The sequence below is a fragment of the Gossypium hirsutum genome, chromosome A10, assembly GCF_007990345.1.
Source record: "Gossypium hirsutum isolate 1008001.06 chromosome A10, Gossypium_hirsutum_v2.1, whole genome shotgun sequence".
Classification (NCBI taxonomy): Eukaryota; Viridiplantae; Streptophyta; class Magnoliopsida; order Malvales; family Malvaceae; genus Gossypium; species Gossypium hirsutum.
The window spans coordinates 112,637,762-112,701,790 of record NC_053433.1 but is presented as its reverse complement, the minus strand read 5'-3'; the positions used below and the strand labels follow the sequence as shown (position 1 = coordinate 112,701,790).

Genomic DNA, 64,029 nt, shown 5'->3' with positions numbered 1-64,029 from the left:
TTGCCAACAATGCAGCAGCAAGTAAATGTCCACAAGAATGCAGCAGCAAGCTAATATCCATTATGTATTTTGGTTGTTAAACTTTTGTAACATCTAACTTTTATTGGTTTGATTGTAACTTTTGTTTAGCTAAGGATTAGTCAAGTACTTAGTTGATTTAGTAGCTTTTTAGGTTATCATTAAGCTAATTTTACAGCTTGGATACTAGTGCAAGTTTGTTTTCTTCCAATGTATTTGAACTACTTGTGTACATGTTATATTGCTAATTAAAAGTAATGAGATAAGTCAATACTTTTCTCTCATCCAACATCCGTTTTTGCTTCTGTTTTTCATCTTTCAAACACAAATTTTTGGTGTTTTTGATTTTTGCATACTGATTTAAACTCAACAAGTGAAAATTCCTTTGTTGGAATGGCCTTGGGACCCTTCATGAGAGCATTGAAAATTTGGGTGATACCTTACATGCAGTCAGTGGCAAACAATGACACCCCATTAACTTTTGCTTTGTGCAAATACGGAATGAAATTGTTGAAGGCATCATTGTAATCCAAGGGGTGCTTACTACTGTTTTCCTTGAGAAGGACGTAACTAAAGTATCAAATTAAATGATTTGGTGTTTATGCAATTGTGTTTCTATGCTGGAAATGATGTTTATGCTCTTCAACAAAAATAAATGATGGGTTATGTTCTTAACTTGTTTTATTCTTGTAAATGAACTTCAAGTATATCAGTCCAATTACTATAAACTATTTATAGCTCCAATCTTGGGATCTAGATAATGCCTAGATTGAGCAAGGCTTGGATCACCCTTACCCAAATAAAAAAATTTCTACCTTATGTATGTTTATAGATATAACCTTGAAAGTAGTTGAAAGAATCCCTTGTACACATGTGCTCCATTTGTTTACATGTGCTTTGATTATCCATTCCCATCAGTCCTTTACTCCTTCAATTGCTTTCAAATACAAAGAGCCTAGAGACTAAATCCAATTATACCACTTTATAACTTTTTTTTATTTTTTATGCAAGAGTGTTGAACTACTGAAGGCGTCACTACTGTCTAAGACAGTGCCCTCTGATTCTCATTTTTATCTTATGGTTTATTAAAGTGCCCTATGCTCTTTAAATCCTACGCTTTGCCGAGAAAACAAGAGCAATTATTAAATGAATTTTATTGTGGTAGCACATAACCAATCTTACTGAAAACCCATCAAAAAGGGTTTAAGAGCTAACCAAATAGCCAAGAAACCAACATTGGTTACTTATACTCTTATGTTATAAGGTTTTGGAAAGAATGAGAAGAAAGGCACACAAAATTCAATGATAAGAGGCCCTATTTATGCAAGTAGAATTGTAGAAAACTAAGATAAGGTCTTTTTTCAAAAACAACAAAAGATAAAAAAAACATTTAAAATACAAATTAAATTCAAATTCTAAAAGGAGATAAAAACTAAGAAAGACTTGGTCAAAGCTCAAATCACTTATATATGTAACCTCATAAGTAAATAAGAGATAATTATCAATTATTGAAGTCTCAAGACAGTAATTATCAACATTAGTTATCAGTTCCTGGACAAATGTTGGAGGCCAGTTTTAGATATATAGATCATTGGGAAGTATCACCCTTGTAAATCACCAAGACTTATTTACTAGCACTGACCATTCCACTTCTCTGTGGCCCTTGGTTACTGCATATTAACCTCTCTATATATAGCACTGATATATTTAACCTCACAAGTAAATAAGAGATAATTATCGATTATTGAATTCTCAAGACAGAAATTATTAGCATTAGTTATCAGTTCCTAGTCAAATGTTAGAGGCCAGTTGTAGATACATAGATCATTGGGAAGTATCACCCTTGTAAATCACCAAGACTTATTTACCATTCCACTTCTCTGTGGCCCTTGTTTACTGCATATTAACCTCTATATATATAGCACTGATATATGTAACCTCATAAGTAAATAAGAGATAATTATCGATTATTGAATTCTCAAGACAGTAATTATTAGCATTAATTATCAGTTCCTGGACAAATGTTGGAGGCCAGTGGTCGATATATAGATCATTAGGAAGTATCACCCTCGTAAATCACCAAGACTTATTTACTATAGCATTGACCATTCCACTTCTCTATGGCCCTTGCTTACTGCATATCAACCTCTCTATATATAGCACACAACTCTTTCAAATTTATCAGGGATGAAACCGTAATAAACAACATTGACGAACTTGCATTCAAACGATAGTTTATTTTTCAATGGCAGCCCCGACTCCCAGTCCCATAGCTGTCAGCTTGAAGCTTCTGATAGACCCAATAACCCACAGATTTCTGTTAGCTGAAGCAACTAAAGATTTTATTGATTTTCTCTTAAATATTATGTCATTACCTATTGGCACTGTGATAAGGCTCCTTAATAAACAAGGAACAGTGGGGTGCATTGGAAACATTTACGACAGCATTGAAAATTTGAGCGAATCCTATATGCTGAAAGCATTAGAAAAGGACATCCTTTTGAAGCCAACGGTTATGAACTATTCAGCTAATGTAGCTCCCTTGTTGCCAAGCATGGTATCTTTAAAATGCACCAAGCTTTATATGTGTTGTAGCACGTACGTGACAAATTATCAGAGTACCCGTTGTCCTTGTTGGATCTTGAAACAAAACAGCAAGCAAAAATGAGAAGCTTGAGCAGCAAGCCTCGTGGCTTGTGGAAGAAACAAAGCAGGGTTAAGCAAGGAAAACAAGAACAAAATGGAGCATAAGTTGAATGAAATTTAATATTTTTCATTAAGCAAATAGTTTTGCAAATAGCCAATACATATATCAGTCATTGACTGATCAAAAATAAAACATACATCACCTAATGCTTACCTAATACCAGTAATTACATGGAAACTTGATAAATAACTTGTACACATGAACAAAGCTGATTTATCAGCTCAATCACCATCTAATTACATCAGTCATTGAACTAACACAATTGAAAATGAAATAGAATTCATTACATCAACAAAATGAATCAAAATGGAACTAGATAGTAGTGGTTGCACTCGATTCTGCTGCTTCTGCATGTCTCGGTGTGCATGGCCAGCTTCTTGGTGCTACATGCTAACCAATTCTTCAACACTCTTCCTTGGTTGGCATGTTGCTAACTCCTAACTCTTTCCTTAATTTAATGAACTTTGAAACATTAAGGGCCTTTGTGAAGATATCAGCAACCTGTTCCTTTGAATTGCAATGAACCAGCTCTATCTCTTGAGCTTGCTCCATCTCCCTTACCACATGCAACTTAATGCTAAGATGTTTGGTTCTACCATGGAAGACGAGATTCTTTGCAATTGCAACAGCAGACATGTTATCACAATAGATCTCTGTTACTTCCTTTTGATATAGGTTTAAATCAGCAAGGATTTTCCTAAGCCAAATCACTTGATTGACTGCTCCAGCAGCAGCCACATACTCAGCTTCTGCTGTAGACTGAGCAACTATATTTTGCTTCTTTGAACTCCAGCAAAACATTGCTGAACCAAGTGTAAATGCATATCCTGAAGTACTTTTCATGTCATCCTTTGAACCGACCCAATCACTGTCAGTGTAACCTATCAGCTTTAGGTCTTCACTCCTGTTGAATTTCAATCCATAGCTTAAGGTGCCTTTGATGTACCTAAGCACTCTTTTTGCTGCTTGAAGGTGTTGTTTGTTGCAGCAATGCCTAAACCTTGACAGCATACTAACAGCAAACATGAAGTCCGGTCTGGTTGTTGTCAAATACAACAAGCAACCAACAAGACTTCTATAATCAGCTTCACTGACCTGTTCATAGCTTTCTTAACTTGATAATTTCACTCCAACAGCCATAGGTGTGCTTGTTGGCTTGCAGTTTTCCATGGAGAATTTGCTTAGAATTTTTTCAGCAAATGTCTTCTACCCCAAGAAGATTCCACTATGAGTTTGCTGCACCTCCATTCCAAGAAAGTGGGTTATCTATCCCAGGTCAGACATTTCAAACATGTCTTTCATTTTGGCCTTAAAATCAGCTAGTATACTTTGGTCTCCTCTTGTCACCAAAAGGTCATCAACATATAGGGACACAATAAGCTGTGTTTCAGCTTGTTTCTTCTTGACATACAAGGTTGGCTCACTGATGCTTCTCTTGAATCCCAAGCTGACCAGATAGTTGTCAATTCTTGCATACCAGGCTCTAGAGGCTTGTTTTAGGCCATACAAAGCATTTTTGAGCCTGTATACCATGTCCTCTTTGCTTGTAACAACAAAGCCTTGAGGTTGGTCAATGTAGATTTCTTCTTCAAAGAAGCCATTAAGGAATGCAGACTTCACATCCAGTTGATGAATGATCCATTGCCTTTGTACAGCCAAGGCAACTAGCAATCTGATTGTGTCTAGCCTAGCTACAGGTGCAAAAGTCTCCATGTAGTCCAGGCCATATCTTTGACTGAATCCCTTGACTACAAGCCTAGCTTTTAGCTTGTTCAAACTGTCATCAGCATTTTGTTTGGCTCGATAGACCCATTTGACACCAATGGTCTTTCTGTTGGCAGGCTTTTCTACTAGCTCCCATGTCTGATTCTTTTGAATCATCTTGATCTCATCAACCATAGCTTACTTTCAGCCTTCATTTGCTTCAGCTTCTTCGAAACAAGTAAGCTTTCTCATCAAACACCACATCCCTGCTCACATAAACTTTGTTGGTTGAAGGATCCAAGATCCTATAGCCCTTTTTGACTGAGCTGTAGCCTACCAGAATACCAGGTTTGGCTCTTTTTGACAACTTGTCTCTCTTCACAACTGGTACATGACTGTAACATAGGCAACCAAAGATTTTTAGGTGAGCCAATGAAGGTTTGAATCTAAACCAAGCTTCAAATGGAGTCTTAAGCTCAAGTGCTTTAGTTGGCAGCCTATTCTGAATGTAAACAGCAGTGTTGACTGCTTCAGCCCACATTGTCTTGGGTAGATTCTTCTGAAATAGGAGACACCTAGCCATATCCATGAGGCTTCTATTTTTTCTTTCACTCACCCCATTTTGCTAAGGTGTGTAGACATTGGTGAGCTGATGTTTAATGTCAGCTTCATTACACAAGGCTTGGAACTGAGCTGAGGTGTATTCAGCTCTATTATCTAACCTGATGGTCTTCAATTTGCAGCATGTTTCTGTTTCAGCTACAGCTTTAAACTTCATAAACACTTGAACAACCTTAGACTTATACTTCAAAAAATGAATCCAGCAATATCTGGTACAATCATCAATGAAGAGAATAAAGTACCTGTTGCCACTGAGTGATTCAGTCTTCATGGGGCCACAAACATCAGTGTGTACCAGTTCCAACTTGCTTGATGCTTTCCAGGTGGTGTTTGCAGGAAATGGAAGCCTAGCTTGCTTTCCCATCTGACAAACCTCACAAACATCTTCGTTCTGAACTGTTTTGGTAAAGTTTTCAACCATTTCCTTGCTGACCATTCAAGCCATGGATTTGAATTTGGCATGACCAAGTCTTTGATGCCAAAGCTTAGTGTCTTCTATTGAAGCAACATGGGCTGAGTGTGAGTCACTTGACCAGTTGACTTCAAAGCATTTGTCACTCATGGTAACTGTCATGAGGCTTGATCCAATGGGATCAGTGATTTGGCACTCTTGGCCCTTGAACACAACTGAGTACCATTTCTCTAGTAGTTGAGAGATGCTAAGAAGGTTCCTGTCAATCTCAGGTACCAACAGCACATTTTTGATAATTTTGTCACCTGTGGCAGTGCATATTAGCACATCTCCCTTGCCTTCAACCTTGATGAACTAACCATTCCCAATTTTCACCCTAGTTTTGCAGCTTTTATCCAAGGTTTTGAAGATGCTAACATCTAGTGACATGTGGTTGGTGCAACCACTGTCAAGCAACCATCCTTTTGAATCTTTGTTTTGACCAGCTAAACATGATACAGCAAAGACCTGCTCTTCATAGTCACTACAGTCTTCAGCCACTCGAGCTTCTTTACCCTTGTGTTGTGGTTGGTTTTGGCGAGGTCTGCCTTTTTCTTTGCAGACTCTTTCAACATGGCCCTTCTTCTTACAATTTTGACACAAGGCATCTGGTCTGAACCAGCATTTGGCCTCTAGATGACCAAGTCTTTTACAAAATCTGCAGAGTCGATCTTCTCCTCTTGCAGCATCAGGCTTAGGCCTGTTTTTCCAGTTCTTCTTACCTTTATAGGCTGAGGTACTTGAGGCTGCCTTGGCCTTGGCTTGGAAAGCACCCTCCTAGTGCTCTTCCATCCTACTGGCTCTCCTTTGTTCCTGAGCATAGAGGGCATTAATAAGCTCAGTTAGGGAGATGGTTGCCAGGTCTCTCGAATCCTCCAAGGATGAGATCTTTGCCTCATATCTTTCAAGAAGTGTTGAGAGCACCTTCTCCATAATTCATGCCTCACTGAACTGTTCTCCTAGCAATCTTATACTGTTGACCACAGCCATTATCCTGTCTGAGTATTGCTTCACTGTCTCTTCTTCCTTCATCTTGAGATTTTCAAAGTTTCTTCTCAAGTTTAGCAACTGCTGCTGCCTTGTTCTTTCTGTGCCTTGGAACTCCTCCTTGAGCTTGTCCCAGACCTGCTTGGGAGTCTCACAAGCCATGATTCTAGTGAAGATAACATCAGAAACACAGTTCTGAATGCATGACATGGTCTTGTGCCTTTTGGTCCTCTCATCTGCATGTTGTCTGATTTGAGCCACTGTGGGGTTGACTCTAAGTGGAGCAGGCTCAGCATCTGTATTGACAACTTCCCACATATCGAAAACTTGTAGGTAGGTCCTCATTTTAACAATCCAAATGTGGAATCCCTCACCATTAAAAACTGGAGGTGCTGCAGGAGAAAAACCTGATGAAGCTATTTTGTTTGATGTTTAACTACAACAGGTCCTCTAAAAATATGGCTCTAGATACCAATTGTTGGATCTTGAAACAAAACAGCAAGTAAAAATGAGAAGCTTGAGCAGCAAGCCTCGTGGCTTGTGGAAGAAACAAAGCAGGGTTAAGCAAGGAAAACAAGAATAAAATGGAGCATAAGTTGAATGAAATTCAATATTTTTCATTAAGCAAATAGTTTGGCAAATAGCCAATACATATATCAGTAATTGACTGATCAAAAATAAAACATACATCACCTAATGCTTACCTAATACCTCTAATTACATGGAAACTTGATAAATAACTTGTACACATGAACACAGTTGATTTATTAGCTCAATCACCACCTAATTACATCATTCATTGAACTAACACAATTGAAAATGAACTAGAATTCATTAAATCAACAAAATGAATCAAAATGGAACTAGATAGCAGTGGTTGCACTCGGTTCTGCTGCTTCTGCATGTCTCGGTGTGCATGGCTAGCTTCTTGGTGCTACATGCTGACCAATTCTTCAACACTCCTCGCTACGGTAAGGCTATGAACCATAATTTAACTTTTTTGGATACGACAAACAAAGCTCCAAACTTGGGCGAGGCAAGTTTCGTTAAGAGAGTAATGCCTTACATGGTAATGGATGATCTGACAGTAAGGCCTTTGTCTGCTAAATCTATTATCACTTTGCTCAACCACTACAACATCAAAGATCTGGGTGATCTTGAAGAGAAAGTCATTGCTGTTGGAGTTAATGAGGTAAAACAATATTTTTTTTCCTTTTGATTCTTGTTTGACACTCCATTCTTAATAACGTTGGCTTAAACTTGCTCTATTTGTGCAATAGGGATTGGAATTGCTTAGAGCATCCATGCTTTCCAAGACAGTGCTTACTGATGTTTTCCTCGGTGTGAAGAAAAAGATCTCTGTAAAGTCTGAACCTATTATTCACTGAAGTCTTGGATTTAATGATCAATCTGTTCAAGCCCGGATAATTTCGTTTTAGAAATTGAAACCAGTAAATTGTAGTATCATATTGAGAAATGGTTCTTTTTTGTTCTTGCAATTGTGTCATTGTGAAACAATGTTATAATCTTAAATTGATAAATTTGATATATAAATGATGGCTTTTTTTTTATTTCGGGGCCTAAAACCTTTATTTATACTAACCTCAAAATCGGAATCTAGGAAAGAGATTTGCAAAATTGTGCTGTTTTTTTTTTTTTAAGTTTTACCTCTTTTTGTGCAGAAGATCAAATCCCCCACCTTAGTCTTATGCTTAAAGTGATCTAAAAATTGAATATGCAAATGTACCGGTATTCGATTTGTCCCAGATTTGGATAACATGGATTGTCTATATGGTAACAGATTCGATTATTCGATTTGTCCCAGATTTGGATAACATGGATTGTCTATATGGTAACAGATTCGATTTAGTTCAAGTCATGTATGATTTGCTCTGGAAGTTAATCCTAATAAATCAACTCCATTTATGTTACATGGCTGGTTCCAGTTATTTGCTGTTGGACATATTGTTATTTCCTGCTGGTACTGTTATAAGGTTGCTTACTATAAAATCCGTGGTTGGATACATTGTCGAAACCTCTAAATCTCTTGTTGCCAAACATACAAATGCAATCAACAACACACTATACCGGCATTTGGATGCTTGTAGAGCTATTCGTCAATTTTATAATGAAATTGATCTAACATATACTTGCCCTTCAAAGACCAGTTTCCTCGTATAAATAGGCCATGGAAGAAAAAAACATATAGTTTCAAGAAGAAATACCTCAATATTAGCAGAGAAGGGAACTATGTTTTGTAAAAATAAAGCATGAAAAATAAGGGGAAAAAGCAGTAAAAGCTCGAGGAAAGCAGAATCCCACATTATGAGAAAAAGAAAACAGCACCCAACAGACACCTATAAATGAAAGCGCAAATCAACTGATTTACTCACGGAGCTGTGCTGTGAGCTCAAAGCGAACTATTCTTTCGCCTTTTACTAAAGAAGACCGTGTGCTCGCAGCTTAAGGCAGCATACGCCTATTTTTGGAGGCTTAATTCCTTTATTGGAATGGCCCACAAATTTAATTTAAACTTTTTGTGGTCGTCTTTTTTTTATTTGGTTCAAGAATAAGAGTTTATTGGTTTTATGAACAAAGAAAGCAAAATAAAGAAGATTAGCAATCCAAAATGATTTTTATATTTGATCATCATTTTCAAATATAAATTATATAGTGTTAGAACTTGTGCAACATGCACCAAAATATTTCCATGCAATTGGCGAATTCAATCCACATGTCTTCAATCCGCCAAATAGTCGGCAGCTTCACAGTACAGTTCGCCAAACAATGCGCAGCTTGAGCATCGGCGAGCTTGTTCTTACTTGTCGCATATGGAGAGTCCGTCAACATTCTTGCACTTTCAGACTGTCCACCAAATGACTTAGACTTGGACTATTCGCCAGATTGCTTATAACCTGAACTGTCTGCCATAAGTATTTGCCACTTTATGGTTGGCCATCTCGAAACAGAGTTGATGACGCTCTATACAATTATTAATTCAATGGAATCAATTCTCAGTGTCTTTTTGTAAAATTCTATTCGAAAAAATTTCGAGTTATGAGTTCGAGTTGAATTTTACAATTCGAATAATTTGAATAACAAAATCGAATAGGGACTGAAATTGCCGAGGACACCATCGCAGTCCAAGTCGGTGCTTAGTACCGTGTTCTTGTTGAAGTTGGCCTGCATGCAGCACATGAAGCATCAAGAAGCAGAACAATCAGCCCGAACCATGCTTGCAAGAGCTAAAGCACATTGCTGCTGTTGTATTTCATTTTGTTTTGTTACTTTAATTGTTGTTTTGTAACTTGGTCAGATTTGAACTAAGTACGAAACATATTTGATGTAATTAGGTGAAGCTTGAGCTGGTAAATCAACTTTGCAAAATGTACAAGTTATGTTTAGCAAGTTACAATGTAGTTTAGTGGTGTTAGGGAAATGTTTAGGTGACATTTGCTTGATTTTGACCATCCTTTATTGTTAATGAAAATCATCAGAATTTATCATCCAATTCTCTTTTCTTTGCTTTCTTTTATTCTTCAAGTCCAATGCTGTTTTGTTTGCTCAGCAAGTATCGAGCCTTTAAGCTCAAGAAACTGTTAACTTCATTCATCTCTCATTCTTAGTTCCAACAGTTCTTGGGTAAAGAAGAAACCATAGTATCAAATAGGTGACGTTTTGTTCTACTAATTGTGTCTCTTGGATGGAAATTTTAAAAAACGAAGATAAATCCTATGATAAAGGAAATTTAAATAACAAATATTCAAAATTCAAAAATAAAGATAAATAAATTTAAAATAAAGGGTAAAGGAGTTTAAAGTTTAAACTAAATTAAAGACTTGGTCTTTTAGTATATCTTGAGTGAAGTAGTTATATATTTGCTTAGGCCATCCGTCCCCATTAGTCATTGTAAAGAGCCTAGACACGATATCTATCAAGGCATGGCTGCCAACACTATTACCTTGAAACTTCTTGTTGACTCAACTAGCCAAAGAGTTTTATTTGCAGAATCTGGGAAAGAATTTGTCGATTTTATGTTCAACATTCTGTCATTACCTGTTGGTACTGTCATAAGGCTTCTCACCAAAGAACAGATGGTGGGTTCCCTTGGAAACCTTTACGACAGCCTTGAGAATATGAACGATACCTACATTCACTCACCAGCAAACAAAGACACCCTTTTGAAGCCTATAGTTCCCAACAATGCTGCAAATGTGCCTCCTTTGTTGCCAACAATAGAATCATTGAAACCCATCGGAATTTATCTGTGCGGTAATTATTACTATCGTGGCAACTGTGGTTTCTATGTTTCCAATGATTCTAAATCCATTTGTCCTTCCTGCAAAAATGTTATGACTCAAACTGCAACCATTGTGAATCCAAGAAAGGGGTCATCTACTAATGAGGGAGGTTATGTGAAAGGGGTTGTTACATATATAATCATGGATGATCTTGTTGTAACGCCCATGTCAGCCATTTCTTGTTTCACTTTACTCAACAAGTTCAATATAAAAGATGTAGGGGTTCTTGAAGAGAAAACCATAAATATAGGAATAGATGAGGTCAGAAATAACCCCATTTCTTTTGCTGCCTTATTTTTTATATAACAAGTGAGAAATTTTAAGAATGTGAGGCTCTTTCATTGTCGATTATGCAACGCTGGTTTTAAACTTGCTTTTCTGCAAACAGGGTGTGAAGTTACTAAAGGCATCTTTGCAGTCGAAGACTGTGCTCACTGATGCCTTCCTCAAGAAGAAGGCGGGCGAAAGAGATGCTAGCAGCTCTTCTTGAGTACATTCAATCGTGATATAGGATATGCTGGTTGATTTTCAGTTTGCAAAGACCGTCTTATGAGTCTCTCAGTCCAAGAAGGGATGCTCATTGGTTTTACTTTTGATTTTCTATATGGTAACAGATTCAATTTCATTGATGATTCGCTATGGAAGTTAATCCAAATGAAGCAGCTCCATTTAGAGGTTCCATTAATTTGCTGTTTAGCGCATTGTTAGTACCTGCTCATACTGTTATAAGGTTGCTTCCTATAAAATCCATAGTTAGATGCCCTGCAAACCATTAATAGAGCGTTGAAAATTTGCTTGGTATAAACTCAGTATAAAGTAGTTAATAAAAGGCTCGGGGAAATCAGGAAGGTTTTCAAAAACCAGTTTCTTCATATAAACAAGGCCACGGAAAATATATATATAGTTTCAGGAAGAAGCACCTAAATATTACCAGAAAAGGGAACTATGGCATGAAAAACAAGGGAAAAGTTGTAGAAGCTCGAGAAAAGCAGAATCCCACATGTCTAAGAAACAGAAAACAGCACCCAACAAACTCCTATAAATAGAAGCAAAAATAGACAGTTCCCTTCACGGAGCTGCGCTGTGAGCACAGAGCGAACTATTCTTTCGCCTTTTACTAAAGAATACCGTGTGCTCGCAGCACAATGCAGTATACGCCTATTTTTGGAGGCATAATTCCTTTATTGGAACGGCCCACAAATTTAACTTAAGTTTTTTATGGTTTTCTTCTCTTTAAACATCAAGATTAATTTATTTTATTACTTTAAAAAATAATTAAAGAATATATAAAGATACAAATTTGGAAGCTTTTTAAATAATAATTTTAACAACCTAAATAAAAGTTATTTATTTATCAACCTTATATTTTTATTATTCTGTTTTGAATAAGTTTTTAAATATTTGTAATTTTAAATTTATGTGTTTATACTTTCACAATATTTTAATTTAATTTTTTATTTTATTTAAAAAAATTTACTCGGAAAATTGAAATTTTTCGACGTGTTTATAAATTGCACTTGCTGAAGAAACAGCCTGTTCTAAAGGAATTTAAACCATCACTCTTGCTGAAGACCATATGGCAAAGATTGTGTTGATTTGAGATATTTTATAATAGAAATATAATCACGAAATCAGTTGAAAGAATCCCTTCAATTTGTTTATATTTGTTAACAGTATGGAAAAATACACTCTTTACAAAATGCTCGAAAGTTCTGTTTATGATAGCTGTTAGCTTGAACCTTTTGCTAGCGATCTTACATAAAAAAATGAGGTAAATGCCCTCTTTACCGTTAACACCCTCTCTCCTCTGCTGAGAAAACTGCTGCTGTCTAAATTTTGCACTTGACTGTTAATTTCCCCACAAGATTGTTTGATTAGTATACAGTATTGGATTCACTGGATTAGTCCCTTATTTCGACTTGGTGCTGGTTCGGAGAATGTAAGCTGGTACAAAGAACTATCAATATGATCGTTGAATTCTCAACACTCCAATCAGTAATTATTGTGGAGGTTTCTAAATGTCCCTTGAAATTCAACAAAATATGACGTACATGCATTAGCCATTCCATTCATCTTGGTTACTGCAAATTAATCTCTATATATAAAGCATATACTCTGCGAAATTTAACAACACAGTAATTGTATTGGAGACCTATATTATTCTATCTATTGCATCTTTTCATGGCTGCCTCCAATCCCAACACTGTCAGCTTGAAGCTTTTTATAGACCCAAATTCTAACAGACTTCCGTTTGCAGATGTTGAGATTTGGCCTGCAATGCAACATTGGACCGTTGGCAGCTTGGAAGGATGCATGAAGCAGTAGCAGCTCAGCCTAAAGGGCACAATCGAGCTGAGTTCAAAAGCAGCAACTAGCTTAGCTGCCTTGTTTCGTTTTGTTATTTTGGTTCATATGTAACTTGATCAAGTTAGCTTGTAACTTGACATCAAAGTTTGTAATTTTTTGTTTAGTTTTTTTATTTGAGTTTGATGGATGTAAGGCTGGCCATACCAGTTTGCTTTTATCTTGTAATTTAAGTTAGCTTAAGTCTCTTATTAGTGGGAGTTGGTAAATTATTAGGTAATGGTCATTTGACTTGTTAACTTTGCATTTATTTTCATCATCAATCAATGAAAATTGCTGCTGATTTTCTCATCCATTTTTAGTGCTCAAGTTCTTTGCTTTGCTCTTGGTTTCATTTTAGTTCTTAAGCAAATAGGATGTTATTTTTATGTGTTGTTGCTTCCAATGTTTCAAAAAATGGTATTAAGAGCCTAAGTCTTTGAGGGCCTTCTTTTGTTGGTTGTTGTTTGTTTTTGAAATCAAGCTTAAGAAAGTAGGAAACCGAAGCTGTTGAACTTGTTGCAGCAGGATGAGCTTCACACCACCTCCACCTCCTGTGTTCACTGGCGAGAACTACCACATTTGGGTGGTAAAAATGAAGACTTACCTTCAGGCATATGATTTGTGGAGTGTAATGGAGAATGATGCCGAGCCACCTCCATTGAGATCCAATCCCACTGTTGCTCAGATGAGACAGCTTGCTGAGAAGTCTGCCAAGAAGCCTAAAGCCATGGCCTGCTTGCAGAATGGAGTGTCTGATGTGATCTTTACTTGCATTATGGCATGTAACTCACCTAAGCAAGCTTAGGACAGGTTGAAGGAGGAATTCATGGGGTCTGAGAAGACTAGACAGCAACAGCTGATTAATCTGAGGAGAGATTTCAAGAATCTCAAGATGAAAGATGCTGAGACCATTAAGCAGTATGCAGATAGAATAATGGCCACAGTGAACAATATAAGGTTGCTTGGTGTAGACTTTGCTGAAAGTAGGGTGGTTGAGAAGGTAATCACCACACTTTCTGAGAGATTCGAGTCTAAGATATCCTCATTGGAGGACTCGAGAGACCTCACCACCATTTCTCTATCAAAATTGGTGAACTCACTCTATGCTTTGGAGCAGAGAAGGGCTAATAGGCAGGAAGAACACTCTGAGGGTGCCTTCCAAGCAAGGGCAAAAGAAAGCTCCAGTGCAAATCAAAAAGGAAAAAAGCCTTGGCTTGACAAGAAGGACAAATTCAGAAGGGATTCAAGTAAGAAGAGCTACCCACAATGCACTTATTGCAAAAGAACCACACATTCAGAAAGAAACTGTTGGAGAAGACCAGATGTTCAATGCTGGAAATGCAAGCAATATGGTCATGTTGAGAAACATTGTAAGAACAAAGGCAAAGTACCAGTATAGCAACAAGATCAGGCACATCCTGCTGAGGATCAACAAGCTCAAGAGGAGCATGTTTTCAGTACATCTTCCCTTGCAACCACAAGCAAAGCCAAATGTAGTTGGCTTGTAGATAGTGGCTGCTCACATCACATGGCTGCTGATGTGAACCTGTTTAAGGAGCTTAACAGGAGTTTCAGCTCAAGAATCAGAATTGGCAATGGGAGCTTAATTGAAGCTAAAGGCAGGGGTGATGTGTTGATCAGCTCAAGCTCAGGCGATAAGCTGATTACTGATGTGTTGTATGTGCCCGATATAGACCAAAACTTGCTCAGTGTTGGTCAGTTGGTTGATAAAGGCTATTATTTGTTCTTTAGAAGTGGTTCCTGTGTTATTGAAGATTTTCTTGGTCAGGAAATTGCCAAATTACCTATGGCAGACAAGTGTTTCATGTTGGATGTTAGGCTTGAAAAAAAGGCATATTTGAGCCAAAATGACAGTGCTGGCCTAAGGCACAGGAGGCTAGGCCATGCCAATTTTAGGTCACTTGATTTGCTGCATAAGCTTGGTTTGGCAGAGGATATGACCAAGGTCGAACCACTTGAAGGTGTTTGTGATGTCTATCAACTTGGCAAGCAAGCTAGGCTTCATTTTCCAGTTGATCAAGCATGGAAAGCTCGAGAGAAGCTTGAGCTGGTGTATTCTGACATTTGTGGCCCAATGAAGACCCCTTCACTGAATGGAAGTAAGTACTTTTTACTTTTCATTGATGATCTAACCAGATTCTGTTGGATTTTCTTCTTAAAACAGAAGTCTGACGTGTTTGAAGCTTTTGGAAAGTTCAAAGCCATGGTTGAAAACCAAGTTGGTTGTAGGATCAAGACATTAAGAACAGACAATGGGGCTGAGTATCTGTCTGATAGATTCAAGAGGCTATGTGAGCAGGCCGGGATCCATCATCAGCTAACCACAGTGTACACTCCTCAACAAAATGAAGTGTGTGAAAGGAAGAATAGGACTGTAATGGATATGGCTAGGTGTTTGCTGTTCCAAAGCAAGCTTTCAAACTCATTTTGGGCAGAGGCTGTCAATAGCTCGGTGTACCTGCTCAATAAGCTCCCAACACATGCTGTCAAGGATAAGACACCCTTTGAAGCATGGCATAGACTCAAACCATCTGTCTCTCATTTGAAGGTCTTTGGATGTGTGTGCTATGTCCTTGTACCTGCAGAAAGAATGACCAAGCTCGAGAAGAGGTTTGTTCCTTGTATTTTTGTGGGCTATAGTAGTGACAAGAAAGGTTATAGAGTCTATGAACCTTCAACAAGGAAGATTTTGGTAAGTAGAGACATCAGATTTGATGAAAAGAAGATTTGGAACTGGGATGGTTCGAATTCAAGGTAGTTTGAAGAGGATTCGGCTGAAGGCAACTTGGAGCTAATTGAAAGTGAGCCTAGTAATGGCAATATTGATGACCTTCCTGTGAGAGGTACTAGGTCCATTGCTGATGTTTATCAGAGATGCAATGTAGCCATTGTGAAGCCTTCGAGCTATGAAGAAGCAGCTAGGGACATGAATTGGAAGAAAACTATGGAAGCAAAAATGGACATGATTCAAAAGAATCAGACTTGGGACTTGGTTGAGAGATCAGACAAGAAGGTTATTGGAGTTAGATGGGTATTTAGAGCAAAATTCAATGCTGATGGCTCATTAAACAAACACAAGGCAAGGTTGGTGGTTAAGGGGTATTGCCAGCAGTATGGAGTTGATTTTGAGGAGACCTTTGCCCCAGTTGCAAGGTTGGATACCATCAAGCTACTGTTTTCTTTGACTGCACAGAAGAAATGGCAGATACATCAACTTGATGTTAAGTCAGCCTTCTTGAATGGCTTTCTCAAGGAGAAGATTTACATAGAGCAACCAGATGGCTTCCAAGTCCAAGGACAAGAAGACAAGGTCTATAGGCTGAAGAAGGCTCTGTATGGGTTGAAACAAGCACCTAGAGCAAGGTATGATAGGGTAGATGCTTACCTGTCTAAGCTCGGGTTTGAGAAAAGCCTGAGTGAGCCAACCCTCTATGTGAAGAAATCCAAGGATAAGACATTGCTGGTTGTCTCGATTTATGTCGATGACTTGCTAGTGACTGGAAGCAAGGATGTTCTGGTCAATGAGTTCAAAGCACAGATGCAAGAGGTATTTGATATGACTGATTTGGGGATCATGACCTACTTCCTTAGTATGGAAGTGAACCAGACTGGTCGAGGGATTTTCATTAGCCAACATGCATTCGTCTTAAAGATACTTGACAAGTTTAGCATGCAAAATTGCAAGTCTGTAAACACACCTATGGCTCAAGGAGAGAAGCTGTCAAGCATTGGTGATCATGTAAGGTTCAATGAGAAGGAGTATAGGAGTTTAGTCGGTTGCTTGCTCTATTTGACAGCATCCAGACCTGACTTGATGCATGCTGTGAGTTTGTTGGCAAGGTTTATGCATTGTTGTAATGTAGTGCATTTCAGGGCTGCCAAGAGGGTGCTGAGATACATTAAAGGAACTTTGAGGCTTGGTATGTTGTTTAAGAAAGAAAAGGAGCTGAAGCTGGTTGGTTATTCAGATAGCAATTGGGCTGGTTGTATTGATGATATGAAAAGCACATCGGGGTACTTTTTCACCCTTGGCTTGAGTGTGTTTTGTTGGAGTTCAAAGAAGCAACAAACTGTTGCTCAATCCACTGCAGAGGCAGAATACATAGCAGCAGCAGCAACAGTAAATCAAGCCATTTGGCTCAGAAAGTTACTGCACGATCTGAATTAGAACCAATGTGATCCTACTGAGATCATGGTTGACAATCAGTCGGCTGTTGCCATAGCCAAGAATCCAGTCTTTCATGGCAAAACCAAGCACTTTAAGATAAAGTTCCACTTTGTTAGAGAATCTGAGCAATCTAAAGAAGTCAGCTTAGTGTATTGTTGTTCACAAGACCAATTGGTTGATATCTTAACTAAGCCACTTGGTATAGCAAGGTTTGAAACATTAAGGAAGCTAATAGGTGTTTGTTGCATACAGTCCAAGGAGGAGTGTTGAGATTTGGCCTGCAATGCAACATTGGACCGTTGGCAGCTTGGAAGGATGCATGAAGCAGTAGCAGCTCAGCCTAAAGGGCACAATCGAGCTGAGTTCAAAAGCAGCAACTAGCTTAGCTGCCTTGTTTCGTTTTGTTATTTTGGTTCATATGTAACTTGATCAAGTTAGCTTGTAACTTGACATCAAAGTTTGTAATTTTTTGTTTAGTTTTTTTATTTGAGTTTGATGGATGTAAGGCTGGCCATACCAGTTTGCTTTGTCTTGTAATTTAAGATAGCTTAAGTCTCTTATTAGTGGGAGTTGGTAAATTATTAGGTAATGGTCATTTGACTTGTTAACTTTGTATTTATTTTCATCATCAATCAATGAAAATTGCTGCTGATTTTCTCATCCATTTTTAGTGCTCAAGTTCTTTGCTTTGCTCTTGGTTTCATTTTAGTTCTTAAGCAAATAGGATGTTATTTTTATGTGTTGTTGCTGCCAATGTTTCAACAGCAGAAGCTGGTAAAGATTTTGCTGATTTTCTATTCAGTACTATGTTATTGCCTGTTGGCACTGTGATTAGGCTAGGCTCCTTAGTAAACAAGGAACAGCAGAGTGCATTGGAAACATTTACGACAGCATTGAAAATTTGGGCAATTCCTATATGCTGTCAGAAAAAATAACAGACAGCTTTTTGAAGACTCAAGCTTTTAACTATGGTGTTTACGTACCTCGGTTGTGGCCATCCATGTCACCGTCAATATACACCGAATTCTACAGGTGTAGTAACTACAAACCAAAAGAGGATTGTCGCAAGTATATGGCAAATGTTTTGTCTTCTTGTCCTCGCTGCTACCATCCAATGTACCTTGATTTCACTTTTGTGAATTTGCGAGACAAGGTAGGGGTAGGTTTTGTTGAGGAATCTGTAACTTATATGATAATGGATGATCTGGCAGTGAGGCCTATGTCTGCTAAATCTATTATCACTTTGCTCAACCACTTGAACATAAAGGATGCTGGTGATCTTGAAGAGAAAGTCATTGCCGTTGGAGCTAATGGGGTAAAACAAGATTTTTTTTTCCTTTTGATTCTTGCTTGACACTCCATTATTAATAACATTGGCTTAAACTTGCTTTGTTTGTGTAATAGGGAGTGGAATTGCTTAGGGCATCCATGCAGACAAAAACTGTGCTTACTGCTGTTTTCCTTGGTGGGAAGAAGGAATCCTCCATAAAGTCCGAGCCTATTCACTGAAGTCGTGGATTTAATGAGCAATCTGTTCAAGCTCATATAATTTCATTTTAGAAATTGAAACTTGGAGTTTATAGTATCATATTGACAAGTGGTTCTTTTTTGTTCTTGCAATTTAGGTCATTTGGAAACAATATTGTGATGTTAAATTGATAATTTTAGCATTACTTCATAACAAGTTATAGCATTGGACTGTAGCGAGCAACCCTAAACGCTGAAACCAAAACCAGACCAAAGTCATGAAACCTTTGTTTATGATAGCAACTTATAAATGAGACAAGATAAAACGAAGCTCACCTCATTAATGCCTACATCAACCATTTTCTCTTCCAATGCATCAACTTGTTTAACGTTGAACTTACTTAGCATAGCTATGCTTGAAATTGTTGACATTGGTGTGACTACCAGATCATCCATGATTATATAAGTAATGACCCCTTTCACATATCCACCCTCATTTGCGGCAGACGATGATATTGAAACCTTATTTTGTGGGTTTACAAGTGTTTCAGGGAAGTTCATGGCCCCAAAGTAAGAAGGGCAAATAGACCATACGACCATCGGTAAATCCCTAGTGTTGTTGATGATTCGATGTTTGGAAACAAGAGAGGAACATTAGCAAGCAAGCTTGAAGAATATGTAGGTTTCAACAAGGTATACTTGTTTTGTTGGTGCAAGAGGCAGCAACAGGCTGTTTTGTATCTTGCTTGAATAGCAAGCCTCGAGCCTTGGTGAAGAAACAAACTCGGAAGCAGAAACAGAAAATGAAACTAGCTAGTGAAATAACAGAAAAGAGAGAAGAAGATTGAATGAAAATGAGCTGATTTTTTTCATTAACACATCAACAAGGCATTAAGCCATTACATATATCAGTCAACAAGTAAAACAAACAAGTAATCACCTAATAACATACCTAACACCACTAAATTGCCTAGTAACTTGGTAAACTTGATTGAAAAACAAAAACTTCTACCTAAACTTGTCATTCAGCACCTAATTACATCAAAATACAGTTACCAACTTAGTTCAAAATAAACTAAAACACAAAATGTTCATTTGAGTAACCAAATGAAACAATGCAGTTTCGGTTTGCTGTTAAAGCACGATCCCTGCATGGCCACCTTGCATGGTCACCTTGGCTGCTGCATGGGGGTTGACTTCAACACTCCTCCTCAGCTTCTATACAGCAGACTCCTAGTTGCTTCCTTAGGTTTACAAATCTCGATGCACCAAGTGATTTTGTGAAGATATCAGCGATTTGATCTTCTGAGCTGCAATGAATTAGCTTGATCTCTCGAGCTTGTTCCATTTCTCTTATCACATGGAGTTTGATGTTGAAATGTTTTGTCCTGCCATGGAAGACAGGGTTTTTAGCAATAGCAACTGCTGACTTGTTGTCACAATGTATCACAGTTGCATCATTCTGCTATAGATTCAAATCACCCAAAATTTTTCTCAGCCACATAGCTTGATTAACAGCATTAGCAGCTGCTACATACTCTGCTTCTGCTGTCGATTGAGCCACCATTGTTTGTTTTCTTGAGCTCCAACAAATCATAGCTGAGCCAAGAGTAAAAGCATAGCCAGAAGTGCTCTTCATGTCATCCTTTGAACCAGCCCAATCGCTATCAGTGTAGCCAATCAGTTTCAACTCTTCAGCCTTTTTAAACTGTATTCCATGGTTTAAGGTACCTTTGATGTATCTTAGCACCCTTTTCCCAGCCTTGTAATGTTGCTGGTTACAGCAGTGCATGAACCTTGATAGCATGCTCACAGCAAACAGAATGTCAGGTCTTGTTGTTGTTAAATACAGCAAACAACCAACAAGGCTCCTATAAAATGATTCATTGACAGGCTCGTGTTCTTCTTGGCTCGACAGTTTTATGCCAACTGCCATAGGTGTGCATGTTGGCTTGCAATTTTGCATTGAAAACTTGGATAAAACTTTCAAAGCAAACGCCTTTTGTCCCAAAAAGATTCCTTGATCAGCTTGTTGTATCTCTATTCCAAGGAAATAAGTCATCAACCCCAAATCTGACATCTCGAACATTTCCTTCATTCTTGCTTTGAAATCAGCCATCACAAGCTTGTCTCCTCCAGTCACTAGAAGATCATCAACATATAGTGACACAATAAGCTGTGTTTCAGCTCCATTCCTCTTAACATAGAGTGTTGGCTCACTAGCACTCCTTTCAAATCCCAAACTGACCAAGTATGAGTCAATTCGAGCATACCAGGCTCGAGGGGCCTGTTTTAGGCCATACAAGGCCTTTCTTAGCCTATACACCAAATGTTCCTTACCAAGCATTATAAAACCTGGGGGTTGTTCGATGTATATCTCCTCTTCTAGGAATCCATTGAGGAATGCAGACTTGACATCCATTTGGTGGATTGTCCACTGGTTCTAAGCAGCAACTGCAATCAGCAATCTGATTGTATCCAGTCTGGCTACTGGAGCAAATGTTTCCATGTAGTCTAGACATACCTTTGACTGAAGCCCTTTACAACTAGCCTGGCCTTTAGCTTGTTTAAACTTCCATCCGCATTGTGCTTCACTCGATAGACCCATTTTACACCGATAGTCTTTCTGTTGGCAGGCTTTTCAACCAACTCCCATGTCTGATTCTTTACAATCATGTTGATTTCATCAACCATAGCTTGTTTCCAACCTTCATCTACCTCAGCCTCTTCAAAACTGCTAGGTTCTGCTATTGCAACCTGTGCCCTTTCATAAATATCTTCTAGGAGCCTTGTGCCTCTCACAGGCACATCATCAACATCCATTTCAGGTCCTAGCTGCTCAAGTTCAGCTTGATTAGGCACTAGGTCTTCTAAAATTGTTTCTGGCTCATTTTTCTCCCAATTCCAGCAGGCTTTTTCATCAAAGATGACATCTCTGCTCACCTGGACTTTGTTTGTCAATGGATCCAGAACCCTGTAGCCCTTTTTGACTGAGCTGTAGCCTACTAGAACACCTGGTTGAGCCCTTTTAGAGAGCTTGTCTCTTTTTACTGCTGGTATTTGTGCATAACACAAGCAACCAAACACCTTCAGATGTGCCAAGGAAGGCTTGAAACTGAACCAAGCCTCGAAAGGTGTCTCGGATGCAAGAGCTTTGGTAGGAAGCCTGTTCTGAAGGTAAACAGCAGTGTTTACTGCCTCAGCCCACATGGTCTTGGGCAGTTTCTTTTCAAACAGGAGACATCTGGCCATATCCATCAGACTTCTATTCTTTCTTTCAGCTACCCCATTCTGCTGAGGTGTGTAGACATTTGTAAGCTGATGTTTGATACCAGCATCATTGCAAATGGCTTGAAACTGAGCTGAAGTGTACTCAGTGCCATTGTCAGTCCTTATCGATTTTAGCTTGGAACCTGTTTCTGTTTCTACAACATTTTTAAACTTCACAAACACTTGAGCTACCTCAGACTTGTGTTTTAAAAAGAAAATCCAGTAAAACCTTGTAAGATCATCAATAAAGAGGATGAAATACCTGTTTTTGCTGAGTGATTCAGTCCTTATCGGGCCACATACATCAGAGTGCACCAGCTGCAGTCTTTCAGTAGCTCTCCAAGCTGAATTTGTAGGAAATGGCAGTCTTGCCTGTTTCCCCATTTGGCAAACTTCACACACATCATCATGCTCCACTGAGCTGGTGAAGTTCTCTGCCAAGCCCTCTTTGGCCAGTCGAGCCATTGATCTGAAGTTGGCATGTCCAAGCCTTTGATGCCAAAGCTTGAAGTCATCAACAGAAGTTGTGTATGCTGAGTTTGAGTCATTTGCCCAGTGAACCTCAAAGCATTTATCAGTCATTGTGACTGTCATAAGGCTTGATCCACTTGGATTAGTAATGTGGCATTGTTTGTCCTTGAACACAACAGAATAACCTTTCTCGAGCAGTTGAGCTATGCTGAGAAGGTTTCTGTCAATCTCTGGCACCAACAGCACATTTGGAATGATCTTGTTGCCTGTGGGAGTACATATCAGCACTTCTCCTCTTCCTTCAGCCCTTATAAACTAACCATTTCCAACCTTGACCTTGGTTTTATAACTTCTGTCCAAGGTTTTAAACAAGGAGGCATCTGGTGACATGTGGTTAGTGCAACCACTGTCCAGCAACCAGCCTTTTGAGTATTTCTTCTCAGCAGCTAAACAGGAAACAGCAAAGACCTGTTCTTCTTGGTCACTACTGTCCTCAGCTACTCGAGCTTCAACCTTTGACTGCTGAAATTGATTCTGCCTTGGTTTACTCCTGTTTTTACAGACCCTTTCAACATGGCCCTTCTTCTTGCAGTGTTGGCATACTGCATCTGGCCTAAACCAGCATCTGTCTTCTGGATGGCCAGACTTCTTGCAATATCTGCAGGGCTGGTCATTGCTCCTTGCAGCATCAGGCTTAGGCTTGCTTTTCCAAGGCTTTTTGCCTCTTTGAGCATTGGTGCTCGAGGCTTCTCTGGCCTTGGCTTGAAATGCACCTTCTTGGTGATCTTCAGCTCTGCTAGCTCTCCTTTGTTCCTGAGCATAGAAGGTGTTGATTAACTCAGTCAAAGAGATGCTAGCAAGGTCTCTTGAGTCCTCTAGGGAGGATATCTTGGCCTCATATCTCTCAGGCAAAGTGGAGAGGACTTTCTCCACAATTCTTGCCTTATCAAAGTGCTCACCTAGGAGCCTTATGCTGTTAACCACTGCCATAATTCTATCTGAATACTGCTTCACTGTTTCTTCTTCCTTTATCTTCAAATTCTCGAAATCCCTTCTCAAGTTCAACAGCTGCTGTTGCCTTGTTCTCTCAGTGCCTTGAAACTCCTCCTTAAGCTTGTCCCAGGCCTGTTTTGGAGTCTCACAGGCCATAATTCTGGTAAAGATGACATCTGATACACAGTTCTGAATACAGGACATGGCTTTGTGCCTTTTGGTCCTCTCATCAGCATGTTGTCTGATCTGAGCTACTGTGGGATTAGCCCTCAGTGGTGCTGGCTCAGCATCTGTGTTAACAACTTCCCACAGATCGAAGGCCTGTAGGTAAGTCTTCATCTTGACCAGCCATATGTGAAAGCCTTCTTCATTGAAGACTGGTGGGGCTGCTGGTGAAAATCCTGAAGAAGCCATCAGGTTCCTTGGTTTGAGGCAACAGGTCCACTAAGACAAGAGCTCTAGATACCAATTGTTGGTGCAAGAGGCAGTAACAGGCTGTTTTGTATCTTGCTTGAATAGCAAGCCTCGAGCCTTGGTGAAGAAACAAACTCGGAAGCAGAAACAGAAAATGAAACTAGCTAGTGAAATAACAGAAAAGAGAGAAGAAGATTGAATGAAAATGAGCTGATTTTTTTTCATTAACACATCAACAAGGCATTAAGCCATTACATATATCAGTCAACAAGTAAAACAAACAAGTAATCACCTAATAACATACCTAACACCACTAAATTGCCTAGTAACTTGGTAAACTTGATTGAAAAACAAAAACTTCTACCTAAACTTGTCATTCAGCACCTAATTACATCAAAATACAGTTACCAACTTAGTTCAAAACAAACTAAAACACAAAATGTTCATTTGAGTAACCAAATGAAACAATGCAGTTTCGGTTTGCTGTTAAAGCACGATCCCTGCATGGCCACCTTGCATGGTCACCTTGGCTGCTGCATGGGGGTTGACTTCAACATGTTTGTTGTCGAGAGAATGTACGCAACGCCCAATTTTTCAATGCTCTTGTAAAGATTTCCGAGGCATCCAACAATGCCTTCTTGTGTAAGCAGCCTTATAACAGTACCAACAGGCAATAACAATATGTTGAAAGAGAAAATCAATAAAATCTTTTCCAGCTTCGGCATATAGAACCCTTTACCCATTTGTATCTATCAAGCTTCAAACTCACGGTGGTGGCGGTCGCCATGGATTGAATTAGTCGATAAGAAATGGTAGGAACTCCGGTGAATCCCGCTTGCGTAATATATTGAGATATATCTTTTAGCAATAATGATCCATAAAGAGGATTGGAAAGGACAAATGAAGATTCACTAACAAGATCTTCCCAAGAAACCCCAGGCTGAGGAATTAAATAACTAGTAGCCGGATAATGATTTACGATGGCATACCGATATCAACAAATAAAACATAATCAATCGACAAATCATGAAATATAACAATAATACGGGGGTTCTGATACTAGTCAGATAAACCATTTTTGAAGCAAACACTAATGACTAGGCAAGAGATGAACTTATTAGCGAACTTGCTGAGTAATGACCGGATCTAATGCAGGGCCGTCGTAGCACCTGCGATTCCCAACAATCTCATCAAGATATAAATTGTTATGTAAGAACCAGCTGCTACCATACCAAAAGAAACCAATGGCATTCATGCGACAATTTTCAAATGTACCCAGACTATTTCATATACAGCAATCATATATTTCGAGGGCAAATACATATGAACTGATATAAAGAACAATTTATTTGATTCAAAAATAAAATACCAATTATACATAAGTTTCTATAAAAACTAAAATCATCCAACTTAGCCAACTCCAGAGAACTTATAATGACATTGTATAGTTACGATGGAAATGCAACAAGGATTTGAGATTACATGTTAACTCAAACAGTTACCTCTAAATATATATATATATATATATATTATTTTCATAATTTATTTAAATCAAAGATTCAATTTTTAATTTTTAGTTTTTAACTTTTAATTATTTTTCTTGATGAAAATCTAATCCAACTTTTCTACATTTATATTATATTTAAAAATTTTACTCAATTGAGTAATTCTCGACAACTATTCTTTTATAAAAATAAATGGTTTCAAGGTAAATAATAATAAATGTTTTTGTGGTGATATCTATTTTTATTATTTCAATTAATGTGGAATCTAGAAAATTACATTTTACAGTATTTGAGCACAAAATATCATAATTTTTAATGCGTATATAATTTCAATTAATTTTTCATTTAATTTTTAAAATATTTTTTATAAACACATTTGTTATTTTTTTTCTGAGTATATTATAATCTAATTATTAAGTCACCGACTAAAGATTTCATCACCGACCAGAAAGTTGTCATCATCAAGTCAGACCCGTCGTCAAATTCTTCTTCTTCCTCAGTGAATGGCGGTTTTCACCAGGGGCAAAGTCAGAATAAATTTTTAGGTGGACAAATAAAATTTTAATTTTTTATAGTCTATGTATTTATAATTTTTAAATAATTAAATCTAATTTTTATAATTTTAAGGGTCTGAAGTGTAATTTTACTTTTACTAATCTAATTTTTTTTAAAAATTTAAGGACTTAAATAATAAATTTATATTTTAGGGGAAGACAGGTCCTACAACCCCAGATTTGCCACTAGTTCCCACCTTGGAACCATTGATACCCAACCTTAAACATCGATAGGAATTCACTTAAATTTCAAATCCTAAAACATTTTTAAAGTTAGAGGAGTGAACGAGAGATTGGGAGGAAAGAGACATCACCACATTATTAAATTAAATTAAAAAAATTTAATTCTAATATTAATTTCTGAAAAAAATATATTATGAAAATATCATAGCCACATGCGTGGCACCATCTCATTGGGCGGATTTATTTTTTTAATGGCCGTTTATTTTTGGATTAAAAACTATTTAACCCTTTAATACTTTTTAAGTACTTAATTGGTAAGGGATACATCAGTAAGCACAGTTTTCGACTCTAGCGATGCTCTTCAACAACTCCAAACCCTGAAACAAAACATAAGAACAAATCAAAGCTATCAAACCTGTATGTTTCTTACAGCAACTTATAAACAAATGGGATAATAATGCCTACATTTTACCACTTTCTCTTCCAGAGACTCGACTTGCCCGAGGTTGAACTTATGTAGCATAGCTATGATCGAAATAGTCGACATCGGCGTGACCGTAAGATCGTCCATGATCGTATACATAACGACCCCTTTCACATAACCCTCCTTTGTAGTAGGCAACGAAGTTGAAACTTTGTTTGGTGGGAGGTGTACAAATGTTGCAGGGATGTTCATGATCCCAGAGCAACAAGGGCAAGTAGCTGTCGAATCATTTGTGTAATACAAAATACAACTCCTCCTACCGCACAGTCCATCATAATAATCATACGATTATGATCCTTTACGACCATATGAACACTGTAAAAGCTTTGTGGTGTTGATGATTGAATGCCTGGCAACAAGACAGGAGTATTGGCTGCTAATCATGAAGAATATTTAGGTTTCAACAAGATGTTCTTGTTTGTTGTCGGCTGAAAGAATGAATCATTCAATTTTTCGACGCTTTCGTAAAAGTTTCCAAGGGATCCAACCATGCATTTTTTTTTTCAGCAACTTCATAACAGTACTAACAGGCAATAACAATACGTTGAACGGTTGAAGAGAAAATCAACAAAAATCTTTTCCAGCTTCGGCATATATAACCCTTTGCCCTTTTGTATCTATCAGAAGCTTCATGATCACGGTGGTGGAGGTGGCGAAATATGAGATCGTTGTCTTTTATAATGATATCAACTACAACAATTGTTCTATAATTCAAATCAATCCGAATTTATATTTGGTAGATGATTTTAGGTGATAAATTTTTTCTCATTTTTTTTAATAATGATTATTTATTGAAATAACATTTTTCTTCATCATTTAAATAATTTGAAAAAACAAACTTATTTAAAATTTTCACCTAAAATAATCTATCAATTATAAATTCTAGTTGATCGAATTTGTGATATCCTTCCAAGAGACAACTATCTCTTTATAAGTTTAAGTGTCAAAATAAACCAAAAATAATTACAAATATCAACATATACCATTGGATGAATAATCTCAAAAGCAACAAGTAGAACGATCCTATTTGCTCTAATCATGGACTGGGTGCTTCCCTACCAGCAGCAAGAAATGAAGAGATAAAAACCATGAAAGCTAAGATTGAAAGATTACAAAAAAATTTGGAGAGCTTGTTGATGCCATTGCAGGGACAACACCCTAATCCTTTAGAGGTATAGTACGTATATTTATCGTTTTTTTTATTTATTATTAATGTAAATGTGTAATATGGTTGCCATAAAGGTATAGCATATATACTTTATTGTAATGTTATTATTAAGTCACTATATATATATATATATATTTTCATTTCTTTTAATAGGCACTTACTGTTGTGCTAGTGTTTCAGAAATCGCCTTAAAAAACAATCGTTTGTCTCATACAACATATCAACCAAGTCAAAATGGAAACAATCAAAATGAATCACAAAGGAATGATTAGTTATAATATCATCATCAATCTAGGTAATTATTCTAATTTAAATACATTTTTTTTATTTTTTTCATTTTCCCAAATTTGCCTACAACTTTAACTATTGTTTAATTGACGTGAGTGCTCAACTATCCCAAGTTTAACTATCATTTATTTATTTTTCATCTAATTGAGAGAATTGATATGCTTGACTTTGATGGGAACTTTCAATAACCCCACATTTATTATTCTCCCATCGTTGTCAAAGGAGATTCCTTATCACAGTGCAAGGTAGATTGTAGTGAAGGGTTGGTGTATACTGATTTAATAACCAACAGAGAGTAGATTTCCTTATAAATTGTTAGAAGCTTTTTTTCTTGATTCAGTATAGCAGAATGCGATTTTAATGTAAGACATACAATAAAGATTGTTTTTTGTGAATATCTAATTGAGTGTGTACATATACAAATAGCATACGTTAGAGCTCAAGGAACACCTATGGTTCTAAATTCTAAAAAGAAAAATTGTAGTTTTTAGAAACTTTGTTGGGCTTCAAAACTTACTTATATTATGTTGAAATGTTTACAAAAGTTAGAATCATAGATGGCATATATACTCAAGATAACCATTTCTCTTTTACTTTCATTTACTACTTCTATCCGAACATTCAACTTTTTTTTACCTAATTGTTAAAAGGTAAACTGATCCGTGTCATTTCTATCAACTTATTTAACATAATATATTAAAAAAATAAGCCTTGTTATCATTTTTGATAATAGGAGAAGATTAAAATTCGAAAACCTCCACCAATGAAAAATAGCACCTTCAGATTAAAATACCAAGAAATTATTTAAACTAAAAATTTGTTGAGCGTTATTAAAAAGAACAACCCTCCAAAAATTAGCGTATGCCGCTTTAAACGGCGAGCACACGGTATTCTTTAGTAAAAGGCGAAAGAATAGTTCGCTCTGTGCTCACCGCACGGCTCCGTGCCTTTCAGTCTCTCTTGAGCTTATATTTATAATACTCTGTTGGGCGTTGCTTTCGGTCGTTAGGGATGTGGGACTACTCATCTCTAGCTTCTGCAATTCTTCTGACAATTCACACACTTCACCACGTTTCCCCTTATTGTTCACGCGTTATCTTTTTATAAAACACGTGCCCCTTAAACTCAACACAATGAATTTCTCCCTCATTGAAGTATTTCCTCCCAAAACTATCATTTTCATGGCCGAATTTATACAATGAAAATGGTTTTCGACAATCCTTGTTTGCCTCTTCGTTCAAAGAAATATAAATAACAACCATCTTAAGTTCAAAACAGATTTCAAGAGATATAACTGTAGGCGATGCCTTCAGTAACTGTAGACCCTGAAAAAAGAACCAGACCGGTGCCATGAAACCTGTGTTTCTTACAGCATCTTTTAAATAAATGGGATAATGATCCTCCTCTCAACCACTTACTCTTTATAAGTAAGGAGTAACGACCCCTTTCATGTTTGCAGCAGATGAAGTTGAAACTTGAAATCTTATTGGGGGGGGTTAGTCGTCTTTAGATCAAGAAGGGCAAGTACTATATGTTGGATCACTTTCCTAATAAATAAATTACCATTGCTAGCTGAATGCAAGTACCACTCAAATTTTCAGCTGTCTCATAAAAGTTTGTAAACCCAGAAGCTTCAAATTCAGGTGGTGGTGCTGGCGGGGGTGATCGGAATTCAGTGAATGTCCAACACAAAACTAAGCCAAACCTTTAAAGTTAATGGCCATAGAAGGCAATAATCTACATCTTTTCAGTGACCCACCTCAAAAACATTCAAGCCTGTGACCTTTTTGTCCACCCAACTACGACTGAAAAAGATTTTGTTACTGTGTCACCTAGGTGAAGAGCCACGGCTACATTAAGCTTCAGAATCTGTGTAGAATTTTGAGGTTCACTGCTGAAAACGCAACATTATGTGCTTGTGCTTTTTATATCTTGCACCCATTCTCGTCATGCACCATAACTGAAGTCTGGTTAATGAAACGAAAACAATGGCGTTTTATGTCAAATTGTGGTTATAGTCCCTCTAATTTGTTTAAATTTAACATTTGACATAATTCAATCCCTCGTCTTTTATTAATCTACATAGTTCACACGCTTAATTATTTTGATTAAAAGTGTTGAAGTCGATTTTTTTTCTTAAAAATAATCATTTCTATTATGTCAAAATAAATTTCTTTGACTTATTTTATATCAATATTTTTATCCAAATAATTAGGTTGGACCAGATAATATCATTTTGGAATAGTAGATTACGAAAATTAGAACCAAAATATGAGCAGAATAGAAGGATCAAAAGTGAAAAAGACCATAAATATTTAAATATAGAATTTAATGTCTCTACACTTCAATTTTCCAACATATTTGTTAGATTCTTTTTTGGTGCTAAAAACGAGTTTAAAAAAATAAATAATGCTAAATTATAATATAAAAATTAGATCTCTAACTAAAAATTAACTTAAAAAAGTAAAGGCCAAACTTGAAAGCGAAGACATTTGTTTCTTAAAAGAAAATATTTGGAAATAAATAAATAGCACCATAACACTTAAAACACACAAAATTCAAAGTTCCAAATATTTCGTCCAAGAGAAAATTTCATAAATACAATAAATAAATAAAAAATAATGTTTCAAGACTAGAAATTAGTGAGGCGTTCCAAAAAGGAACAACCTTCCAAAAACTGGCGTATGCCGCTTTGGGCGGCGAGCACACGGTATTCTTTAGTAAAAGGCGAAAGAATAATTCGCTCTGTGCTCACCGCACGGCTCCGTACATTTATCCTTCGCCTGCGTTTTTATTTATATTAATCTGTTGGGCGCTGCTTTATGTTTCTTACTCATGTGGGAGTCTACTCATCTCTAGCTTCTACGGTTCTTCTGCCAATTCACACCCTTCACCAACCTCATTTCCCCTTATTTTTCATGCGTTATCTTCATAAAACACAGTACCCTCTAAACTCTACACAATGAATTTCTCCCTCGTTGACGTATTTCTTCCCGAAATTATCATTTCCGTGGCAGAATTTATATAAATGGTTTTCGAAAACCTTGTTTGCCTTTTCGTTCAAAGCAACATAATAACAGGAACCATTTGAGTTCAAAACAGTTCAAGAGACATCTAAAATATGAAATCAATTAAACAATACATCAGCTGGCAGAGTCTTGGACTGTAGGCGATGCCTTGATTAACTCCAGACCCTGAAACAAAAACCAGACCAGTGTCATGAAACCTGTGTTTCTTACAGCAACTTATAAACAAATGGGATCATGCTGCTCCTCTCATTAATGCCCTACAGTAACCACTTTCTCTTTATAAATAACAAGCCCTTTCACGTAGCCACCCTCTTTTGCACCAGATGAAGTTGGGAGCTTACTTGAAGGGGGATTACAAATGTTGCAGGGTCGTTCATGTCATTAGAGCAAGAAGGGCAAATATGTGCCGGATCACTTTCATAATAAAATCGACAAATGTCTCTACGAGCATTCAAACACCAGTATAATATGTGTTGCCGATGATTGTATTTGTATGCCTGAAGATTTAGATGTTTCAACAATGTATCCTTGTTTATTGCTGGCTGAATGCAAGTATCACTCAAATTTTCAGCTCTCATAAAGCTTTGCAAGCCATTCAACCATGTCTTTTAATGCAAGCCAACCTTACAATAGTAGCTTTGGCATACAGAACCCTCCTCCCTTTAGCATCTACTAGAAGCTTCAAACTCATGGTGGTGGTGGTGGTGGATGCCACGAATACAGTAGCCAACGGGAATTCCATTGAATGCCCAGCCCTGTTAGTGCTTCCTTGTATAAAGGGCTTTTTAAGCACGGGTCATCCTAGAAGGGCATTTGAAAAGGACAAAATGAACATTCACTAAAGAGAACTCTTACTTTCAAGTAGTTTATCTATACTTGAGAGATTGTGTTTCTTGATCCATTAAAACTTGAAAATGTTCAATTCTTGAACTGATGGGCAAATTTCAAGCCCATAAAATGGCAGAACAATATATCATATATAAGCAAAACAAAGAAAGAGAGAGATAAGATCTGAATCCAGCATTTGCATTTAGAGAAAAATGACTGTTAAAACCTGCCTATGCAGAAAGTAGTGAATTGAACAGTTTGTGCGAACTGGAAGACATAAAGTAGCCCAAAAGATGGGAAACTACAGGCTATCTATTTTGTCTGGAACAAATGATTCTACCAACACTTAATATACAATAACAGCCTGTGAAACAAATGACTAACAGTTATGGCGGTGTTAACGATGCTGTACAAGCAGGGTGAATTGCCACAGGATCCTTCCAAAGAGCTGTTACCTGCAAACAATCAAAAACATTTCAATATATAGATTCGAAATTATGAGGTAAACATGGTAGGGTAAATTTGCCTAGATTTTTCAATATTGGTAAGAGAAAGTAAATTTTTTGACCATCCTACTTGGACATTAGTACAGTGAAAAATATGCAATTGCAAGTTTTTCCCAATACAAACTGAGCCAAAACCATTAAAGTGACGGTGGTCAAAAAGGTGAATGGCCATAGATGGCAAGAATCTACGTTTTTCGGTGCGTACCACAAAAACATTCAAGCCTGTGACCTTGTCCACCTAACTATGACTGAAAAAGAATTTACTGCTAGGTCATCAAGGTCCACAGCCACAGCTGCATTAAGCTTCAGCGTACACTTGTAACTCTAAACTTCACAGCTGAAAATCCTCAATATTACATGCTTGTGCTTTTACATACATGGAGAATTTTTTAACATTTTTAATCACTGCATTCCACACCTCTAAAGAATAGTTTCATAGACAACATATTCTGATTGACATCTTAAACTCATTCTCCTCATGTACTAACTATATAACTGAAGTCTAGTTAATGAAGTAAAAACCAACCTGGAAGTGAACTTTTACAACGAATATGAAAAGATATATGCAAAAGTCTAGCACAGCCAATCAAAATAGTTGCGCATAGGTCTTATTCATGCTTTCATACTGACAATGGAGTGGTGCAAAATTTAGCTCCCGAGTAAACACTGAAAATGATGGGAATGAAATCCTGTGGTAGTCTAATTTGATATTCTATCACAAGAAACTACCCCTCTAATGATCAATTGAGGCCTAGAAAACCATAAGAATATCAATGTTTCAGAATATCTGCAAAAAATTTAACCTAGTTGAAACATTACATGGAGTATCTTAAAATCCTTGCATACAACTGATGCTGGAAGAAGCATAAGCTTACCATACCAATCTGCATGAAAGCTACCAAACCAGAACTATATTGCACAGATATAGCAGAATTTTTTTCTGAAACTACATACACCAAGTAAGATATTATAAAAGAAAAGGTTAAGTACCACATTGGTTTTGCCATGGGAACTAGGCTTGATGCCTGAAATTCCAGAGCAAAATTAAGCCATTTGAAGAAACGGGAAGATGATTTATAAAATCTATTGGCTTGTAGGTTTCTCCTTAATTGCAGCAGAGCTAAAATGTCCTCAGCAACTCAAGAAATTCTGTTGGTTCTTCATCTTCTTTGACAATCTGTTGATAATCAATGTACAAAAAATAGAAGGTTAGAAAGTAGTACAGATTATTTGTTTCTTTTCTATGGGCTGAATGCATAACAAAATCAAACAGAATGTGACGCAAAAAGAGTTCAGTGACTAATCTTATATATTTCTCCTATTAGTAAACAGGCTTTCTACATCTCCAAAAGCATCAAACTCAAAGACAACAAGAGGGATCCAAACTTGATTTGACCCTGGCATAAACATAACTATATCCTTTGATTTAAATAGCAAATCAATTACCCTCATAAATATTTATAACATTAATCTATACCTTCACAAGGATGTCCTCTGGCAGACCCACTTGAGTTAGAACATCATAACCAACTTGGTTCCAGTCAATATCATCTCTATCCCTTAGCACCTGGCTGCTATCTAACTGAATCAAGCTTTTTTCATGATGATAAAACTTCCCTATCCAAAAATACAGAATCCTATCTTCATTTTTGCCTACAGCTGTAGCTGGAGAAAAATTGCAAACGCAGATTTTGAATCTAGATCACTTCTATTAAATTTTGTCATCTTGTCTATACTGGGCCAGCGCCATACTAAAGGTTGAATTACACCAGGACATGCTGGAAAACTTTCCTCCATTCTATTTGGAACAGCAGAAACAAAACCATCCTGGGGAGAATGAATTTTTTGAGGTTCATATGTACTAACAAAAGTAGATCTCTTATCATGTGGATCAATATTAGCTATTCTACATGGAGATATCTTCAAATTGGAGCCTTCAATCACAACATCCCCTCCATTTCCCACACCATGCTTGGAATCAAAGACAATTTCAATATCAGACTCACAAGATGAACTAGTATTGTCATTTCTCCTGTCCCTGACTTTCTTGACAAGAAAAGATGACCGATCACTTGTTTCTCGTACATTATCACTCGGCACTGGCAGCTTGAGAGACTTTGATAAACTGCCTCGCCTTTCTGCAAGGGATGTTGAAACCTTTTTTAGGGGCGAAGATGCAGCCTGAGGTTGAGAAGTGAGACTGACACTGACAAACCCTGAGCTATTAGACGTGGGGTGTGAAGAAGTTTGTGATGAAACATAAGACAATTCGGAAAAACCATGCAAAGGTGATGAAACTTGAGAAGAATTTGAAACAGCTGAAGGTGAATCCAGAGAGGACTCTGAAAAGTAGGTTGAACAACTACTGGAATCAGGAGAGGGATACAGAGGGGAGGAAGACGAAGAGGACGATGTTGACGATGGTGATGATGAACGAACTATCATCATGGAATCTGAATAAATCCTGGATAGCAATATCTTTGGTGCAGAGACAAAGTCCTTCATTATGACAGAGGCAAACTTACATCTAAGCATGCTCCAACTGCTTTCTCTGGCAGGAAGGTGGGTTTCATGTTCATTCTCCGATGAAGCAAATGGAGGAACAATACCTCCCTTTATAGCCTTCTCGAAAACCTCAAAATCAACATTATAAGAATCCACTTTCCTCTTACCAGGGCAAATCTTAACTGCTGACTCCCCCACCCCAACTATATTTCCAGATTTGTCCATCAAAGGTAAATTATTTGAAAAGGAGTTCCAAAAATTGATTGGTTCCTCTCCTTCCTTTATCATCATTAAAGGCCCCTGCACTTTCTCATACCGAACAATCTGACATACAGCTCCTCGTGCATCCCTTTCCATTATAGATTCACAGTTTTTACCAATCCAAATATATACTGCAGAAGGTATCTGAACAATAAATGCACCTCTAGAATCCAGTACAGAAGGGGATGGATCATTCAGCATTTTAGGGACTAGATGCAAAGGATCATAAGGCGAATGAGGCGCAATTCTATACATCCTCAGTAAGGAACTAGGGCTCAATGGGAAAGCATGAACCCTTTTTTGACACTGTAACAACTGGCAAGCAAAACCCATATTTGGATCTGCAATTCCTCTTGCAGCCTTCACATACTGAAAGGCATCATCAAAACTCTGTCCCTCTCTCCACATAAGATACGCTATCACCAGTGATGTGGACCTTGATACCCCCTGGCAACAATGAACAAAAACTCTTCCACTCTGTTCCCTAACATGCTCAAAATAATCAAAAACATCATAAAGTATGCTAGTAATATCCTCTGATGGACTATCTTGCAACCACAGAGTTCTGTACACAAAGTCGGCCTTGAAATACTCAGGACAAACAAATCCCACACAGTTCAAAACATGAGTAATCCCATTCTGTTTTAGTATTTCCCTATCCTTTGCAACGGCATCTCCACCAAGATAAATATGTTCAGCCACTTTTGAGCATTCTTTATCAAAGAAAGCAATCTTTTCCCTTTTCATAAGCCCGCCATTCTTATCATTACTCCGCTGAATCGATGATAAGTCAAGCTTCAACCTCTCACCACTCTTGTTCCCACTTGGTGTAGGTGGCTGTGGCCACTCACCAAGATCATCAGAACCAGCCTTCGGCCACTCATCCAAACTTCTCCGTGCAATCGACAACGGCTGCAGAGGTGGCAAACACAACCTGGCCTTAGAATTCTGTTGCGAACGTGGGGTTAAGGGAGGAGGAGGAGGATACCGACGAGCTTGTCCATCATTAGTACCATTGATAACATTAGTATCTGCTCCTATATCTTTATCAGTTTCAGGAATTTGAAGACTGGTTCTGGATGAGGACCACGAAGCCGAACGCCAAAACATTTTCCGAGAGCCAGAAAGTTGACATGATGGAGCCGGAGGAGTAGGATTAACAGGAGCATCCTCTTTGCCCACCATTCCCACTTCACAGTATCACCTTAGCTAAACTTGAAAAATAAACACAAAGAACCAACTAAACCCTACTACCTATTCACCATGATTCCAACATTACAAATACCTTCATAAAACCATAAAACAAATATAACCAAAATCTAAAAACCTAACAAAAACTCTAACTTCCCACTAGTTTCAGCGTTTTCACCATACCTATTTTCAATACCCTCACTTGAAATCTTCAGACAAAACCTAGAACCATTAAAAAAAGATACAAGTTGGGAATAAAAAAATCTCACTTGAAATTACGAGTGGACATGATAAAATCGAAAACCCATGTCAGATCAGCCATGAGGAACAAGTCACTGCAAATACAAAAATTAAAGAATAAAACAACTTCCCATCTTATAAAGAACAAAATTTAATAAAAAAAACAAACAGGTAAATAGAGGAGAAAAAAGTAAACCCGGAGTTCCAATTCAGAGCAAATTAACAACAATGAAACAAAAAACGGTAAACCCAATTTGTAAATCTATATAAGCAACTTCAGAATAACATAAAATTTAAAATATAAATACACGTAGAAGAAAGCCTTGGAGAATAGAGAAAAATAAATAAAAAAAGAGCGAGATTGGGGCTTACAGGGCAAGGAAAGGAAGAGAAAGAAGCCATGGGAAGAGTGAAACTGAAGAGGAAGAGAAAGAGAGAGAGAGAAAGAGGGGGAAAATAAAGTAAAAAATAAAAACGAATAAAAAGAAGGGGAACGGGTCAGGAAGTGCGGTATATGTTTACCAGTCTTTTTCAATAATTTCCCTTTTTCTTTTTTTATTTCTATTTTATCAGAAAAAATAAGGTCAAATACTCATTTCTTAAAAGTTCCTTCTTCTATGAGTTTTGTGTTTTTTTTTTTTACAAAGAGAATGATTAAATCATTACTTAAATTATCATGTAGTAATTATAGGACTTCATCCGACAGTTCTATGAAAAAGTACCTACCCACCAGTCTTGAGAATGTCATTAATGCTAATCATAAGTAGGAAGTTACAACATGCTCTTAATAGTACGTGTTAGAGCTAAGTAGTGTTGATCAACAACATTTTCTTGAATAGCTTCAGTGCTATCCAACTAGAGAATTATTCGTTTCAACCCAAGGTTCCAAGCGAGTTAAAGACCTTTCAGAGCTTCCCAAAGTTCAACATCGATAACTGAACAGTGACCAATATTCCTTGAGAAACCAGAAATCCACGTCCCATACTGATCGTAGATTAGACCACCTACAGTAGCATTCCCGAATACATTACAGACCGTACCATCAATATTCACTTTATGTCACTCATCATCCAGTGGAATACATCTGATCAACTTACAAGTTTTAGCTTTTGAATGCTTTAAGGCCCCCATCGATCCAAAGTTTGAATAGAGATAACTTTCCCTCATACGGTAACTCTTTTCCAAAACACTTTCATTTTCAATAAAGTCTGCATTAAACACATAATTGTTCCTCCTTATCCAAAGCTACTACCAAATAATACCAAAAAAAGCCTGCCATTCAGAAATATCATATGCAAAATGATTAAAACCAGATATATTAATTTCTAACCAACTTCCAAAACTAATAGAGAAGAATATGCACAAATCACACATCTTGCATTTGGGGTAAGATTTCTTCTCATTCAATTGTCATTGGTCAGGACTTTATTCACTTTATGTCATTCATCATCCGGTGGAATCTACCTGATCAACTTACAAGTTTTAACTTTTGAATACTTTAAATCATCAATCCAAAGTTTGAACAAAAATAACATTCCCTCATACGGTAACTCTTTTCCAAAACACTTTCATTCTTAATAAAGTCTGCATTAAACACATAATTGTTCCTTCTTATTCAAAACTGCCAAAAAATAATACCAAAAACGGTCTGCCATTCAGAAAGATCGCATGCAAAATGATTAGAACCAGATATATTAATTTCCAACCAACTTCCAAAATTGATAGAGAAGAATATCCAAAAATTATACAATCTTGCATTTGGGGTAAGATTTCTTCTCATTCAATTGTCATTGGTCAGAACTTTATTTACTATAATTTATCATTTTTAGTTTGATTTGATTATATCTACAGTTATTATATTTATCATATTTCTAAAATTTATTCTCTATACTTTTTATTTATGGAACTTCAATATCTCTTTTAACTAATTTAAAAATTAAAACTTAATTGACAATAACTTTAGTTTACTATTATTAAATTTGAATATATTATTAATTGAATATTAATTTTAAATTACAACTTTAAATATTAAAATATCAACTATTCAAATTTAAAGAAAAATATTATCCATTGGACTTTAATTACAAATTAAGCAAATAAAGAGAGTAAACTTCAAATTTTTAAAGAATAGAAAGACTAACAACATATTTAAACCTTTTAGTTTTTTTCACTTTTTCAAAAAATATATTTTCTATTTTTCTATTATCTTACTTTGTTTTTATCTATTTTTTAAATTTGAATTTAATTTGTAATTTAAATATTTTTATATATTGTTGTTTTTAAATAACTAGCCTTATCTTAATTTTATATTTTTATAAATAGGCTTACTTATCAATGAACTTTTGTGTCTTTCTTCTTATTCTTTCAAAACTTAAATTTTATAAGAGCCAAATATCTCTAAACTAGATTTTTTTTTCTCTCCTTACCCAATCCAATCCCAAATGCCTCTTAAGCTTCATAATAACTTAAACTTTTCGATTTGGAAAGTACAATTTACCATGCTATCACATTTGCAGTTGCACAATGCAATACCAATCCTTCTCAATTTTTTCGCAAAACTCGCCGCATCAATCAACCTCAATCTTATCAACCACAAATTGTTTGTCCTCAACAACAAGGTTTCTGGCTTGCACAGGTTCCCAATAAGGGAACTGTAAATTTTTGCTCTCTTCAGGATTCAAAATATCCAAATGTGACACCTTATTATTTATTCTACAAGCCTCAATAGCTACACTCTATATTCTGGTATATGTTGATGATATCATAATCACTAGCAACAATCTCATAGTTATTCAACAGGTTATTCCTTTCCTCTCCAAAAAAAATTCTTTTAAAGATCTTAGTATGCTAAAGGTTTTTTTTTTTTTTTGAAATTGATGTTCTTCAGACCACTGATGGTTTGTTACTCACTAGAATGCGGTGACAAGAATCATTTAATACTTGAAACATAGTGAAGATTATGGCCTACAAATCAATCATCACTCTAAAAACATTCTTAGCATATATGCAGATGCAGATTAGGTTGGGAACCCAACAAATCCTGCTTCCACCACTGTCTATATTCTCTTCTTTAGGCATACTCTTATTAGATCGTCCAAAAAACAACTAACTATAGCTAGGTCATCCATTGAAATTGGATATAGGGCCATTGCTACAGCTACTACTGAAACACTTTGGGTGTTGCATCTCTTACAAGAAAATTCAAGTATCATTTTCTTGTACTCCTCAATTTTGTTGCGATAATATTTAGGGCCATATGTCGTTGTCAACATCCTATTTTACATATCAAGATGAAGCACCTCGAAATTGATCTTCACTTCATCCAATATCATGTTGATCGAAAAACCAATCACATCCATGCCGCTAATCAACTAGTTGATACACTTACAATAGCCTAACCCAAACTTGCCTTTGTTCATCAACTTTCTAAGTTAGGTGTTGCCCCACAACCCCAAACTTGAGTTTAATTATTATCTCTTTTTAAAATCTTAATTTAATTTGTTTTTTTAATGTTTTTATCTTTTATTGTTTTTGAATAACTAACCTTAGGCCTCTTTAGATAGGTGGTATGTTTACCTACAATTAATTTAAAAATAATGAGGCGATAAAATTAGATATATAGCGCGAGATAAAAAAAATTAAACCTACCGCACCCATCTAAAATGACCTTTAATTACTTTTCTACTTGTATGAATAGGACCACTTATCAATTAATTTTGGTATGCCTTTCTTCTCGTTCTTTCAAAACCTTGTATTGACATGGTATATTTTTTAAACAAACGTGACCTGACATATATTCGTATTTGATAGATGCTATCACTCTCTTTTTTTTATATATATTTTTAAATATGCAAAAGGTTTATTCAATTGTAAAAAAAAATGCCAATATGTTTCTGTATATCATTATTACGTGTTTAAAAATGAAGTCAGATCAAATTATATATTAAAATAATAAAAAATATCTTTTAAATTGGAAATACAAAATTCTAAAAATAGGGATATTTGAAATAATATATTATAATAAAATGACTAAATGGCAATAAAAAAAAGTATAAGGAGCCTTTTATAAAATTTGGCCAAAAACTAAAAATTGCAAGGTTCCTTTATTTAATGCCAACAGATTTAAAATGAAGGTAATTTAGGTCAAAATTGTACGATGCACCATGTTTTATTTTAGTACATATTTTTTTTATAATTTAATCGATTTTATTCTCTCTCTTTTTCCAGATTTTTCTAAAATTCATTTTTTTTAATTTTACCAAATAATTTGATTTGTCTTTTTTTTTAAATATGGTACATACACTTTGATTTTTTTACAATTGAACAATTTTTTTCGAAAAGGGAACTATCTTTTAAATATCGTGTACACTTGAGAAATAGAACTTGCGACTGTGGGAGATTTGACGCACTTCGTTATCCATGCAGTCATGTAATTGCAGCTTGTCAGAATCTGCATATAGATCCTATGAGATACGTCGACGAAGTGTACAGAATACAAACCATGTACAACATGTGAAGACATGTATTTCCACCTGTCCTAGATGAACGTAAGTGGCCACCTGTATCGCTTACTCCGTTTAAGCTATTACCGGATAGAGAATTGCGTCTCAAACTAAAGGGTCGATCTTGCTCGACTAGAATACGTACCGATATGGATATCCGAGAAACAACCAATCAACAGAAATTATGCGAATACTGTAGGAACCCAGGACATACAAGTAGATCATGTCCTAATCGAAATAGTTGATAGTTGTCATAAAAAATTATGTTGTATTATTTATATTTTATTAAATAAAATGTATCAAACTTTTACTTTTATTTTACAGGGTTGCCCCTAAAGTTTTATTTTTATTCAATTTAGTCTTTTATTGGAATATATCAAACTTTTATTCTATCAAACGAAACAATACTTTCTATTTTAATAAAAATATAGTAATTTATTTTATTTTACATAATAACTATGTCGATCAAATACAAGTAAGACATCGAGACATGACTGAGATGTAATTAATTAGCTCAAAGATTACCCTCAATTTTTGTTGGAATACATGTATTGATGGATTATAGTTATTAGTTATTAGTTATATGTTTAGAATTTTTTTATGAATATTTTATAATATTTATGATTTTTTTAAAATTTTGAAAAAAATTTATTTTATTAATTTTATTAATTTTGTATAATTATTTATATATTTTTAATTATCTATAAGAATGACGAAATTCATCAAATTGATAAATATGTAAACCTTCAAGGTTAGCATTTATGAATGATAAAAAAAATTTATAATCCTCCTTTTCTTCACAAATATGATGTTTATCATTCAATCGAGTATTTTTGTTTGATTTTATTGAGATAAAAAAAAGGGTTATTGTAGGGTTGGTGAGAGAGGTCAAATGAGGTAAATATAGAAATAGTTTTTTAAGACATATATAATCAAATAAAGAAAATATAAATAAAAATAAAAATTAAACAATATAAAAAGTTTGTACAATTGGGTTTTTAAGACATATAATTTACAATTGCCTTATTCAAAAGAAATTTTATTTTATTCAAATTAAACAATATAAAAATTTTGTACACATATATTAAAAAAATTCAATGTCCGTGACGGTCAGAATTAGTGCCACACGGGGGTCGTCGACGAGTCCGTGCTAGATTCCTCCTTGGTTCGGCTTCCGACAGCGGTTGTGGTTCATCCGCCAGGGGATCTGGTTGTGGGTGTTGAGAGCTTGACCCACCTTGATAGAATAATGACTACGGTGGTGTTTGCATCACCCATGAAGAAGGTGTTTGAACCCAGTAAGGTGATGGGGATTGGTAGAAAGAAGAGCCCCCCGATGGCGTCTCTTGCGATCCCTCATACGACGACGGTCTATAGATTGGCAGTTGACTCGGAGTAATCGGGAACGGAGATAAACCAGGCCATGGATTCTAACCTGCCATAGGACTAGGAAAAGGAAACATAAAAGGGTTAGGATACATATAAGGGATAGGATACGTACCTGACTTAGGACTAGGAAAAGGCTGTGATGTGGGTGTCGTCTGTTGAACTGTTGGGCCCGGTGATTGTGGTGGCGCTGTTGATGGGCTTGATGATTGTATGGGCACTGTTGATGGGCCTGCATCGTCGTCCCTTCTTCTTGGATTTAAAGGGCCCCATTGTTCTCTTTGAACACGAATTTGACGTCGTCTCTCCTCTTCCGACATTAAATATAGCTTGCCATGGATCCTAAACCATGGCATGTATTCTGGTACGCATGCTAACTCTGGAACAATAATTGGTTCCCGAGTAGGTATATAATCATACCGATTTTCCCACATTTCGATATAGCCTGACCAGTATCTCGACCAATCCATATTCAATAGCCGTAAGTCGACTTTATGCTCTTTATCAAACACCCCGGGTGCCACGGGAATCGGTTGTCAAAATCCAAATTGTCGCAATACTCTGTCTGATTAGTGCATCTCGACCATAGCATAGTTCACCAATGGGACCTTCACATGCCAAGCGTTCGGATTTTGAACGTATTAATCCGGAATTACTGCCCAAATTGCCGGATCGTCGTATGGTGTCCATTCAAACTATATGAACATGATAAAAATATTACTTATATACATAATACTAAACACTAAGTACTAAATATGAAATGACTATTTTATTAATTATATATAATTTATTTAATACTTACTTGTGTATCCGATCGTTGGTCTAATAGAAGCCGTATATCTTCGAGAGAGTTGGGTATTCCGACATAACTCGCCGAACGGTTCCACCTAATTAAATAATTTTTTAGCATACAACAATTATATACTAAATCTACGTAATAATTGTAAAATATAATATAAATTTACCTCATTATTAATGGAAATGTATATGGATGGTCCACTCGAGGGCGTAAAAATAGAAAGCGAAACCGTGCCCATGATTGCAGTAGTGATAGACAACCTCCTATTTTGGCTTTGTTCGGTAGCATCGCACCGCACATTTCCTTGTACAACTTTGCCAACACGGCAGACCCCAACTCAATTCGCCGGTTGCTCTAAAATCTACAAGTTTCAACAGCCATCTCAGATGTACAAGGTTTCGTGACAAGTCCGGCATCAGATAACCTCCAATAATCTCGAGAATGTATGCCCGAGCATATCGTATTCTTTCGAGTTCTGTCGAATCATTATCTGACTCCGGGAATGTGTCCGTAACCAGCCCATCTAGATTCGACCTCCGTTAATATAATCCGATATAGCACCCAAAAGCTCGTAGCATACGGTGCTCCAATCACTAGATGATGCGGATCCAGTGACTGCGTACCCATCCACCGGCAATCCCAATTGCAAATGCACGTCTTGCAGAGTGATAGTACATTCTCCGCATGGAAGATGAAAAGTATGCGTCTCGGGTCTCCACCTCTCTATCAACGCACTGATTAGTTTCGGGTCCAACTTGCACCCCCGGCCTATTGTGGCCACGTGCCAGAATCCCACTTCCCGCAAGTAATTCTCGATCAAGAGCGATGGAGGATTAGGCATATTACGAATGTAACATTCTAACACCCGATCTACAGACTATTATAAAATATTATAAAACAAAAATTAATTAAAATTGCATAAATTAATTAATGCAAACATCATAACTGAAAATTAAATTTAAAAAATTAAATTTGCATAAATGAAAATTAAATTTGCATAAATAAATTAAAGTATCACTTACCATTTTCATTTGCTCAACGGAGATGTGCTTATTATCAAGACGGATTAGTTCTCTGGCCATTGCTAGCACGATGGTATTTTTTTAATTTAAAAAAATTAAATTCAACAAAAATTTTAAACAGAGAAATTTGGTAAAATTTTGATGGAATTTTAAGAAATTTTCACTAAAAATTGATAGATTTTTTAAGGGAATATTGAAAGAAAATCAAGATTAAACAAAGAATTGTGTGAAAAATAGAGGGGATTGAAATTTTGAGAGAATTAGAGAATTTGAGAGTGATTTGTGTGAAAAAATGAATTAGGGGGCCATTTTATAGTTTTTTTTTCTGACCGTTGAACGGGCAAAAACGCTTCCCCAGGGAAGCATTTTGTCCACGTCAGCAAAGCGCGCCTTCAAGGACGCGATTTCTGCTGATGTGGACAAAACGCTTCCCTGGGGGAGCGTTTTGCTGACATGGACAATAAAGTCGTACTGACGTGGACGCTATTTTAGGAAAAACGGCCTAGTCCGGTAAATAATTAAAAAGTCAATCTATTTCCATAATTTTAGAAAAAAAAATGGATTTTCCTTGTAAAATGCCCTACTTTGATTTGACTTTTTTTTTTAAATATGGTACACACACTTTGATTTTTTTACAATTGAACAATTTTTTTTCGAAAAGGGAACTATATTTTACTAAGAAACCAACTTAAAATTCAATACGTAACTGTCTTGGGCATCATCTAGAAGTAGATGAATTAAGCAACTAGGTGGATTAAAGCTAATATAGAACAAGACATTAAAAGAAGGATTATCTAAGGGAGAAAAAGATTAAAAAAATACTCTTCAAACGAGTTAATGCATTCGCACATTTGTTCCCTTCACAAAAGACATGCGTCAACAAGCTACAACTCATAAAATAGAGGAGCGTCCTGCACTCATCAATCAAAAGAAATAGCAAAATGTTATGGTTAGAAACACTTTCCATAAAATAAATCACAAGAGTAGCATCCACTTCAATTTCAAGGTTTGAGATATTAAACTCTCAGGCTAAGATAAGATCATCATGCAAAGCTCAAAGGTTCGCTTCAACACTACTTGCTCTAGGGATATGGCGAAAGTCCCTAACAATCCAATTACCATAATGGTCTCAAATAAGGCCCCTGCACCCATCTTACTCGGATTACCCAAAGATGGAACTATCCGTGTTTAGTTTAAACCAACCGTGTAGAGGAGGTTTCTAAGAGACAGTGACAAAATCATGGAGACCTTTCAATTTCACAGGGGGGAAAGAACAACAAATTCGCTAGCATTCATAAGGACTCTTTGAATAAATCTCCCTAATCGTTTATTTTGACTGAAAACCAAGGCGTTCGAACATAAAAAAATTCCCTATAAGCTAAATGTAATTAAGATAGGCCAAATAGATTTGGGAACTCTTCATCCAAATTTTGGTTGAGACATTAACCTCAAACCAATCGTCCCAATCATCTTAAATAACGGGTGTGAAATGGAAATAACCATATGTAACACCTCTAACCCGTACCCGATGCCGGAACACAGTTACGAAGCATTATCAGACTTATAACTTAAACAATCATACATTTCATAATCAATTATCATTCAAATAAAAAACCATTCATGTACATTCATACAGTCTCTAATACAAGCATTCGAGGCTTCAAATAAACATTAAAATCGGTTCGAGACTAAACCGAATACTCAATAAATTTTTAGAAAAACATTGAAATTTTTCAAAGTGCAAGGGACACACGGCCATTTCCTAGCCTATGTCCGACCCCGTATAACTCACTAACTTGGGTCACACGGCCAACCACACGCCTGTATGCCAGGCCGTGCGAAAACTGGAGGGTATACTGACTTGTGCCACACGACGAAGCCACACACCCGTGTGCTAGGTCGTGTGAAGCTACTGACTTGATTTCTAAAGAAGTATCAGGGGACACAGGACCATGTCACCTGGCTGTGTGTCATACACGGATGAGACACACGCCTGTGTCTTTGCCCGTGTGGACGAAAATAGGCTATTTTCCAGGCTATATTTCTCACCCAATGTGGTACCAACCTAAGCTCAACAATGCACATACAATCATGGCATAAATAGGCACTCAAAACCAACCAATATCAAGTTTATAACATGTACTATCCACACATACAACATGATATCCATTAGCACTTTCATTTGACCACTTATAAACATACCAAATATACTTTTAAAGTCTGCCTAAATGGTCAATTACATATATAAGACATTGTGCCTAACTTAGCATGCATACACATTCTCAACTTCAACCATTTGGTGCCTTAAATACCAATTTACAAAACAAAGCATACATATAGCAATTATAACCAACATACCATAAGGCCATTTACACCTATTTACATATCAAAACATATATCATTTTCAAGTCAAATCAATTGGCTAAATACACAACCAAACATATAGGTCACTTTAGCCAAAATACCTATACATGCCATTTAACCCAAAATATAAAGTCCAAAGTACCAACATAAGAGTTGATAGTGCAACGTGATCTTCGACAACTTCCAAACTGAGCGAGTTATCGAATCACTAAAAAAACACGAAAATTAAAACGGAGTAAGCAATTAAGCTTAGTAAGTTTGTATAACTAATAAATACAACTTACCAAATCATCCACAATTTAGATAAGCATAATTAAAACATAGGTAAATACCAATTCGGCCCAAAGCCTAACACATAATCACAATTACGTTAGCCATGTATAAATACATCAAATATGAATTACTTCCCATATTTCACATGAATACCTGTACTAGTTTGTAAAAACTCATATAACCTTGTACCATCATCTGTGCTTATTGAACCATCTGGAAATACTATCAGATACTCGGGTATCTCACACACTATGTGCCAATACGTGGTTGAAACCACCTCTATCTCATATCTCATATAGATGCTCATTCTCGAGTCATCACTGGGTCTGCTCACACAAGCTGTCAATCAAGACGTAACTATATGGTGTAGCTCACACAAGCTGTAAAGTAACCGCAATACATGCCGTAAACTCAACCATTGGTAAGACGTACAAGACCAGCACCCAAAATCACGGTAACCCCTACTAACATGTCATTTGTATCCTATCTATTCCTAAGGTTCAACTAGGATCAAATCCATATATCGTCGAATCTTCGTTGAGTATTTCTGTAGAGTCGTATCATTACAATTATAATAATAAAGCATTTAAATGTATATAATTTAATGCTTATTAACATATGAACTTACCTCAAATTTATACGGAGAAATCAACCGATCAATCCACTACTTTATATTTCCCCTGATCTAAATTTGAACATGGCTTTTCTTGATCTATATATAATAGAATTTAAATAATTTAATATTTATTTTATTCAATTTAATCCAATTCCATATTATGGTAAAATTACTATTTTGCCCCTAAATATTTGACTTTTTTTACAATTTAGCCCCTAGGCTCGTAAAATGAAATTCATGCAAATTTCTCTACACCCAAGCCTAGCCGAATTTTATAGGTTCTCATAGCAGCCCATATAATTCCCAATTTCACATATTTAACACACAATTTTTACATTTATCAATTTAGCCCCTATTTGACAATTTCAACAAAATACACTTAACAAAAGTTGTTTATTTAACAATCAAGATTCATTTTCTTCCATTAAAATTCAAAAATAACTAACATGTTCTCATGGTAAAACCCTAGGTTTTCAATCATTTTGCAAATTGGTCCCCTATTTAATTAGGTTAAGCAACAACAATCCTAAAAATGTAAAAATCATTAAAAACGAACACCAAAATCACTTACATGCAAGGGAAAAAAATAGCTGAAATTTGAAGCTCCAAAAATGGTGTTTCTTGCTAAAATTTTCGGTGGAAAATGAAAGAGAATGATGACCACTTTGTGCTATTTTATTTAATTAGTTTTTATTACCTAATTACCATTTTACCCTTACCTGACTTTAAAATTTTCACAAATACCATGCCATGCACATCCACTAACTCAATTAGTGGTCTAATTACCACATAAGGACTTCCACTTTAAGGTTCTATAGCTATTTAACACCTTTAGCTACTAGAACACAACTTTTACACTTTGTGCGATTTAGTCTTTTTTTCACAAATTGAGCATACAAACGGTAAAATTTCTTAATGAAATTTTTATACCATAATTCTAACATGCTTTAGATATTAAAATAATATTAAAATAAATTTTACGACTTCATATTTGTGGTCTTGAAACCACTGTTCTGATTTTACTAAAAACGGGTCGGTACAGCATAAACAGATACTCGTAATTGCTTTGTACAAAGGTAATCCTGGAGTAAGTGTTGGATACTTTCAAGGTTGCTAGAGCAAAAAGGGCAAAGATATGAAATAACCATTCTACAACAAGCCATAATTTGTTTAGAGGGAAGGGCTTCAATACCACATTTCTAGAGGAAAAAACTTTAAATTTGGAGGTAATTTGGCTTTCCATATCAAGTTCCACAAACTCTTGCGATTACCTAGAGGAACCCTATTTCATCTCCTGGTATATGGCTAAGGATAAGGGTACTTAGAAAGGTCATTGAAGTGAAATAGAGCTTGGGTCGAGGTCCAACCACCTATCTCTAACTTGTTCAAAGGTTAAGGAATCTTCCGAGGAGGCCACTGGGCCATTGGTTAATTTTCTTAAGGGGTTTGAACCCAACTAGTTGTCATGCCAGAAATTGACGAATCTTTCATTATAGATAACCCATTATAGCTATGATTCGAGGATCATGCTAATCTTTCGCAAAAAAGGCCCAAACTAGAAATATTTTTTTGTTCATTGAAGGCTACGGTGGACCTAAAAGTATTTTGCAACAAGTGTTCTGGCCCAGAACATGTCCTTTTCCTAAATAAGACACTAACCCAATTTCACTAGAAGAACCTGACTTTTTCGTTTAGTGAAGGAGATTCCTAACACTCCATTAGCTTTGGGCCAAGAAATTGTCTTACACTTGACAAGATAACCATGTCTCGCATGCTCACTACCACCTATAGGAAATTTCTATTGATGCGATCTAGTTGAGTAAGGATGCTTAAAGGGAGCATATAACATTGCATGAAATACTTCGAGATAGTTGCCATTGTAGATTGAATGAGAACCAATCTCACCGTAGGAGGATACTTGAAGGGAGCATGCAGCTGAATAGTTTCTTTTTTACATATTTAAAAAGAAAAAAAAATGAAGTATAATATTTGTCCAACAATATAAAAATGTCAATGTGTGTATATATATAATGTTAAAAAAAACAAGACACGTGAAATTTTCTAAAAGAAGTAACTTGGAAAAAATATTGGCCTTGGAAATATTTTGATTAAAGTATGTCATAAGTCTCTATACTCTTCTTAAACTTAGAACTTAATTCATGTATTTTTATTTTCAGGAATTTAATCTTTCTACTTTTCAGATTTTAAAATTCAGATTTAGATGTTTCCACTATTATTATTATTTTGTTAAATTTGTTTATATGACATTTGAAATGAAAAAAAAAACTCACTTGATAGTAATGTAATTAAAAAAATGACTTGTAATGAATCAAAGTTTAACAAAATAATTTTAGTAATGTTAACAGTTTGACTTGAATTTTCAAATCTGAAAATAAAATGACTAAATTCCTAAAAATAAAAATAAAAGTACTAAATTCAAAATTTATAAAAAAATTACAATAACTTATAAAATATTCTAACCATTTTTCCCCAAAAACTAGATATCCTCGAAATGGTCATATATTATTATGAAAAATAAAAAATAAGAATTTGAAGTGTGGATACCTTTTTTTAACATTAATCCTAATATATGTTCTTATCATATCTATCTTTTTATACAATGACGAGAACTACCCATAACTCTTCTTTAATTCTTAAATAGGAGGATAATGTGCTTCAGCGCACTCAAATTCACGTCCTCCTACACTGACAACAAGATTAATGCCAATCAAATTAAGACTCAATTGATAAAGTATAGATTTTTTTTATGTAACAAGATTGGATAGGAGTGGTACCAACATTTATAAATTTTCTTTTATGAAAAGAAAACCTTAAATGGTTTGACATTTTGAATAAACCCACTTTTATTTGCTCAAAAGTGTAGTAAGCCATACATATCTCGTGAATAAACCAACTTTTTAACTCTCCTTATCTCCCAATTTTCCACCAACCTTTTGTTTTATTTACTTTTTCTCTTTGAATACAGTAATTTATTTATTTTTGATATAATGTTAAATCTAGTTCTTAACGTTTACATCTTTTCATCAATTTAATTTTTATTCTTTTTTCTTTTGAGCTAAATTTGGCTCTTAGCCTTTCGAAAAGATTCAAATTGTTTTTTAACTAAAATACTAACTAAAACGTTAAATATTTAAAAACGGTAGTTTGCATGGCAATCCACATATACTTAATCAGGGGTGAAGTAAGAAAAGTTTTTTTGAAGAGGCCAACATCAAGTTGTATAATTTTATGATAGCTAAAATATAATTTTACTATTTTAATAGTTTATATATTTATAATTTTTTAAAAAATTAAATAAAAAATTTATCATTTTTGAAGATCAAAGTGCAATTTTACTATGCATTAATTTAAAACTTCATAGATTTTAAAAGGGTCAAATTTTAAATTTCTAAATTTAGGGGGTGAGCGGCTTGCCAGTCCTCGCTGTCGCCCTCATACTTCATGCTAAGTTTTTAATTTTTTATGAATTTTATATAATTTTTGTTTTTAAATTTTTATTATAATTTTTAATTATTTGTTAAAGTGATATATAAGACAAATAATGTCATGTTAATATGAAGCACACATGAATTGTCACACTATCATCATTAAAAAAAATTAATGTTTTAGATATTATTTTCATTTAAAAAGCAATTGGACTTTTTCTGAAAGACTGATGATTAAATTTAACTAAAAAAGATAAAGACCAAATTGACAGAAAATGTAAACATTAAACAATTTAAATTTTTTTCAACATATTAAGAAAAAAAATGTATAAACCTGATTTTTATTCAATTTCTTTTTTCTATTTTTTTTATAACATTATATTGTTAATAATGATGGTCTATACGATTTCAGTATACCTTGTATCGATTAATATATATTGTTCAAATCTTAAATCGGTATCAAATAGTTTTATTCTATTTTAATCAAAATTTAAAATTTAAAATTTTAACCTGATTTGATTAATGTGGATTTGTACAAGTGAATATAAGATTTTAATATTTCAAATATAAATATAAATTTTTTATATTAATATTTTTATTTATATAATTACATTTAGAAATAAAATATTAAATTAAGTAAGAATTTTTAAATGGTTAAAATATGTTATAAGTTCTAGTACTTTTCGTAAATTTAGAATTTAGTTCTTGTACTTCTATTTTTAAGAATTTAGTTTCTTTATTTTTCAGATTTCAAATTTCAGATCCAATTGTTAATATTGTTAAAATTTTGTTGTTAAATTTGTTGGTGTGACATCTGAAAATAATAAAAAAATACTCACTTGATAATTGTGTAGCTAAAAAATTGACATAAAATTGAACTTGGATTTAACAAAAAGAATTTTAAAGTTGTTAACAATTAGAAAAAATGACTTGCTTTTTTGTGCGAGACGTTTACCTCCAGTTAGTGTAAAAACAACAGTGGCAATAAAATTAGATACTATAGCGATACTGTAACATGAAATAAAAACTAAACGCACTATACAGGAAATAAACGCCCATAAAAAATGGCCCTAACTTCCTTGAAATAAAAATAGATTAATTAAATTCCAAACATGCTAAAAATATGGGGACTTAGAACAAATTGTAACCTTTTAAAATTTATATATATATATACACACACGTATGTCATTAAAATATATTTATATGTGTATATATATTATATAGGAAAATATTTAAAAATATCAATAAAGTACAACAAAAAATAAATATTTCTCGGTATAACATCGACTACCTTGCAAATTGTCTATTTGGTTTATGATTAGAGGTGTAGTAAATTTTTTTTTGGGAGATACAGATTAAAGTATATATTTTTATAAAAATTAAAAAATAAATAAAAAATTATCATTTTTGGAATTAAATTTGTTAAATAATATTTTCTCATATTTTATTAAAGGAAATACAGGGGGTGTTTATACACATCACTACTGCTACTATTACAACTCATAATAGAGTTACTATTTTATCTTGGCCTTTGGGTCGAGGATATCAACATTCCTTATCCCTGGTGCTGATATTCTCTGGACCTCCTTCGACTTATTAGACGCTTGCCTGCGAAGTACGCGGTCCTTTCTGACTTTAGGACTGACTCTTCTTTCCTACAAAGTCTCAGCTGATTATGCCTATAGACGAATATTCTTCTTTTGAGTCGGAGGTCTAGATTTTATCAGTCACTTGGACTATCGATTCTCAAATCCTAATAAAACTATAATTTTATTATATATTAATTTAAAATTTTATAAAATTTTAAAAATAAAAAATAAAAAATTTTCATTTTAAAGTGGGAGTCCCTACCTGCTTCTGTTCATGACAGTCAGCGGTAGTGGAATTCAAATAAAAAAATGATTGACAGAAATAAATATAAATATAAGTTCAGAAATCAAAAGCCATTATTATTATTATTATTTCTTCACTGTTCTTTTTCCCAGGTTTTTTATTTTTTTTCTGAATTATTTTTGTAAGGTAAATTGTTTTCTTTCTGAATTGGAGTGGAACTAGTAATTTACCTTTAAAAGAATCCTATGTTTGCTTGTAGCAGTAGGCATAAACATTTGATTCTGACAGGAAAAAATTACATATAGTTCCAAAACCTTATTAACTATTACCTAGATTCTTGTCACAATGTTTGCTTCTTTTTCTACTAAATAATAAAATGATAATTTATTTAGGTATTTTTTTATTTACTCTCTTAATATTATATTTTTTAATTTTTACTTTTTGATATAATGTCTAAAATTTACCATAATATTTCCTCAACTCTTAAATAAGATAATATATTTTAGCACACTTAGGCTTAGTTTGGATGGACAATTGGGTGCAGTGCAGTGCGTTTAGTTTATTTTTTGTTTAACGCTACAATAGCGCTACAATATCTAATCTCACCACCACCGCTATTTTTACACTAACTACAGCTAAACACACCGACCATCCAAACTCACCCTTAAACTTATATCTTTTTATACTAATAATAATATCAATATTAACTAACTTAAAATTTAATCCACAACTTAGATATTAAATTCAAACAAAGTCAAAAAAGTGGATATGATGTGTTTATATATGTATATAAATGAAAAATCTGAAAATGTCATATGTGTCGACGTGGCAAAGAATGAATGAAGCTTAAAAGAATCTAAAGAATTGGATAAGGTTGGGGGTGTGGTTTTTTTACACGTGTAATGTATATAGGTAACATTTTAATATTAGTCACTATATTTTGAGTAAATTTTGAATTTAATTCTTGTACTCTTATTTGATTAATTCTAATATTTGTATTTTTCAAATTGATCAATTTTTATTTTTGTACTTTTCAAATTTTGGAAATTTAATTTCTATACTTTTGGAAATTTGAAATTTTAGTCCTAAACTGGTAGTAGTTAAATCTATTACGTCAAATTTTGCTATTAGTTCAATAAGTTGTGGGTTTAGTCCCTATTCTACTATTTAATCATTTTTAGTCCCTCACTTTTCGAATTTGGAATTTTCAATTCTAACTCAGATGATAACTATTAAATCTATTAATTTAAATAATGTTATTTTTATGTGAGTATTATGTAAAAATAACAAATTGACATGATATTACATAAATAATAATATATTCTTTCAATAATATTTTAGAAATAACAAAATTCAACAAATTTGACAAGCACTATTTAGTCAGATTAAAATTTTAAAAGTAAAGAGACTAGAAATGATCATATTAAAATACAAAAATTAATTTAGTAAAAGTACTATTGAGACCTTGTACTAGTAATCAAATTGCATGTTGCCACCTCTACTAAAAGCAAGAGCAAATCTGTCTTTTTAATTAAAATTTCATCAATTCATACTGTTAAAAACTGGTGTGGTTGACTAAATAACCAGAAATGACACATGACATATCACATATATCTCATGTTGATATGCATAAACCAGTTTTTAATAGTAGAAATAGATAAAATTTTTAACAAAATGATTATTCTTCTCTTTAATCTAACATATATTTTTAGCAGAGGGGACAAAATGTAATCTAACTCTTACTATAGGGGCTTCTATAATACTTTTACCAAATTAAACTTTACAATTTATATATAGTACAAGGACTAATAATAGAATTTAACCAAATATATATATAGTAAATTGAGATGACAAGCAAAGCATGCGTTGCATATTGTTTGCAGGAATTGGAGTTGACGTGATCAGTGTTTTCTTTGGAGTGCTGTTCATGCTGAGTTGGTGAAACATCCTTTTCACCTTTCCTTCTTTTTCTCTGCCATAACTTAAAAGTTCTTTTTCAAGTTTTGGCCATTGACAACTGATTCTCACACACACTGAACCTCTCATCATAGTGCTCAAGTCTGACTTCCTTTGGTGACGAAGAGATTTTGTTTTTTGGAAGGTTAAATTAATTATTCTAATGAAAATTAAATTATGTATCTAGATTTAAATACAATTGAAACGATAAGGTAAAAATAAAAATTTATCATTAAAAATATTATATTTTTAATAAAATTATTAAAAATATGTAAAATTATAAATTAATTTAATGAAATATGTGGTTGTGAGTACGAGAGTTTGAGCTCGATTTCAAATAATTTCATTCTCTCCCCTTAACTATAGAAAAAATTATATATATGAATCATCCTATTTTTATAAATATTTTAATCAATTAATTTATATTCAATTTAAAACAAATAAGTTAGGTAAGAAATTATTTTAGCTTTTAAGGATACAAAAGAAAAATCGCAAAAAAGTATGGTTATAAATTTGTAGTATCCTACTTTCATATAATTTACAGGGTTCAACAAGTAATCAATATTTCACGATTAAGGACATAGTACTATTTATAGTAGCGGTCCTTATATATCGTATTAATAATTGAAATATGATCAAAGAAACATTCTCTATTGACAAGGCTTCTTCCTATACCTATAAATTCTATTGGACCCATAAATGATACATTCAAAGAATTTTTTGGGTCTTTCAATATCAATAGGTTGATTGTTTAGCTCATCTTCCAAAATGAAAAAAGATCTCTAAAAGCTATTTCTTGGATTCGAAAGGGAGTACTTGGTTCTCCCAACAACTAAAAAGTGTATCATGCCTGAATCTAACCGAGGTTTGCGGTGGTGGAGGAATTGGATTGGAAAAAAGAGGGAACTACCACGTTAGCAAAGTTAACGTGACATATACGTGGACTGCCACATTAGCAAAATTAACTTTTCTATCCATTTTGAGGGTAAATTGATAAACAATACAAACACAACGGTTAAAAGGAAACAAAAAATTTAAATAAAAAAACTAAAATAAATTTTCTAAAAAGTTAGAGGGTTAAATAAGAAATTATACCAATTAAAAAACTTTTATTTTCTCATTACCCTAGAAAATGAGGATTTTCTTTGCTGCTTCCAATTTGTATTTTTTTTTGCTCAAGAAAAATATCAATTTTGGTCATTAATTTCTCTTTAATAATCAAATTGCGGACCCTACAGTCAACATCTAGTGTATAGAATTAAAAGAAACAATGAAGTTTATCAATGTGAAAAATAAAAGCCAAGTCCAAGTCTGCATCAATTTTCATTACCATGCTGAAGTCCAGGTTGGCATTGAAGTGGACATTTCAAAATTATAGCTCGGAATTTTCGTTTTTCTTAAAACATCCGTATCTGACATATGCATACCACATGTATTCAGACATGGATACATGGATATGAATCATATAACCCCTCAAAAACCCTCTAAATACGTGAATAAACTTTAAAATATTAAACATACCAAGTCTTTCGTGTCTACCACATATCCATATCCGATAGTCAAACCCGAGTTCGAAGAACAAACTTTCCTCAAGTCAAAAAAACTGGTAACATTATCCTACTAGTTGTTGAAAAGTCGATCCATATAATTTAGAAGGGAATCTTCTATGCTTTATGAAGGGGGAAATAAAGTTTTCTAGTTGCAGACAAATTAATATGCATCTGGAGCTCGAAAATTACGAATTTATCAACGGAGTTCATGCTCGAGAGTATAAGTATTAGCCGGAACTAGCATTAATCGTGCTGTACTCTTGCCGGGAATTCTCTCAACATCGAGCTGAAGATTGCATAATAAGAAATGAAGACCGGTGGATTATTTGAAAATGTACTTATAGACATATATAAGAGCGGATACAAGCAGTTTCAGATACACTAAAGTAACCCGACAAGTAAGAATAGAAGTTATTGCCAATAACATGAGTCAGGACCAACTGGCGGTTGCCGAGCGTAATAATTTGTGACTGGAGCAGCTTGAACCCCACGCCTTTGCAATAGGCATCGGAAGTAATGTAATCGATGCAATACAGTATCATTTCCGGCTGATAATGCCGTCTTTGTGCTCCACAAGCGTTCTATAGGAAGACGAAACAGAAGTAATATGAGGACGTATAGTTAATGTAATAATAACTTTTGGTAATAATATGATAATGATGTCAAATACCTGCTGCAGCAGCAGCTCGAGGCCAAATTGTTTGTTGAACGTTTGATGTATCAACCATCTCACTCCACATACAAACTTCTCCTCCGAGAACAAGTTTTTGCTTGGACTCGTTATCTATTCCTTCTAGTGGTTCGGCATTGTAGATTTGCTCCCAAGGGACGTCTACATGGTCGAGATACCAAACATCTGAATTACTGAAAATGCATTTGAATCCTTTCGCGACAGCCTTTGGACAAACCCCAGGACCCAACCTACCGCAGTTGATAAAATCATCCGTGCTCGGAGTACTAAGTAACAGCTCTTGCATGAGAAACATTTTCTGTTAAAGAAAGTTTAAAACTCACCAGTTATGCACCACGGTCTGCGGATTAAGACTCCCGGCAAAAGCATTGAAGGTCTCTTCCCTGATATGAAGAATAATCAGATTTTTCAATTATTCATATATCTTACAGGTAAAAAAGATGAGTACAAATGGGGCTAGACCTGATAACTTGTGATGCAAGAAATATCGAAAAATACATAGTGATGCCTATAATGTTACAGCAATTGTAGATCATGGATAGAGATATACCAGTTGACTGGGGTCCAGTTTTTCGAGATTGCGATTTCTTGAGCCTTGAGTACGAAATATTTATATGCATCTTTAGGCTTCATATTGTTATCTTTGAGCCTGAAATTGTCTTCAGTAGATTAATGGTTTTATAAGACAGAACAACAACAGTGAACAGCTAAATTAACTATTTATCCTTGTCAAGCATGATCTATTTATCAGTTACTTAGAGATCACGAAACATCATATTAGAAAATGTTGACGAAGACGAAGATTAAGGCACATACCACTGCTTTACATGGGGCGTATTGTTCCAGCAACCTGTCAAAACAATAAGAAACCCACAGATTTAAGCAAATAAGTCCGATATCGGAAAATGAAACTGTTCATTTAACGTTTTTAAACATAGAAACAAAGTCAATGACAGATACAGCTTTCAGTCAACGATTTAAACTTTATTCAACAAAATGCAAATAATGTAGTCAATCTGTGCTTTGTCATCGATCAAAACTGAAACAGTGATGAATCTATCCATCTAAAAGTTCAAAGAAAAGGGTAAACTTCTCAAATTCTCGATGACTATACAATTTAGTTTCGGTTTAGGTAGTTTCCATCAGTCCCACAACATGAGATATTATGTTTTCGAACTAAAAAGTGGGAAGCGAACTATTGCATGTTTAAACAAAGAGATGGAAGAGATAGAAAGGCACTTCAACGACCTATATTAACCTCATCGCCACCAAGGTGGAAGAGCTCAAATGGGAAGATTTTTCGGATATCTGTAAAAGACAAACTCAAATATAAATTTAAGAAAGCGAGTGGTTAATAATGGCAAATAAAAAAATGGTTTACATAATACTATCAAGTGTTACAACCATGATATTGTATCACAAGCATGTTGAACGGATTAGTTTTGATCTTAAAACTAGTAGAGTTGAAGAAAAATACTAATAATACGTAGTGGAAATGTTTTCATGGAGGCTAACCTGAAAAAATGCCAGAAATTAAATCAAAAGTAAAATTTTTCGTAACATCAAGTGGTTCTCTGCAGGAAGTAGAAGGCCATAGATCCGGATAGCCGACTCCCCTAAACAAAAAAATAGGTCAGTTTAAATCTGGGACTTGTCAGTTAAAGCTGCCGATTAAAGACATAATAGAACTAAACAAGAAATATAAAAACCAACATGCAACTATAATAAAAAGTTTTCATTTATTTATTGAAAGACAAAACGTTTTAAGAAAACTCCTAGTCTTGCAATAGAATGATACCATGTCAACCTAAGACAAAAATTGTCAAGACAAAGCAACTTACCATGACTTTGCATGACCGGGGACATCTACTTCTGCCATTACATGGATGCCTGCATTCACCATGCAAAATAGCAAAAAAGCTTATCCCGTTATAGGCAGCATTCAGCCAACACTTAAACAGCATCTATGTTACTTGGACTTAGCTGTAAGTGCTGGATGCAAGTATGTGTTTGACATAGGTACGTTTAAGTTTTTCATGTATTCAGAAGGTCCTTAGATGGTCATCTCCCAATTTCCATGCTTGAATATGTGTCAAAAATGGGTACTTCAAGAAAAATGACAAGTCGGAGCATGTAGAAGCACATGATGTAATGCTACACTAAAATGAAAAGGAAAAGAAAGGAAGGGTCGACGGATAAGTAATTCAAAGACCGGCATAAAATGTTATATCTAAATCATTAATAAACTCGAACCTCACCTCGTGTTTTGGCAAATCTTCACATTGGCACATGAAAATAAGAAATAGAAAGCACTCACAATTAGGGTGTGTCTAAATACGCATGAATGCAAAAAAAAAAAAACCGAAACAACGAGAATTAACAAACAACGAAGCAGAGATATATGGACCATACCTAACAATTTTACTCGCATCCTCAACCGTATAGCGCTCCCATTTCGTATAAGCACCATTCCACAGTTTTGGATATTTGGGTATTTCGAGGGGAAATGACTGCTCATCTATGATGTGCCAATGAAGGACATTCTACTGAATTGAATACTCAATATCAGAATGACATAAAAGATCCTGTAGGACTCGAATGAATTCCAACGGACTGACAAAAAATGACAAAAACAACTAGTAACATTTCTTACAAGTTTAGCATAAGACATTGAATCAATTATCGACTTAATGACATCGACCGGAAAATAGTGCCTTGATGTATCTGTAACAGATTGCATATACGATATAAGTCGCTAAGTAAAAGAAGGAAAATAGGGTAACTCCCTCAGTTGCAAACATGAGTGTTGCTTACCGAGCAAAAGGCCACGATATGCAAACCTTGGTTTATCTTTAATGTACCATGGTGCTTTGGATAATTGCACTGATTTAGTCGTATAATCGTAAGCACACAATTGACTGAATGTCTGGAGCATTGTAAAAGAGATGAATGTAATGCATGTCAACAATAAACACGGATGGTGGTAAAAGAGAAGAATGTACACTTTTGATCCCTTAGCTTTTTACTGTAAACAATACCCTCAATCATTACATACACATACAATGTTCCATGTAATAACCAGTTCATCATACGAGTAAAGGAATGACTGCATACCTCCAACCCTCTTAACGCACCGTAAACGGTATTCACCTGCAAAAAATTAGGAAGAGAAACCAATAGAGAAGCAAACATCAGCCATCGTCACATGTTTATTCGATGCAAACATACTACATTTAGCTCAATAGAGACGAATTTCACACCCGAAAATTGGAAAAATAAAAAACTGAGCATACACATATAACATTATCCCGGCCGCCCAACGATGCCGATCAATAAGCCAATGCACATAACATACTCAACACCTAGGAATTCCAATAAACTAATTCCACTAAACATGACCATGAAAGACACTATTAAACAATAAACATCGAAAATCGAAACCAAAATTGCAGATTTGCAGCATAATAAGATTTGCAATAGCCATGAAAATCAAACCCCAAAACTAAAATCCAAACTTTACCTCAATTATAGCCTCCCAAGCAGTAGACTTCCCTCCAGTCTTTGTTATAAACAAAGTATAACTCTCATCCACACCCAATTTGAGCTGCCATTATCAAAACCAAAACAATCATCAAAATACATATTAAAAAAAAAACTTTTAATTGAATGAAATTTAAAAAGGAGAGAGAGAGAAGTTCCCAACTTTACCTCATCACTATCTGAATTCACAATGATCCTCATTTGACTAATATCATAAATAGATCTAATTCGTCTCAAATTCTTAAAAATTGAAACCCCAGAAGATTGTTTAAATATAATCCTTTTATATCTCCTAAATCCTTCCCTCAAAATCTTAAAGTTTCCTCCTTTCCCAATCAGAGACAAAGACAGTGTTGGGTTCACAGTTAGTGTCTCATTACCGGAAGTGAGTTCATGTGGCAACGGCCAAATGTAAGTCAATGAATGATTCAATTCGAACCCAGTACTTAAAGATACATACTGAGAAACCCAAGCTAATAACATCAAACAAGTGTAGATGAAATGGGGTTTTTCAGACAAATGCAACATTCTTGTTCTTTTTTTTTTTTTTACAGGGTTGATGAAAGGTTTGGAAAGGGATGGCAGTGGAAGAAATGAAAATTGATAGTTGTGAGAGGCAAAAAATAGAGGGGGACAAGTGCTGTAATACTTTCCAGTGTTTTGCTTTTCATGTTTCAGTTTTTATAGTTAATGGTCCAGAGTAGATCTCGCTATACTACATTTCTGTGGAATTCATCTGTCACCATCGTATTTAGCAAAAATAACTATATACACCTATAATATATTCATATAAAAGTTTTTTAAACATAATTAAAAAAACAATATTTACTCCCTCAAATAATCTTTTCTAATTTGACCCTAAAACCTTTTTTTGGTCCATATTAGTTATAAAACTCGACAGAGTTTTTCTTGATTACCAAACTTGAATTTCATTAATATGTCACAATATATGTGAGTCACATCATCACACTTTAACAAAATCTAAATTTAAAGATTAAATTAGAAAATTTTATCAAATTTTGAGAATAATATAGATGAAAAAAGGTTTAGGGACAAAAAAAAGACCAAATTTTTGGATTAAATATTTAGTTTATACCATTAAAAATGGGTTATATGTCTCATTTTTTTAAAAATTGTTATATGAATTATTATCTCGTTAATATAAAAGTTTTGGATAAACTATATCATTAGTCATTAAATTATGAATGAGTATTTATTTTGGTCACTTAATTAAAAAAATTACAATTTGATCACTAAACTATTTAAAAATTTTATTTCAATCACAATGCTATTAAAATCGATGTTGTATTACTTTTTTTGTTTGTACTACTTACACCAATCAAAAGCACTCTTTTCTCTTCTCTTCTACAATTTTTTTTTCATTTAAACATAATAGAGAGATTAAAATTGAAATTTAACATTTTACTATACTGTAAAAAAAATATAGGAAGGCCTTAAATCTCAAATTTTAGTATAGTTGAGGGATCAGTTTAGCAAAAAGAAACGCAATTAGACTCACTGTCATGAAGGAAGGCTCTTTTATATATTAAGTATATATTTAGAAAATAATAATTAGATATTATTAAAAATTTATTTGAATATCATTTCCAAAAATAAAATTATACTTAAACTATAAACAAACAGAAAAAACTTATTATCGGTCAATGATGATCGATTTAAGAGTCCCTTTAGATAGACAGTATGTTTGTCTATTGTTAGTGCAAAAATAGTAACAACAGTTAGATTAATTAGATTAAATATTATAATAATATTGTAATATGAAACAAAAAAAAAAGTTAAATGTATTACATTATAAATAACACGGGATTCTAAGACAAATTTAATTAGCTGTATCTAGAAACAAATAAAATGTTCTTTCAATAAAATAATTTTGGGTAACTCTTATTGTTCTAAATATTTAGTGAAGGTGGAAAGATATAGATAAAATGATAAAAAAAGGAATGACCTTTAACCGACGGTAGCTGAGAACATTAACCTCACTCAATTTTTGCAGGTCTGAACTGGATTTCTTCGATAAGAAGAACAGTAGCTACTGGGCTATTAGCGGATTCACTATCATTATCCGCCGTTACACATGGGTAAGGTTAGAATTGAATTATGATAAAATTTTAAACTATTTGATAGATTTAAGATTGATTTAAAAAATAGGTTTAAAGTTTTGTCCAAACTTGATTTAAATTGTAGATGTTAAATTGGGCCTGGCTTGTATTAAAATTTTTTATTTTATTTTTTATATAAAAAAATAAGAATAAAATATATTAAAAAATTAAAATAAATATTTTCAATGAATTAAAAATAAATTAAAAAATGTTATACTTAAATAACACTAAAATAAGTACAATTTAATAATACCTCTAAAATAATAGCAAAATTAAGAGTTATACAATATTCAAATAATAACAATAAAATAGTAACAAAATAATAATAAAATAGTAGTAAAATAGTAAAAAATAACAGTAAAATAAAAGGAAAACAACAAAATAACAATTTTTTTATAAATTCGAGTTGGGTCAAGTCTTAATAAAAAAACTTACCTAAAATTCGATCTATCTTTTAAAAAATCCTTATTTCTTATCAAAAATCTATTTTTAAAATCTATATTTTTTTTCAGATACTTTTATTTTGAGGAGGAAACTTCACCCGACGTATGGACAAATTCCGCTACACTGCCCTGCAATACTTTTTCCTTAGTATGGTCCCTTCCCTATTACCTGTATATTCCTTTTCCATTAGTATTATTATTCTGAGCTTGTAAGCAACTTCATTTGCAGGATTTGGAGCATGTAGCTCGTAGGTTGCACCATGATTTGAGTTGTCCACTTTTGCAGTCCTATGTGTGGATGAGTGTAGCCTATCCCCATCTTATTTATAGTGTTGGATGGAGTCGTCCTTTTTTCTTATTGTAATTATATTGGGGAACAAGTAATGGAATATTTGCCTAACAAAACTAAAGGGTGGTATAGGCCACTAACCAATATGTTCACTAAAATTAAAGCAACGTTGAATCTTGTCAAATGATGGACTCAAACAAAAATAATTTTGATGCCAATATTCATCTTGATAACTCACCAAATAACTTTCTCTTTTATGTTGAAGTATCATTTCAGCCTAATATTTCATGTCCAATTCACTTTTTAGATATATTTACTTGTATATTATAAGGTTAAAATATATTGTTAGTCCATCTAATTATATAGACATTGAGATTTAATTCCTATAATTTAAAATTTAAAAATTTAATCTTTTTAATTAGGGGCGAAGTCAAGAAATAATTTTAGAGGGCTGAAATTAAATTGTACATATCTTTATAATTTTTAAAGAATTAAATCAAATTTTTATCGTTTTTAGA

At 34.7% G+C, this 64,029-nt stretch overlaps 3 protein-coding genes, 1 long non-coding RNA gene and 4 other non-coding genes across 8 annotated transcripts; 3 read left to right on the top strand and 5 right to left on the bottom strand.

Moving 5' to 3' along the window:
• Nucleotides 1–8,883: 8,883 nt before the first annotated feature.
• On the top strand, nt 8,884–9,000 carry LOC121208967 (U5 spliceosomal RNA). The gene has a single exon (XR_005904087.1). It is a non-coding gene; the product is annotated as a U5 spliceosomal RNA (small nuclear RNA).
• A 1,412-nt stretch (nt 9,001–10,412) lies between these two features.
• Nucleotides 10,413–11,468, top strand: LOC107895840 (uncharacterized). Its single transcript, XM_016821056.2, has 2 exons — nt 10,413–11,050; nt 11,178–11,468. The coding sequence occupies exons 1-2, from the start codon at nt 10,430–10,432 to the stop codon at nt 11,277–11,279; spliced, it is 723 nt and encodes a 240-aa protein (XP_016676545.1). The 5' UTR covers nt 10,413–10,429; the 3' UTR covers nt 11,280–11,468.
• Nucleotides 11,469–11,863: 395 nt separating this feature from the next.
• Nucleotides 11,864–11,978, top strand: LOC121208933 (U5 spliceosomal RNA). The gene has a single exon (XR_005904054.1). It is a non-coding gene; the product is annotated as a U5 spliceosomal RNA (small nuclear RNA).
• Nucleotides 11,979–28,946: 16,968 nt separating this feature from the next.
• Nucleotides 28,947–29,062, bottom strand: LOC121208909 (U5 spliceosomal RNA). Its single transcript, XR_005904031.1, has one exon. It is a non-coding gene; the product is annotated as a U5 spliceosomal RNA (small nuclear RNA).
• Nucleotides 29,063–30,768: 1,706 nt separating this feature from the next.
• LOC121208921 (U5 spliceosomal RNA) lies at nt 30,769–30,885 on the bottom strand. Its single transcript, XR_005904042.1, has one exon. It is a non-coding gene; the product is annotated as a U5 spliceosomal RNA (small nuclear RNA).
• A 1,270-nt stretch (nt 30,886–32,155) lies between these two features.
• LOC107897785 (protein-tyrosine-phosphatase MKP1) lies at nt 32,156–37,161 on the bottom strand. Its single transcript, XM_016823357.2, is given in 5 exon segments — nt 32,156–32,433; nt 33,475–33,661; nt 33,962–34,155; nt 34,158–36,776; nt 37,054–37,161. Coding segments are annotated over 3 exon segments (2,529 nt in total). The 5' UTR covers nt 36,436–36,776; nt 37,054–37,161; the 3' UTR covers nt 32,156–32,433; nt 33,475–33,604.
• Nucleotides 37,162–42,243: 5,082 nt separating this feature from the next.
• Nucleotides 42,244–45,634, bottom strand: LOC121207755 (uncharacterized). Its single transcript, XR_005902867.1, has 4 exons — nt 44,391–45,634; nt 43,535–44,245; nt 43,372–43,456; nt 42,244–43,264 (listed from the first exon to the last, which is right to left on the bottom strand). It is a non-coding gene; the product is annotated as an uncharacterized lncRNA (long non-coding RNA).
• An 11,116-nt stretch (nt 45,635–56,750) lies between these two features.
• LOC107897784 (beta-hexosaminidase 1) lies at nt 56,751–61,307 on the bottom strand. The gene is made up of 15 exons (XM_016823355.2): nt 60,828–61,307; nt 60,640–60,723; nt 60,234–60,269; nt 59,934–60,045; nt 59,773–59,843; nt 59,532–59,662; nt 59,378–59,394; nt 58,961–59,009; nt 58,635–58,735; nt 58,368–58,427; nt 57,936–57,969; nt 57,670–57,768; nt 57,443–57,502; nt 57,099–57,349; nt 56,751–57,009 (listed from the first exon to the last, which is right to left on the bottom strand). The coding sequence occupies exons 1-15, from the start codon at nt 61,185–61,187 to the stop codon at nt 56,840–56,842; spliced, it is 1,635 nt and encodes a 544-aa protein (XP_016678844.1). The 5' UTR covers nt 61,188–61,307; the 3' UTR covers nt 56,751–56,839.
• Between the last annotated feature and the right edge of the window lie 2,722 nt (nt 61,308–64,029).

What these genes read in the sequence shown, in the direction of transcription:
- LOC107895840 (XM_016821056.2), top strand. Translation starts at nt 10,430, where the DNA reads ATGGCTGCCAACACTATTACCTTGAAACTTCTTGTTGACTCAACTAGC. An exon ending in TAAATATAGGAATAGATGAG is followed by an intron (nt 11,051 to 11,177) that starts GTCAGAAATAAC and finishes TTCTGCAAACAG; the next exon opens with GGTGTGAAGTTACTAAAGGC.
- LOC107897784 (XM_016823355.2), bottom strand. Translation starts at nt 61,187, where the DNA reads ATGTTGCATTTGTCTGAAAAACCCCATTTCATCTACACTTGTTTGATG. An exon ending in CCCGGTCATGCAAAGTCATG is followed by an intron (nt 58,736 to 58,960) that starts GTAAGTTGCTTT and finishes TTTTTTGTTTAG; the next exon opens with GGGAGTCGGCTATCCGGATC. An exon ending in TCGAGCTGCTGCTGCAGCAG is followed by an intron (nt 57,010 to 57,098) that starts GTATTTGACATC and finishes GTCTTCCTATAG; the next exon opens with AACGCTTGTGGAGCACAAAG.